Genomic DNA, 72,089 nt, shown 5'->3' with positions numbered 1-72,089 from the left:
TATCATCTGGAATGTGTCAGTGACTTATGTTGCACTAGTTGATTCTGGGGTATGAACGGATGTGTTGGTATGTCTGCCATGTAAGGCAAACCTGCTAGTTTTGATTACCTTCTGACCAGGGTCCTTGCTCGACGCTTGTCTTTAAATACGCCCCTAACCTGGTTAGTGTATGTTGTGGCTATTTTAAATTAATCATTTCTCAATAGCCCAACATAGTTTGTCGGCCGTCAGATGCCGCATATGTGTTATTTATTCCTTTATTCTAGTCAACCTATATGCATGCTATTCTTAATTTGAAACTCTAGGTAGCCATTAAGTTCCCATTTTTGGGGTGTTTAGATGCAGTGCGGCTGCTTTGAGTATAGATTTGTCAATTTCCAGTTTATTGTTTTTCCACCAGTCTTATATTCCACCTATATGGGTGCAATCTAAATTTTTCTTTTTGCTATTGAGCAGTACTTAACGTCATATTGTAAAGAAAGGAACTTATTGGAGGTTAACTTTTGCTGTAAGGTGTTGCGGACTGTGCAGTTTCCTGTTATTGATTTTAATGTTCTAGTCAATGTGTAAACTTGCTAATAATTTTCTCTTTGCATGGAGAGTGCCTGTCTTGATGTTGGCACATTATTTATGGGAGAACTTAAAGTGTGGTCCGCTGTTGAACTTTCTCTACAGTGCAGGAAACTGAATCAGGTGTTTATTATTGTTCTATTGCTGTTATCTGTCAAGTGTAAGACGCGACATTTTCTTGGTCTGATATCAAGTGTTGCAATAAATGCAAATTGCATTGACGCGATGCGCTATTCTAGTTGTTCCCGTTATTTCCTATCTCCGCTTTTTCAACCTAAACTCATAATATTTAATTGTTTAAATATTGCAGGGAGGCGCGTGTGTTCTAGGTAACGTAGGAATGTGTAAGGAAGTTTATTTGTCAGAACTACTAATTGAAGGGCATCTTTGTCTCCCAGATAAATATTGTGTCCGACAAGTAGAAAATTGAATATATTATTTATCTCTAGCTACTGTATCTGCTAATTTGCATTTGCATTTGCTTTCGAGGACTCAGTACTCCAGACACAAAATCTGCATGCAAGAGGTTAGTCATATTTCAGAGCAGAACTCACCTTGCATTCTTGAACAAACAGTCAAGGACGTAGCCTAAGGGTTCGTGGAGGGAGGGGGGAGGGGATCAGGGCGTCAGGACGCCCCCTACCACTTGAATAAAACTACACACGATCAAGGTGCCATGTAATGAAATTGAAAGCTATTTGTGACGATCAAAAAGGTTCCGTTTGATGGCTTTGCGGCAGTGTATACGTAACGTAGCGAGACTCCGATGCGGGTAGACAGACATGTGAGCAAGGCATTAGTCTGGCAGTCGTGTCTTTCCGATGTGCCTGCAGTGAATGTGGAAGCGTGAACTATGGTTACGGCATTACCAAATGCACAGTTGTGGAATGTTGCGACAAGGAGTGCTGCTGTTTCACGTTAACGAGCGTCACCATATGGCAGATATAACGAAGAAGTTACGCCAATTCAAGTGGGAGACATTCGAGCAATCGCCCCAGAGTGCTGATCTCTCTTCATGCTTTTATCACGCCTTCGGTGCCTCACAAAAGGCCTTGAAATGGCGACGATACCTATCGGACGAGGATGTACCGAGTTTTACGAAACGAGTATCTTCAACCTGGTGCGTCCGTGGGATGATTACCTCATTGCGCACTGCGAGTTTGCTTTAGTGGCGTACCGATTCTGGACTATACGGCCATGGAACGAAAACTTCTTGTTGGCCCCTTATATTTTGTTTTTCACTCATACGACGAAAAAGGATGCACCCTATCGACAGACAATAAGCCTACCGAAAGATTTAAACTATTGATTCTTCCATAACGTTAACGGATTTCCCTATCGAAAGATTTAACCTATCGATATTTCGATACATTAACGGCTTTTGCCTGTCCCTAATATAGCCAAATCCAACTAGTATACTATTACATTACTATTAATATTCACGGCAGAATCATTAATTGGACATAGGTTCGGTATTATTGTTCAAACATTTTCCTAGCTGACATAAAATTATAAATGTAGTTCACTGCAAAATTATGAACTGGTCACTGGTTAAATATCTCTCAGCTAAATACTATTCTATTTAGAATGAAAGTTAAATGGAATTCACTACTAACTGGTTACTTCTCACTGTCTTTTGAATAAAGAAATTATTGTTTTCATAGATAGTGGTAAAGGATAACCCTATCACACTATTAATATGCACTTTCAATACCCAAAATAAACAAGTGCTTAACAAGCATCCAACTTTCCACAACTGCAAATTACTACTTTTACTCCAGTGAGTCACAATTTTGACAAATTTACAAGAAACTGACTCACCTTTTAAAATTTACTACAGGCAGCACTATGATCATTAACTAAGCAAAACTTTATAAGCCTCAGATTTAAGAACTTTTAATTTTTAAAAGAAACGGCAAATTGTCTTTATTACCACAGTCTTCTACTTTCAAGTAAATGATTAAATAGGTGACATTGAAACTCCAAAAAATCTTTAAATTGGACTGCTTCCCTCACTGGGAGGCTTTCACGAGACTACATTTACTGCCTCCCACAATTTCACTAAATCCACAGTAAATCTGAATACTCCCTTCTTACCAAAGATCAAACAACATTATTTAACTAACTATTTTGCTTTGAGGCTTTCATTTTTTCCACAAACTAGGACACTCGGTAATCATAGTTCAAATGGAAAGGAACCTGAGAGGTGTTGTGATAGGAAAATATCTAGGTAGGTAGATGAATTCAATTATAGGTTACCTTATATTTGAGCACACTAACACAACCAATAAGCTGATCCTTCACTGTGCATTATTATGGTATTCCGTTACAGTGATTGCGCAATGTGGTGGCAACTGCATGTTGGTAGGTGGATTTGCAGGCAGAATTGCTGGACTCTGTCCCTTCTTGGTGGCGATGATAGATACCAATTCCAGAATAGTTCCAGCTATTTATCCTTCCATCCGAGGCATTAGTAAGCGGCAGGAACAGCCTCTCTCGGAACCAGCACAATATACAACTTTTATGTGGGCAGGGTACAGTTTGGTCGTCCCCGACTGACTCTTTGTTCCACCTTTTCTACGTAGGCCAAGCACAACTTGCGCGCGCTACACAGTTCCGTTCCCGAGGGGAACTACACTACCGTTTACATACATGGTAACTAAGAACCCTAATTGAAGGTCAGCAGTTTACATAACAACAAACAATCATTTTAAACAAAACATATCATTTGCACAGATAGGTAGTTCTAAGCAAAATTCGTCATCCTCAAAGGTAACCAAAGAGATTATGTAAGAAAGACAAAACATATCATTACAGAGATTAGACTTCATTGCGGTATCGAATTAATCATACACTAATTACAGAAGGGATGTTGAACACAATAGAAAGCTAAATAAATCCACAAAAGGTATGTGGTGTCTTAGCTATGGTGTTACTGTACATTGTTGGTCTTGCTTGAGTTCAGATTTTGTTTTGTCAGTCAGCTCTGTTCTTACTTACTGGTTAATGTAATATAAGTGCTGTCGTTGGTTATTTTTGTGCTTTGGGATGTTCTCATAGTTTCTAATTACGTAGAAGTTTGAACAAGAAAGAAGAAAATCGATTTTAATTCGTCATCTAGCGTTATGATAAGTTAAAAGTACAGGATGTTACAAACATCTGGGACTTGTATAGAGGAGTGAGTATACAATATTTTGAATAGAAACCCATACGCGGAAACGTAGCTTTTCCGTTTTATGACGGTTCCTATTCAGATGTGTAACGTATCCATTTCCTCTCCACTAGAAACTGACGTGACGCTGGGTGGAGAGGAGAGTGTGTACCGGAACATACTCCTTAGGTACACAGTCTGTAACCACTTTGGTGCTTCTTTTTTGTTTTGCAATAATATAAACACGTAATGTCTAAGTGTTAATACAAACAAATGTGCTTGAGTAACAGAGGGATATTTCGTTATGTCTCCATTCGACTTGTTGCCTAATAATTGTAATACATCGTACCTAATTCAATTCCTCAAGCAGAAATGGATGTGTTAAACATCTGAACTGAAACAGTGGTAGAACGACAATGGTATGTCACCGGACATGGGTTCCTGTTCAAAATATTATGTATTCACTCTCGTGATCAAGTCTCAGAAGCCTGTGACAGGCATTTCGGAATACATTTTATGTATGAACTACTACAATAGTCAAGTTACCCATCTTTAGCAGTTTAATGTTGGCAACGGAGTTGTTATTTGTAGAGTGACAGAACTTAGGGGTTGAAATACTTTAGTATATCACAAGGCAGCAGAGCGGTAAAAATCATTGCAGATAACAATAAAGTGAAATCAGAGTCTAAAAATACACGTGTATTTCACTGTGTCGTCCACAAATCCAGACGGTCAACAAAAATATCGCCCAAGCGCTGATGGTTGCCTTTCTTTAAAAAACTTGCTAAAAATTCTATCATCATTAGCCCAAATTCGGTCATCGTGCAGTACTCAATTATGAAAATCGGTTACGATACGGGGCAATGCCGAGGGGTTTGTGGAGAGCAAGAAGATCAGACGACAACACATTCTGTAGTTCGTTCGTTTCTAAAAGATATTTTCAGCGAGCTGCTTGAATTCGTCCATGCCGACTGCGCCCTGCTTGCCCCTTTTCCTCCTCTTCCCAAATTCTATTCATGCGATTGTAATATTATAATAACTAAAGCCACAACTGCACAATTAAATCTTAAAATATATGTATTCATGCTCTATCAAATAAAGAGAAGAGCACAGTCAGAGAAAAAACGTGCAATGATCAGAATTCCATCTTTTGCTGTGAAGCAGTGTATGTTATTTGAAAACAATGGACAACAACAAGTTTTCTTCACATACTCATCGACGGGGGTATCTCTGCCCCTTTAGGAGCTGAACTAGCACTCATTGGGTCCAGGAGGCGAGGTTGATCCACTCGATCCGCCAGAAACCATGGATATAGTTTTCTCCGGTTTCCCATTTTTAATTTAAGCACATAACGTGGATGGTTCTTTACTATAGACCTTAGACAACTGCTTCCTGATTACTTTCTCCCAGACAGATCTTAACTCCCTTAAATATACAGCCTTTCTGCTTAAATGAAAAGAGATGCATCAGAGACGAGCTAAACGTCTCTTTTTGAGACTCCTGGCACTAAAAGCCATATTTACATTGTAAGATGGCCAGTGATAGTCATTTTATACTACATTTATTTGCGTAATGATGGCTCACTTGTGGAACGCCGATGTATCATGCCTTCAAGTTCTACTACAAGAACATTTTCTATTGTGAAATGTCTCACTCATAATATTCTAGGAACAGTGAGTCTAAGGGTCACAACACTAACGTATTTGTAAATAAGCATCATATGATCGACACGTATGCTGTATGTCGTAAAGGAGCTTATTTGCATCGATGATTATATAACCATTTTATCATGGAACTCATTCTTGAGGTTGCATACATTAGAAATCGAGTTGAAATTAATGCGCGTATCAAAGTTGAGTTCTCAAATTGTACCTCAGAGTATCTAAGCATTCTGTTTTGTTTAATAAATCAATTTGTTTGCTGTAGTTTCAAGTTGACTGTTGAAATAATAAATTTAAAAAAGTCCTGATCATTTAAGGAAACTGAAGAAGTTTAATGAAATGATAGACAAAATTTGAGACTGAATTGAGGAACGTAGGATGCTGTGATGTGCTGAAGAAAACTTGACTTGGTTTCAGGCAAGTCGTAAATTTAAATACAAGTTTGTAGGAGAAAGACAGCTATTGAAAAAAATTATTTTTCTACTCTGTGACAGTGAACCTTATATTACAAGATTGAGCTGTATTTTTTTAGCAGTGAGGCAATACATTGTATTCGAATTTCAATTCGTTTGGCAAAAGAGTGAATTTATCATGTTACCAAATAGATGGATTTTATACTTAGTTCTTAGGTTTTTCCCGTGAGTGTATTACTTTTATACAACAAGGAACATCAGCCGTCATTCACAATCATGATTTTTTATTTTGGTGCACGATGCATTTCGAGCTCTAGTGTCCCATTTTCAGGTGTTTTAACAGTATGCATCAGTTTATTATCTATTCTCAGATTTAGATTAATTCTGGTCCAGGTTAGACTACAAAGGTAAGTTACAACATGGTGCATTGTGATCATAAGTTTACAAAACTAAATCAAGTCGAAAAACATATTACTCTTTGTGGTAGTGGTTTTGAAGCAAAGCATGAGTAAACATATTTGTGTGCATATACGCACATTTGTATACATGCACATAGACATGTTTGCTCATACTGTGCATCAAATACAGGTTTCAATACTGGAAAGAGTAAGTTACCTTTCAACAAGACTTAGTTTTATAAACTTATATTCGAAATATGGTATTTTGTAATATGCTATTATTTTACCAGGATCCGAATTACCATAAATCTGAGAAAAAATAGATGCAGACTGTTAGAGCACTTGAAGTGAGTCCCCTGGACTTGAAAGGCATCGTTCATTGAAATAAAGTGGCGACTCTGATTGAAGGCAGTTGTTTGTTTTACGAAAGAAACACTCGTACTTAATTGGGCAATTATTTCTTATTATATACTGTTTGTTTTTAAGTAAAGATTTCTTGCTTAAATTTATAGACCGAGTACTATAGGTATAAAGTTTTCCCAAAAGCAAATTACGTACATTTAGTTACCAACAAATAAATGAGTTTTCAGAATAGATTGAAAAACATTAGTCTTTTTAAGGCCCTCATTAGGAAATCGGGCTCCCGCCTTCTCTTATACAGAGTTCTCGCTGCATCCTTGAAACCGTGTGTAGTCAGGGTTGTGAGGTGTCGTGGTAGCAAGCAGATTTATTTTCATTAAACAGTACTGGTAATTCCAGACTGTTATCTTCTTCCGAATAGAGTAGTAATATACTTTTGTGGACATTCCAAGTCAATCATTACACTTCATATCACGCAACGTTCATAATGTACTTCGATACTGAGATCTTGTTATATAGTTTTCTTTGTGCACACAATTAATTTCCTTTGTCATTTAATTATATTAATTTTCTTTATTTCAATTTCTGCATTTCATTACGTTTAAGCCGTATTTCACCACACTGTTCGGGTAAGCAACACAGGGCCTACAAGCCTCGTATGGAGTGTAAAGATCCAAGATATATGTAACAGATGGAGATAAATAGAGCACTTATTTTGGGACATATGTAAATCAGACCATCAGCAAAGCATGGCCGTTTACGAGGAAGAAGGAACCACGCGATGAGCTGGAAGCTCGGCATTCTAGTTGCGGTGATGTTCTGATTCAGTAGTGTGTACAATGTCAAATGGTGCAGTGATCAAAACCTTGAGAAAAATACGGGTAATATACAACACGTACAAGAACCAAGACGGAGTAATAAGAGTGGAAGGCTAAGAACGAAATATTCGGATTAAAAAGGGTATAAGGCCGGGAGGTAGTCATTCGTCCCCACAGTTCAATCTACACATCGAAAAAGGAATGACGGAAATAAACGAAAAATTCAAAGATTGCAATTAAAATTCAAGGTGAAAGGATATCAATGCTTAGAGTCGCTGATGACATTGCTACCCTCAGTGAAATTGAAGTAAAAATGCAGGATCTGCTGCATGGAATGAATAGTCTAATGAATACAGATTACGGATTGCGAGTAAACACAAGAAAGAGGAAAGAAATCGGGAACAGCAGAGGTGAGAACATCGAGAAACTTAACATCAGAATTAGTGATCACGAAGTAGATGAAGTTAACAACAGGATGGCAGGACATATGTTAAGACATCACGGAATAACTTTCATAGTACTAGAGGGCGCTGTAAAGGGTAAAACCTATAGAGGTTCCAATTGCTACTCTGAGATGAAGAGGTTGACACAGGAGAGGAATTTGTGGCAGGCCGCATCAAACCAGTCAGAAGACTGATGACTCAAAAAAATGGCATGGTGGCTTCTGAAGAGGACGCTGTACAGCTGTCACCAGGTTAAATTATGCTAAGCTGCTGGAGCCTCATGGATCTTGTATTCTCTTCCTATTCGAGTATAGATTTTTTAAATTTTCTTTGAAGTAATTTTCGCGAGCATTTTGTAGTGAGCTGATCTTCTCACCCATGCACTTCTTCAACATGCGTGAATACTCGAGTCTCTTTATGCAGGAATTTCGTGGTCTATATTAAATGGTGTGGATTGTGATTTAATAAATGTGAATCAGAACCGCTGCACACTTTTTCATTTAATGTGTAGATGAGAGGGCTTTACGTTCTAATTTTCAAGTTGTTATGTTGTGCAAGTGTCCAATCGTAATCAAAACTCCATTGTTTATTTCATTTCTTGGAGATTGCTTATAGTTAATCCCTGGAAAAGAAATGCACATGCATTATACATGTCATATCCCTAGTCGGAAACTTTTCTTTACATTGACTACCATCTTGAAATTCATTTAACACGTTTGTTATAAGCAGAGACGACTCCTATTTTACTTGTGCTTAGTATGAAAATCAGCCTCTGTGACAGGAACATCAGATCTGAACAACTGAAATTGCACAGTTGAGATAGATGAAGGCGAATATTTTGTTTTCAATAGTTATTTTTCCTCTGGCAAAGTAAGTTCTACGTCATGGGTCGCTGTCCACCGGTGCAGTGATTTCTCTGAGCTGGAAATAATATTTGTTTTTGTGACGAGGTCACATTCATGTAATAATTATTTTATTTATTTGCGTCACTTCGAGGTAACTTTCAGTTATTCATGTATGAACAGTTTTCATTCACTTTATCTTGCATCTACTAGTATGAAAGTTACGTACTTTAATATGAAAGACCTTCACACCATGTCTGGTTCCTCAATAATGGGTAACTTGGTGTCCAATCAGAATATCCTTCAAATAGGATTAGCGTCATCCGATTATTATTATTACTTTGGGGCTGAATTTCACGGCAAAATCAGAAGCTTCGGACTTGCGCTTGGAGATAAGCGAGCATACTTTCAAAATAGATACCAGTTACAGTCTGTTAAAACTGCTGTACATTTTATGTAGAAATTGTGTATATCATTTCTCTCGGTATATACTATGTGATCAAAAGTATCCGGGAACCGTAAAAACATAGTTTTTTTCTTATTTTGTGCATTGTGCTGCCACCTACTGCCAGGTACTCCATATCAGCAACCTCACTAGTCATTAGACATCGTGAGAGAGCAGGAAGGGGCGCTCCGGGGAACTCACTGACTTCGAACGTGGTGAGGTGATTGGGTATCGCTTGTGTCATACGTCTGTACGCGAGATTTCCGCCCTCCTAAACCTCCCTGGGTCTACTGTTTTCGATGTGATAGTGGACACATGAAGCGACACAAAAGCGTACAAGCTGACCTTGTCTGTTCACTGACAGAGACGGCCGACAGTTGAACAGTATGGTAATGTGTAATAGGCAGATATCTATACAAAACATCACACAGGAATTCCAAACAGCATCGGGATCCAATACAAGTACTATGAAAGTCAGGCGGGAGGTGAGAAAAGTCGGATTTCATTACTGGGCGGCTACCCATAAGCCACACATCACGCCGGTAAATGCCAAACGACGCCTCGCTTGGGGTAAGTAGAGTAAACATTGGACGATTGAACAGTGGAAAAACGTTGTATGGAGCGACGAACTAAGGTACACAATGTGGCGATCAGTCAGCAGGGTGTTGGTATGGTGAATGCCCGGTGAACGTCTTCTACCAGTGTGTATAGTACCAACAGTGAAATTCGGAGACGGCGGTGTTATGGTGTGGTCGTGTTTTTCATGGAGGGGGCTTGCGACCCTAGTTTTGCGAGGCATTAACATAGCACAGGCCTAAATGGATGTTTTAAGCACCTTCTTGAGAGCAATTCGGGTATGACGATTGCATCTTTCAACACGAGCGAGCACCTGTTCATAATGCGCGGCCTGTGGCGGCGTGGTTACATGAAAATAACGTCCCTGTAATGGACTGGACGGCACAGAGTCCTGTCCTGAATCCCGTAAAACACCTTTGTGGTGTTTTGGAACGCCGACTTCGCGCCAGGCCTCACCGATACCTCTCCTCAGTGCAGCAATCCGTGAAGAATGGGTGCCATTCCCCAAGAAACCTTCCAGCACCTGTTTGAACGTATACCTGCGAGAGTGGAAGCTGTCATCAAGGATAAGGGTGGGCCAACACTATACTGAATTCCAGCATTACCTATAGATGGCGCCACGTACTTGTAAGTCATTTTGAGCCAGGTGTCCGGATACTTTTGATCACATAGTGTACTTTATCCATGGTACGTTTTGAACAGTTACTGACAAAGAAAGCGAAATACCTAGAAAAAGAGGAGGAAATAAAATTAAACTTGATGGTTTGAGAGGGTATGTGATCTTTCATTGTTTCATTGATTACAAATTCTAGTCAAATTTACAAAGATGTGTGAGTCCAGTTATCAATAAGACACGGCACCACCTTTTGCCAGCATTTGTGCGCTGATTCAGTTGGGGAGGATGTTTCTAAAGCTATTGTCTCCTCTCTTGAAGCTAGCTGGCCCACAACGGCTGAAACTGGTTCATGACATTCATGATACTGCCAGTGGGACAGAGTTGCCATCCAGTATGGTCACAGGATGCAGGCTGTCTATGAGGTATCATCGAGTCATCAGAGATCCCCCGGCTTGAAATCATACCCAATGGCTACCCACACCACAAATCGGTAAATAACATATCTGTGCGCCTCCAAAACATTAGTAAAATTAGATCTCTCCTCCTCTACCCATGGTCACTGAGCTCGTAAATACAATGTTCAAGAAGGGATCAGAGTCTTTCCAGTCTTTTTCCATTTTTTCCCCTTCAGTCATTAGGCATCTGACTGCTTTGATGTGGCTAGCCACGAATTCCTCCCGTTTGAAACTCTTTTCACCGTCGAGTAGCACTTGCAACCATCGTCCTCTACTATCTGCTGGATTTATTTTGGTCTCTGTCTTCCTCTACTATGTTTACCCTCTGCAGCTCACTCTAGTACCATGGACGTTATTCTATGATGCCTTAACAGATGTCCTACCATCCTGTCCCTTCTTTCGTCAGTGGTTCTCATTTATTCTCTTCCTCGCCGATCATGCGGAGAACCTCCTCATTTCTTACTTTAACATATCTGATTCTCAATATTATTCCACAGCACCGCATCCGAAATGCTTCGCCGGCCGCGGTGGCCGAGCGGTTGTAGGCGCTACAATCTGGATCCGCGCAACCACTACGGTCGCAGGTTCGAATCCTGCCTCGGGTATGGATGTGTGTGATGTCTTTAGGTTAGTTAGGTTTAAGTAATTCTAAGTTCTAGGGGACTGATGACCCCAGAAGTTGAGTCCCATAGTGCTCAGAGCCATTTTGAACCCAAATGCTTCGATTCTCTTCTGTTCCGATTTTGCCACAGTCCGTATTTCAGAACCTTACAGTGCACATTCTAAGAATTTTCTGTCTGAAATTACGGCCTGTGTTGTACATTAGTAGACTTCCGTTGGACAGGACTGCTCTATTTGTCCACTGCTAATCTACTCCACCCGTCATGGGTTATTTTGCTGCCTAGGTAGCAGAATTCATCTACTTTATGATCACCACTCCTGATGGTAAGTTTCTCGCTGTTTTCATTCCTGCTACTTCTCACTATTTTCGTGTTTCTTCTGTTTCGTCTCAATTCATATTCTATACTCACTGGACTGTTCATTCCATTCACCACATCCTGTCATTCTTCTTCACTTTCAATGAGAAAATGTTGTCAGTGATATTCTTGTACTTTGAATTTAATTCCACTATTGACTCTTCATTTTATTTCGGTCATTGCTTCTTCGAAGTATGGGTTGAACAGTAGGGGTGAAGGACTACTTCCCTGTCTTACACCCTTATCAATGAGATCACTTTGTTCTTAGTCTTCCACTCTTATTGTTCCCTCTTGACTCTTGTACATATTGTGTATTACCCTTCTTACCCTATAGCTTACCCTACTTTTCTCAGAATATCCAGTATCTTGCAACATTTGACACTGTCCTTAAGCTTTTTCCAGGTCTACAACTCCTATGAAGTGTCTTGATTTTCCTTTACTCTTGTTCCCATTATAAACCGAAACGTCAGGCTTGCCCCACTGGTGCCTTGACATTTCCTAAAGCCAAACTCATCGGGAGCTAACACATCCTCAGTTTTCTTTTCCAACTGCTATGGTGATCGTGTGATAACTCTCGCAATTTTCAACTATTTCTATCTTCGGAATTGCGTAGGTGATGTTTCTCCAAAGTTGACAGTGTCATATATTCTACACACCAGCGTGTATAGTCGTTTTGTTACCACTTTCCCTATGATTTGAGAAATTCTATCCCTTCCACTTCCAAAGCTCTTTCAATTTCGGATTATAATACTGGAGCCCCTATGTCTTCTATAGCTACTCCTCTTTCTTCTTCTGTCACGTCTTCAGACAAGTCTTCCCCATCACCGATGCCTTCAGTGAATTCTTTCCACCCGTCTCTCCTTTTCGTTGCATTTAACAGTTGAAATCCAACTGCACTCTCTATCTTATTACCCTTGCTTTTAATTTCACCTACTGTTGTTTTGCCTTTCCTATATGCTAAGTCAGTCCTTCCGACCACCATTTTTCTCCATTTCTTCAGAGCTTTCATACAGCCATTTCGTTTTAGCTTCCCTGCAGTTACGATGTATTTCATAACTAAATGATTTGTATTCCTGTATTCCTGAATTACCCTGAAATTTTTGTACTTCCTTCTTTGGTCGATCAATTGAAGTATTTCTCCTGTTGTAAATAATTTCTTTGCATTTGCCTTTCTTGTACTTACGCTATGCTCTCTTTAGAGATGTCAATCACCTAAACTACTAAGTTGCGATCTGAGTACGCCTTACAATCCAATATTGTCTGCCTGAAAATGATGTAATATAACTGAAATCAGCCTATATCTCCCAGCCTTTTTCAAAGTATACCCAGTCCTCTTGTGATTCTTGAACAGAGTATTCGCTGTTGTATTGTATTGTATGGAACTGGGGACCTAGAAACGTCCCCGCCATAGCCCTCAGTGGTAAACAACCTCACAACAGGCTACAACAGTCTACCCACCCCATCGCCGCCCAACACTGAACCCAGGGTTATTGTGCGGTTCGGCCCCCAGCGAACCCCCCTGGGAACGTCTCACAGCAGACGAGTGTAACCCCAATGTTTGCGTGTTAGAGTAATTACGGTGTACGAGTACGTGGAGAATGTGCAGCAATCGCCGACAGAGTGTAAATGAGGTGGAATAAGGGGAAGCAGCCCGCATTCGCCGAGACAGATGGAAAACCGCCTTAAAAACCATCCACAGACTGGCCTGCACACCGAACCTCGACAATAATACCATAGATACCTGAAGTATCGCATTCGCTGTCGGTTTTCTGCCGATACTGATAACAACAGCCGTATCAGTGAACTGTTCACAGAAGCTCACTCACAGTCCTACATCACTATTCATAACGAATCCTACTCCCGTTATTCCGATTTCCACTGCTGTTGGTATTATCCTGTACTCGTCTGACCAGACATCCTTCTTTCCATTTCACTTCACTGATGCCTGCTACTTCTGGTTTGGGCCTTAGCATTTTCCTTTTCAGATTTTCTATCTTCCCTACCACGTTCAAACTTCTTCCACGCATTGTCTCATACAACTTTATCCTTTCATTGGTTATTTGATCTTTTCTCTCGATCATATCATATCCCGCATGGCAGTCTCCTCCCGGGGATGGGGGACTATTCCGGAATTTGTTGTCAATGGTGAAATCATCATGACACTTTCCAGTTACAGACCATCTGTCCTGTGGATACACGTGATGTGCCTTTAATGCGGTGGTAGCCGTTGCCTTGTGCATCCTCATGCCATTGATCATTGCTGATTCTTTCACCTTTAGTGGCAGTTTCCCACACCCAGGGCAAGAAAATTCCTGAATCTCTGTCCATACACGCACCCTATTTGACAAGGTAACTGGCAGAATGAGGGTGACTTCTTATGCCAGAAGGCTTCGGCTGCTGCTGAACTGTATTCAAAGTTTAGGCTGGAGAGCGTTTGGACCAACGGGACCAACGGCGTTTTGATTGTTAATCAAGGACTCTATCCCTGATGTACGGGTTAATGGGTTATGACGTGCTTAGCCCACAATACAGAAATCCTCCCTTATGTGGTCAGACATGGTCGACCAGAAGCTTCACGAGTATCGATGCCCTCACATTACCATGCAGTCCATCTTTCAGTCACTTGCAATTGCCTTTGAAATCTGGATATTGCTCGATTTGGCCGCCATCCGAATACAGACTCATTGTGAGGCTCCTTTCAGATTCTGACAGGTGCTGATAATGCTGTCTCATACAAATATGTACTCTCTTCGTGTCCTTCTTCATCGACCGCTCAACATATAACACCGTTCACGGCGCATAATATCCAACTAGAGGAACAGCGTAAATACGAACAAATCCATTGCACTCTGATGGCTGTTCTAGCTGTCACAGTGACTGTAATTCTAAATATTTACAAATCCACCAATGTTGTGTACATGCACGAAGTTGCACTGACAACCGCGCATGTCTTCTCGTTGCTTCACCTTTTTTGTCAGGTAGTGTATATTTTATTGCGTCGTGTAAAGATATTGTGTGGAAACACATTCGATAATATGTAGAACCTATCTTACTAAATATCTCTTGCAACGATGTTATAAAAGTGTTCAGGAACACGAAGTGAATATATACCGAAGAACTGAGATTTTCCTCTGGTGTATCACCCGCATTTAGAGAGGACTCAGCAGCTATGATATCGAGCCATGACAAAGAAAGCATTCTTAACTATACGAATAATAATATTTCCTATCACGGCTTCAGACACGAGGCAAAATTACTAACCCAACGACAGCATCATGGATCATTTGCATGTTAATGTTTCCGAAAAGTTAATAAGATGATTTATAGCTACATATGAATTAGTTTTGCTCAGTTTCCTGGGCCCTCCGATGAGCTACTTAGATACAGGCCAATCTGACGGTGGGGGTAAACTAATTGTAATTTGCACCAAACATATAGTTTAAGAAAGTCACAAGATGACACAAATCGTTAAAGAAATAAGTGGTAGCGTTGAAATTGGAGACGAAGATACGATATCGTGGAGGGAGATGACATTTTCTTTCTTTCTTTCTTCACCCTCCTCGTGCAACCACAGACTGACCTTAATGACAGGGTGTCTTCTCACACGTCTCTGGCCAAAGAGCCAAGTGAATCGTCAGTGCCCTTTCCCCCCACCCCCTCCGCCGCTAAGTTTCTTATGGACGTCCTTGACGGTGCCCATTCAGACATATTTACGTAGAGATAATGTTAAATCTTTGTAAATACAGTAATTAGTTCGATAGTCGCTGCTATCTAACATACACTGGCCTCCATTACTTTCGAGTCAGTCGTGTGTAGAATTGCCGTCAGGAAGCAGAGGACCTTGAGGTAAGTTAGTTTTTATCTATAAATTGACTAGCGATAAAAGATATCACTGCTACTTTAGTCTTTCATTATCTTCGATATGACTGTGGCTGAAACACTGTAAACAATTTAATACCTCAGTTTCACGATTTCTTAAAATAACCAATTATAATTTTTGTAAGTTATAGTGAAACACATTCTTAAGGTGTCTAGGTGTCTTTAACGTGAATAAATGATGTACGGATGAGATGTAACCTGTCATCTATGAAACATAGATGAAAGGAATGCCTTGGACCAGTGTAAGTTTGTGGATTTAGAGCACAAATATCGAGATTACTAATATCATTCATAACCTCTCTGAAAATCACACTCTCACTGTTGTACCCGTGTTTACCTAGACAATCACCCACAATAATACTGAATGTAAAATTGTCAGATTTATATATATTAAACATTCATTTCCCAGATATAGAATTTGTTGTAACTCTAAACAATCTGTTTCGCACATTCGTTCAATACCGTTTTTGGTTAACATTACTTCTTCATTTTTCCTTGATTATTGGTACGAATACATGTTGCGTTAAATGACATTGTCTTAATTCACATGGTGGTACAATTTTATTCAGGAAGGCTTGAGGGATGTGGACTCACACATGTAACGAATAAAATCCTCCAACCGTTTCGAACAGTTTTGTTCGAATATCACTCGTCACGTTTAACACTTAGTTTTCCGTTTCTTTGGAAGTCACGTACCGAAACCGGAAATCTTTATATTGTGGTTCTAAGAGTATTTCAGTTGAATTTTAAGCTAACAGACGACTGATGTCTCCGGAAATCGTTTTCACTTTGTTTTCTGCTTGCTGTAGCCATTACTTTCCATTCCTCAAATCTAATTCTATTTCTTTACTCCATTTTCCAAACTCCAACTTGTTAATTTCAGTTCCTTAAAATGATTCGTTATGTAGCTATTACCACAGAAAAACTGAATAACTCTTAAAAACAATGTCTCAACTGCAGCCAGTACCATCGATTATACAATTCATGTTTTCACATTATTAGGGAATTTAACAGTTTCTCTTTTACTGCTATGCTGGGTGTTTCAAGGAGAATATGCGTATTTCGGATGCATATACTTATTAAAATTTTAAGACATAAGAATACGATAGTTTACATTAATATTTACGAAGCTCTCAAGTTCAGATTACAGATGTTCAATATCTCCTCCATCAGCGACAGGAACAATATCATATCGATACTCAAATTTCTCCCATACTCGGGCAAGCACGTCCTTCGTCACTGATGTTATGGCAGTACGGATCCGGTTCTTCAACTGTTCCGGGTTCTGTGGGAGTTGTGGTACATAAACGTTTTCTTTAACGAAACCCTACAGGGAGAAGTCAGAGGATGTCAAATCCGGTGACCGTGGAACCCAACTGAGACATGCTAAGTCACCAGCTCCTTGACGACCAAAAAAATGGTTCAAATGGCTCTGAGCACTATGGGACTTAACTTCTGAGGTCATCGGTCCCCTAGAACTTAGAACTAGTTAAACCTAACTAACCTAAGGACATCACAAACATCCATGCGCGAGGCAGGATTCGAACCTGCGACCGTAGCGGTCTTGCGGTTCCAGACTGCAGCGCCTTTAACCGCACGGCCACTTCGGCTGGCTCTTGACGACCAATCCAACGGTTCTGTAGAGTTAAATTAAGATTTCCATGCACTTGGCGACCCCAATAAGGGGGTGCCACGTCTTGCTGAAAAATGAAGTTGACTTCGTGCAGCCTCGAAAACAACCAGAAACAACCAGTTTTGTAACACAGCGAGATACTGCTGACCGTTAACTGTGTTTCCATAAAAGAAGAATGGCCCGTAAACACATGATCTGGATATCGCAAAAGAAAAAAGAAATTGACTTTGGGTGAATCTCGTACATGTGGGTTTCGTAGGCCCCAAATTCTAACATTGCGTTTGTTTACCTGGCCACTAACATGGAAAGTCACTTCATCACGGAACACGATGCGTTGTGCAAAAGTGTTATCATCGTCATTAGCATCAAGAATCTTATTACAAAGTGCCACACGTTTGCGTTTGTCATCAGGAAGCAGAGATTGTAAAAGGTGTGACTTGTACGGCTTCATAACCAACCGACGTGTAGGCCCCAAATTCTAACATTGCGTTCGTTTACCTGGCCACTAACATGGAAAGTCACTTCATCACGGAACACGATGCGTTGTGCAAAAGTGTTATCATCGTCATTAGTATCAAGAATCTTATTACAAAGTGCCACACGTTTGCGTTTGTCATCAGGAAGCAGAGATTGTAAAAGGTGTGACTTGTACGGCTTCATAACCAACCGACGTCTCAAAACACGCCAAATTGTTGTTGTAGGCAGCTGTGACTCCCGACTGGCACGACGAATTGATTTTGAACTACTACGTTGGAAAGCCGTTTGAATTCTCGTAACATTTTCTTCAGGAACTCGAGGACGCCAGGATTCTTTCCTTTACATACACATCCTGTATCTAAAAACTGTCGATACAATCTGAGAATGTTCCACTCATTCGGAGCATCAATTTGGTACCTCAAACTGAAACGTCTTTTCACTGTAATCATAGAATTGCACTTCGCAAACTCGAGAACACACAATGATTTCTGCTGCAGAGTAGCCATTTTCATCATAAGAAATTACAATTAAATAAATACCATTAGCTGCTGATGGGTGTTGATATTCATCAACGGGGACAGTTGAAAATGTGTGCCCCGACCAGAACTCGAACCTGGGATCTCCTGCTTACATTCTCAATTTATGATCCACAAATTACATTCGTAGTGCCTATGCCATTATACCCATTACTCGCGGCAGACAATCCACCGAGTCCCGTAAGAGTTGAGGCAATTCGTGTGCATCCGCATTGAAGAAGGTCATCAGCCGGTTAGCCTTAACTATATGAAGATGGCATCTGTTCTTTCTGACATGTCCAAACGAACAGATGTCATTGGTGACCGTGCAGCTTTCTAGAATGAAATTGTAATTAAATCAATACCATTAGCTGCTGACGGGCATTGATATCCATCAACGGGGACAGTTGAAAATGTATACCCAGACCGGGACATGTCCGACAGAACACCAATGGCATCTGTTCTTTCGGACATGCCTTCTTCATATTTTCATTATATGACGGTTACCAAGCAAAACAGAAGACATCTGACATCTAGCGCCGACCGGTGTGGCCAAGCAGTTCTAGGCGCTTCGGTCAGGAACCGCGCGACCGCTACGGTCGCAGGTTCGAATCCTTCCTCGGGCATGGATGTGTGTGATGTCCTTAGGTTAGTTAGGTTTAAGTAGTTCTAAGTTCTAGGGGACTGATGACTTCAGATGTTAAGTCCCATAGTGCTGAGAGCCATTTGAACCATTTGAAATCTAGCCGCTATCAATATAAACTAGTGAGCCGTGATGCGCTTTTATTGCACACCATCCATTTGTCACGGCACCATCGGTTACCCGACTGTACTACGATATTTGCCCCTGTTGTGATCTGGGGGCTGTTTTGCGGTCACGGCAGTTAGGGTCGGACTCGCTACGAGGCGGAACGACGTGCTCGCGAGGACGAAGGAGGAAAACACGCGGGCTCGCCCAGCAGCGGCGTGGCCGGTCTACCGTGCAACACGGTCGCAAGTTTGTGGTGGACCTGTCTGATGTCAACTCCGGGCGCTGTTGGTCGCATTGCTTCGGTGCCTGTCTTCTCGGACAGACCCATCTCTGGAGACCATCTCGAACAACGCTCTCCATCGAAGGAGTATGTGAGTTTGGTGCCTTCCTTTCACTGAACGATTTGCTTTGCAGCGAGTGTACTTGTTGGTCGGTTGCCCTAATGTACGTGTTGCTGAAGTAAGAGCAGCTGGCAAGGTGTGTGACTGCATGGTGAACAACAGTGACTACTTCCTTTAAAAATCAGAGTTCCCAAATGATGTAGTAACTGCAAGGTATTTCAGATATTAGGTCGTAGTGTAGTTGTAATTTTCTGCATACGAAGCTTACACAATTGGCAGCTATATTGTAGACCTACGCAACGATATTAAAGTGCACATAACCTAGTATCGTTGTGAAGTTGTGCATTTGAATAATGTGATATTATCTTGAAATTTTTTCCATTTCATCTTTGTACACATTGTCGGCCTTAATCATACGTGGAAATATTGTTTGGCAAACTATAAGAGTGTAAAAGTCTGATACTATATTTTCAGCATTGGATTTGTGTACAGTTCTTAGTTTAAATGTTTTACAGCATTTGATATTGCTGTAACACTTCAGTCACTTCTATTGAAGGCATTTATTGTTTCTTCAATTATGTTGTTGTTTATTGATCTTTTAACTTACATTAATTGATCTTTGCTTGGTGTTTGCCGTGTTTTCTGCGGTCTGTTTGTGTTCCGATTTTCTGCGAGTTGGGTTGTGTGGAAGCGGTGCCTTCTACCGCTTCGGTGCACAGAAGCTGTGACGTGTCGTCTAATGGGAAGTAGCTCCCGCTTGGGCCCCGACGTTTAGGTGTTGTTTTGGACGGCTGGTCTGCTGTTTCCGGCGTTTTAAGTTAAGTCACCTTTTTCCCAGGGCAGCCTGGCGTCACTGCCCGTTTGGTGGCCATTTTTTTTTAAAAAGGGGTTTTTAATTTGCTGCCGGCCGGGCTGGCCGAGTGGTTCTAGGCGCTACAGTCTGGAACCGCGAGACCGCTACGGTCGCAGGTTCGAATCCTGCCTCGGGCATGGGTGTGTGTGATGTCCTTAGTTAGGTTTAAGTAGTTCTAAGTTCTAGGGGACTGATGGCAGACGCTAAATCCCATAGTGCTAAATGGTTCAAATGGCTCTGAGCACTATGGGACTTAACATCGGACGTCAGTCCCCTAGCACTTAGAACTACTTAAACCTAACAATGCTAAGGACACCACACACATCCATGCCCGAGGCAGGATTCGAACCTGCGACCGCAGCAGTCGCGCGGCTCCGGACTGAAGCGCCTAGAACCGCTCGGCTGCCGCGTCCGGCCCCATAGTGCTCAGAGCTATTGGAACCATTTTTTTTTAATTTGCTTGTGAATCAATTGTATTAATTAACTTATTGTGCTCCTTGTGTTATTTGGGTTCGTAACGAACTGCTGGGCGTTGTAAATCACTTTTATTGAAAAAAAAAATACTGTGCCACCTTTTAAAATCACTTTATGTTTCTTAAGTACTGAAATGGCCGTGGCTCCTCTTTTAAGTCACTTGTTGTGATCGTGTATTTAATATTGTCTTAAACACGTCCATGTGTTGATGGTCTCTTATCTGCTTTATAAAAGCTTGTTTTTGAATAAATTTTTATGTATTGATTGGCTAGTTGTTGTGTTAAGAAGTGAAATAGATAGGGTCCTCGACCTTCCATGCTAAGTGTACTCCTCATCCCGACTTCCTAAGTCACAACGAGACTATGTATTCTTTTCTCCAACAGCCGAGGCGCAGCAATTGATAGTTTGTACAAAATAATACTTCGTAGTACGTCTTCTTCTTTCTTTTAGTGTTCAACCCTGAGGTTGGTTTGCAGTAGAGCGCCATTCCTCTCTTCTGCCTGCCTTCTTCTTCATTTACACGTATGTGTTACATCCAACGTCACTCATTATCTGTTGCATGTATGATATCCTTGGTCGCCCCCTCCGATTCCTTCCCTCAATAGCTCCTTCTGCTATTGTTTTAATGATGTTGTTGTGTCGTAATATGTGCCCTACAAGTTTGTCTATTCTTGTTTGGATGTGCCTCCACAGATATCTGGTTTCCTGTACTCTTCAAAGCACCTCTTCATTTGTTACTTGGTCTCTCCAGCTGATCCTCATCATCCTTCTATAGTACCACATCTCCAGGGCCTCTAGCCATCTTCTCTCTGCTCTTCCAATTGTCCAAGCTTCACATCCATATAGGACCACACTCCAAACGAAACCTTTCATGATACGTTTCTTTATTTTCAGACTGATGTTGTTGCTGGTGAGTAACTTTCTTCTCCGACTGGCCTTTTGTATTCTGGTCGCAATTTCTTTCCGTCTTCCACCATTTCTTGTGATTTTGCTTCCCAGATAAATAAATTCCTCTATAACTTCCAGCTCCTCTCTCCAATTCTCATTCTCAGAGGTTCATATTCTGCTTCTGTACTGCATACCATTACTTTAGTCTTTTTCTTTTTTATTCTCATTCCATATTGATAGCATAGAATTTTTTCCATTGTTCTGAGGGCTTCCTCTAGATCTTCTTTTGTCTCCGTGATTATAGCAGTATCATCTGCATAACGTAATATATCTATTTTCTGCCCATTAATTTTGATCCCCACCTCAGTAGTTTCTCGAACAAGGTCTATAGCTTCCTGGATGTAATCACTGAATATAAGAGGAGAGGGAGCACATCCTTGTCTTACCCGTTTTCTAATATTTGCTTCTTGTTAATGGTGACAGTTCCTAATCACTGCCACCCCATTCTTATAGAAACTGAGTATCACACGGATGTCTTTGTACTTTATTCCACTTTTCCTCAGCACTCTGAACATCTATTTCCAGATAACGTTATCAAATGCCTTTTCCATGTCTACAAACGCAATATAAGTTGGTTTATTTTTCAGTATTTTCTTTTCGATAACGAGTCTCAGTGCCAGAATCGCCTCTCTTGTTCCCAATCCCCTTCTGAAACCAAAATGATCTTCACTCAGCATATCCTCCACCTTCTCTTCAGTTCTCTTCAGAACTATTTTTGTCAGAATTTTTTATGCACATGATATTAGGCTTAGAGTTCGGTACTGTTCACATTTTGTAGCTGCTGCCTTCTTTGGTATAGGAACAATGATACATTTCTGGAAGTCTGTCGGTATCTCTCCTGTGTTATAGATGGACATAATAAGTTTAAGCAGCACCATTTTCATACTGTCACCAGCATTCTTTATTAGTTCTGCAGGGATGTCATCAATACCCGTTGCTTTGTTGTCCCGCAGTTCTTTTAGAGCTCTGTCAAATTCTTCTTGCGGAATGTCATCCCCCTTGTCGTCTTCGTCTACTTGCTCTTCTTGTCCTATTACTTCCACCGAAAGAGGTGTTCGAGCATACAACTCCTCTATGTATTCTTTCCATCTCTTCACCATGTCTTCACCAAACTGCATTTTCCCCTCTTTATTTTCTATTGTGCCTGAGTTGTTTTACGTTTATTAAAAAACTGATTTTCTGTTCTGTAGGCTAAATCAGTTCTTCCGTTTTGCATATTTTCTTCCACTTCTCTGCACATTTCTTCAAGAAAATTTTCTTTTGCTTTCCTAGCTTATCTATTAACTAAATTCCTTAGTCTATATTCTTTTTTAAACACCCTGTACTTATTGTGAGTAAGTATACTACAAATATATTCCAAGATAATTAACCAACTCCAATGGTAGTCTGCAATTGATTACACCAGAACATCTACATTATGATGACTACCTTTACGATTGTCACCATATCCTCTGATAACCTCATTACTTCTATTTCATCAGCAGCAGTGCTACAGGATAACAGCAGAGTGTAGTCTGAGTGACGTTTACGATGTAATGCCACAAAGAAGCATCCTCCTTTCCAAGATTTGGCGATGGCTCCTCAAGGTAGATATCGAGTAACGATTTCTCCAACATTGTTATGTTCCAGGTTTACAACTGACAGAAGAACTTACAATTTAAATATTTCTCCTAATAGCCGAGCGGTCTGGGGCGCTGCAGTCAGGGACTGTGCGGCTGGTCCCGGCGGAGGTTCGAGTCCTCCATCGGGCATGGGTGTGTGTGTTTGTCCTTGGGATAATTTAGGTTAAGTAGTGTGTAAGCTTATGAACTGATGACCTTAGCAGTAAAGTCCCATAAGATTTCACACACATTTGAACATTTTTTTTATTTCTCCTAATCGCTTCCAGTTCGGTTCTTCGACAATACGGCCTAGACAAAGAGGAATGCTATATATCCAAGTGTATTTGCTTATGTGTACGTAAGGTAAAGTAGATGACTTGTTCGACATGTTCAGTGTACAGCTATCGCTGCTGATCATAATGAGAGGAATTGCATTTTCCCATCCCTCTATAATTAGACTCTCTGAAAGGTTAGCATCCGATACGTCCGGCAGTGTTCGTTCCACACCCGACAGTACCGAGATAAACTCTTTGATTCGGAAGTCACCAACTTGTGACTGAGTTGTCAATGAAACGCTTCGTGTGATAGCAGATGGTTGGACTCACGCACAGCGCCTTACATCTTTGTTGTCGTCGAAGAACTACTATTACCGCCCGGAAATACAGTGAAGGGGAACTGAAACCACGTACTTAATCTTTCAGGCAGTCGTTTGTTCACAGCTCCTCTTCGAGGACGTAATATCAGACCTAATGATCCAGTTCTTGTGAACCACTTTCTCACTGATTGTGATATTCCGGCCAGCAAAGACGCACTCGTATGTTGCACAACACTCTCTCAGTAAATGGATCATCTCCGAACGTTCTTGAGCCGTCTACCAGAGAGTATGCTTCGTGACTGGGTAGCATTAACCCTTGTTATCTGTTTGTTACTGTAGAAGGTATTAGTATTATTCTGAACGTACGAAATCCATCTCTAAGCTTTCCAGATTCGTAATTTTTGACGTATTGAAATTCTAGCTACTTTTAATTTTGCCTTACGTTATTCTGTAACACTAGTTATCCTCCTGTTTGAGAAATATTATTTGATTTCCTTATAGACTTTAGCTTTAGGATACAAATTTTAAAGTGAATTCGAGTGTGTGTGTGTGTGTGTGTGTGTGTGTGTGTGTGTGTGTGTGTGAAAATAACGTAAGTGCTTCCCTAAGGAGTAAGTTAAATCCCTAAACATGAATCTTTATGCACCAGAACACAAACAAAATTATATCTAACTACGAACGTTTTATGGAATAGTGACAGACACATATGCTTACAAAATCTAAGCGCAGCTGAAAATGGAGTTTGGAAAGCTATTGCTCAAATTTACTTAATAAGTAAGCGTTTATCGAGATGTTATCCTAGAATTGAATGTGTATGACGGAGGCGCTATGCACAGGCAGCTATATGTGATGTGTGAGCCTCTGGTATGCGAGTGACATTTGTCAAAATAAAGAAAACGTTTCATGGTACGCTGCAATAACTTTAAATTCTGAATGCCGATGTTCCGCTGCATGCAATACCTTCTCTTGCTGAAGTTGGATACTCTCTTTGCGTTCTGCTGATAGCTCCATGCTCAGCAGATGAGGATGTTCCCTCAGATACGTAATCACTGACCCTCAGTTTCCAACAATAATTAAACCAATACCTTCCTGAACCATTAAGATCAGAATGCGAGTTCAAAATATACATTCCACTTCACGATTTAATTACAAAACCCCACGTAACTAACACGCCAATGCTCTTGGCAGTAGAGGCAGAAAGCAACGATCGTTCTCATCAACAGCCGTTGATGTATCTTGCCGAACCTGAAATAATATTTATTTACGGTGGCTCGCAATTTCAAAGCGTAATGAGGTCAATTAGCTGACTGTGCTATCACCAATGTTTACTGGTTTCTTTACGAGTCTGCAGGTGTGCTCAATATGGCAGGGAGCCACCGTGCTGTTGCTTTAAATAAATGTAACAAACCAAGTAGCTTGGATGGAATCAAATAATGAAAAGAGAATACTACGGACATATATGCATATATACCGTATCAGACAGCAGGATTGGCTCACAAAAGTCATATTGATTCAAAGACAGGCTTTTAATATACTAATTGCAGTAAGGCAATAACTCACTTACAGTTCGGGAAGCGGTGAAAGGATTTAATCTACAACACTGCTGATTGACAACAGCTTCGTTAATCAGATTCCATTTAACAAGGAAATGAGCAATCTATGCCATTGCATTTACTCACGCAGAGGCAAATCCACGCGACTCTGGACGCAGTGTAACCACAAGTTTATTTTATGGACTTTTGAATACAGTTCTGAAACAACTTGTACATTCGCCTGACAGTCACCGCAACAGGTATCTGAAAAGATCTCATCTGTTCACGACTGTAGAAATTTTGAACTAATTCAGGCCAACAACAGACAAAGCTTACATCCCACCTAATCTAAGAGGACAATACTCGACGAAAAACAGCATCAGACCTGCAAGAAGAAGCGTAACTGGAAACATAAAGGTGACGGAGCATTCAAACTAAGAAAGCCTCGTGGTCCTAAAGTTCCGAAGGTTTTTCATTGGCTGGTAGCCGAAACCGACTTCCAGGGATGCAAAATGCCTCTGTGTACATGTAAAGAGACTGCTGCCCCAGAAACTAGGTGTACCCTATACACAGTATACATTGTTTCATATTGCAACACAGTAATCCAAATGGTTATTAGCTAAAACATGGATGTCCATTTAACATAAAAACTTTCTCACATGAAAGAAGAACGAACAACAAGAATGAAATATACAGGTATAAACTAAAATCTTTGTATACATCAACGGTGTCACTCTGTGGGGTGGTATTTACTAGTAAAAACTGTATATTGTGGAAAGCAAAATATGAATAAATTGTTGCGCTCATCCATTGGTGTGCATGTGAAATCAAATGAATTTGCAAAACATAAAAACTATAAGTAAGTAGAAAAATCGTGAGACACGCAAATCTCAGCACATTTCAAGTTAGTGAAGGCGAACTCTTAGAATTTCATATGTCGCTGTATGTAATACTGGCTTGTGAACATGTGTAACAGATATGTAACAGAAAAAAAAGTGAATTTAATTATGCGTTTCGGTACATCTGATCATTGGAGTAAAATATGAGGAACAATATGTGGAAAAAAAACACTATCAATAATAAAAACTATTTCATGTGTTTGTTTAGCTGTTCATTAGTGTCAACTAAGTGAAATAAAAACGTAAAACAACAATAAACAACAATACAAAAATGCAGAACTTAGAAAAAGTACAGGGATTAAAATGCAAAAGTTGCATTTAAAGTATATGTCACAAGCTGGAGTTGTAATCAGTCCGCTGAAATCAGAAAAACAATGTAAAGAAAAAACCTTTAATGCCTCTTTCTGAGGCCCAGAATATGCCAGCATTTTCCTTGACAAACTACTATACAAATAAAACTACGAGAAATATTACAAATTAAAAAGTTAAATTACTAACCATTATCATGCTCAAGAAATACGTTGCAGATTATCGGAGAAAAAAAAAGTGTTATATAAGACTCCCCAGAATACTTTCCTCCAAAACTTTCTATTTCCCTTCGTAGTCATTCCCTTCGTAGTCATTTAATGCACTAAAAGGCTGTGAATTGTTTCACTAATCTTCACTGTCTTTCCGCAAAAGCACTCTAGGCCTAAGTCAAGATCCAAGACATCTCGTCGCAATTTAATCCAGTAGTACGTTACTTCCATTGATATAAGTGAACCATAGTCCAAAATACAGTTTTTAGTGTAATGCAAAGTACACTCCTGGAAATGGAAAAAAGAACACATTGACACCGGTGTGTCAGACCCACCATACTTGCTCCGGACACTGCGAGAGGGCTGTACAAGCAATAATCACACGCACGGCACAGCGGACACACCAGGAACCGCGGTGTTGGCCGTCGAATGGCGCTAGCTGGGCAGCATTTGTGCACCGCCGCCGTCAGTGTCAGCCAGTTTGCCGTGGCATACGGAGCTCCATCGCAGTCTTTAACACTGGTAGCATGCCGCGACAGCGTGGACGTGAACCGTATGGGCAGCTGACGGACTTTGAGCGAGGGCGTATAGTGGGCATGCGGGAGGCCGGGTGGACGTACCGCCGAATTGCTCAACACGTGGGGCGTGAGGTCTCCACAGTACATCGATGTTGTCGCCAGTGGTCGGCGGAAGGTGCACGTGCCCGTCGACCTGGGACCGGACCGCAGCGACGCACGGATGCACGCCAAGACCGTAGGATCCTACGCTTTGCCGTAGGGACCGCACCGCCACTTCCCAGCAAATTAGGGACACTGTTGCTCCTGGGGTATCGGCGAGGACCATTCGCAACCGTCTCCATGAAGCTGGGCTACGGTCCCGCACACCGTTAGGCCGTCTTCTGCTCACGCCCCAACATCGTGCAGCCCGCCTCCAGTGGTGTCGTGACAGGCGTGAATGGAGGGACGAATGGAGACGTGTCGTCTTCAGCGATGAGAGTCGCTTCTGCCTTGGTGCCAATGATGGTCGTATGCGTGTTTGACGCCGTGCAGGTGAGCGCCACAATCAGGACTGCATACGACCGAGGAACACAGGGCCAACACCCGGCATCATGGTGTGGGGAGCGATCTCCTACACTGGCCGTACACCACTGGTGATCGTCGAGGGGACACTGAATAGTGCACGGTACATCCAAACCGTCATCGAACCCATCGTTCTACCATTCCTAGACCGGCAAGGGAACTTGCTGTTCCAACAGGACAATGCACGTCCGCATGTATCCCGTGCCACCCAACGTGCTCTAGAAGGTGTAAGTCAACTACCCTGGCCAGCAAGATCTCCGGATCTGTCCCCCATTGAGCATGTTTGGGACTGGATGAAGCGTCGTCTCACGCGGTCTGCACGTCCAGCACGAACGCTGGTCCAACTGAGGCGCCAGGTGGAAATGGCATGGCAAGCTGTTCCACAGGACTACATCCAGCATCTCTACGATCGTCTCCATGGGAGAATAGCAGCCTGCATTGCTGCGAAAGGTGGATATACACTGTACTAGTGCCGACATTGTGCATGCTCTGTTGCCTGTGTCTATGTGCCTGTGGTTCTGTCAGTGTGATCATGTGATGTATCTGACCCCAGGAATGTGTCAATAAAGTTTCCCCTTCCTGGGACAATGAATTCACGGTGTTCTTATTTCAATTTCCATGAGTGTATATAAACAAGTAGGATAAATGTACCTGGTAACAGAACATCTATTTGAGTAGGTAGTCGGTACAGTAACAGCCTTACATCCCTCTGAGTTGATTTAGGTAACATAACTCAAGACGTCATACAAGGCAGTTCTGTCACGACTGTTCCTGATATGATATCATTACTTTAATCGCTGACACTATTCACGGAGTTTTCTTAACGTACCTTGCCACTCACAACCATTAACTGGTCGTTGCATGCTAGTACGAGCTTCGAAAAGAGGGCAAACTTGCGAATTACAAAAATTTATTACCTCATTACCTTTGGCGAATTTCTATCTGGCTATACAATTAATGATTATCTTTATGTTATTTATATTTTCGGGAAAGTGCAGTTAAGTGTCTGCTCCATATAGTTGTAATGATCATAAACAGAAATTAAGAATTTATTCTAACGAACCAAATCCTAGTTTCCCATTCAATCTAGTTACAGTTTTAAGAACAGTATTATCTATAAAGGAAGACGCCAAAGGCTATAACTGCTCCTGTGTTATGAAGACTTCTTGTAAATCAGTGTTAATTACTGTGGTAAGACTCTAATAAAAGTACCCTCTTGAGCTGTTTGATATCACTGAATTATTGTTAGTTAAAAAAGACAGTCACTTGTAGGCTAAATAAAAAAAAATTAAATATGCATGTTATGGAGCACTCTAATGTTCATTCTATAGACCGCTATACACAGAAAATTCTCAACTATTATTAATTTTTCTCGACATCACCTGTTGCCCTGTGCTGTGAAAATGGCTATTATTATCTATCAGCTCTGAAGAAGCAAAATTCCTTATCTTCCTACTGCACACCAGAACGTCTCTCAATTGGACTTCGCAACACCTTAAGTACTGGGTCAGATGACAGTGTTTGCGGCCCAACGTTCTCCACTTCAGTGGCCAAATGCTTGGTCACGTGATACGCTTATTAAGATATTAAACAGTTGATTATGATTTCCAAGTGACTCATATGTGATTGCGACATCTCACACACTAGTTAATCGGTTGCCTTTTGATATCATTTCATTACAAACATAATCAAAAAGAAGGTTCTTTTTGGAGACACTAAATACACATTAAAAGCTTTACCGTTTTCAAATGAAGTACCTACATAGCTTTTACACACTAAAGCTACGTTAATAGCTTTTCCGCATTCAAATAAAGTGCCTACATATCTTGTACATATTTGCAGAACGCGACACGAGTCACTGTATTTTTCAAGTATTCTTTACTATTTTCAAGTAAACCACGAGCCAAGTGCAAGGAAATATAGAACACCAGATGTCTAATTAAGCTTGTAAGCAGGCTATTCTACCGATACGAAAAAACTTGTTTACTTATATTCCTAAACAAAGATTTATTTATTTAGTCGTGTCCAGAACATAACGTACATATACAGTCGATAGACAGCAATTTACAAATAATATAAATACATGTTTAAATTCCACATGACATGGCCTGCTTCTACGTGAAGTATAGCTGTGACAATTTCTATATTGTCTAGTTGTCTAGTGTACCCCGTAGTCCTCATTTGCTAGAAGCTCTGATGCACCAGCCTATGCATATGACATGCTGTGCCCAGAAACCCTCACACCCTTATTACTAGTAATGCAAAATGTGTATGAAAAATTGGTGATCGACTCTCACAAGCTCCAGGTAAGTTTATGGATTTAGGACAAGGGCTCGGAGAGCCTGTTGCCGCACTTTGTTTTACCTAGCGTGAAGTGTTAGCCAGTCTTGAATTCTTTCGTTTTGAGTTGGCTAAGTTGTACCAGGCTTTTTGTGGTGCTGTGCCTGAGCTGTGTGTTCATTGCCCTATTGAACTTTAGATGGGGCCAACTGGTACAGGCACAGTGTACGGTGGTGTTCTCAGTCCAAAGTAGAGTTTTGTGGATTCAATAATGACATATAAAGGCGACTGTTAAGTCTTGACTTCACAGTTGTTGAGGAGGCAACAACGCTACCAGTTTAAAAATGGTAAGCACCGACCAGTTTACATGTGAATGACTTCTTTCCTTCGCTGTCATATAACTGGCTGAAAGTGATGCTCTCCCTTAACATCGTCAGTGTTACCTTTTAATTGTAGTGAGCTATTAGGAATTTGTTTCTGTGCAGTGATATGGTACCTTGTTGTGCTGCTTGTACTGCGTTATTGGTTTTGAAAAAAAAAAAAAAGATTGTTCCTTCTGAAATTGTAAAGTAGTAGTGCCTAGCCATAGGCAGCTTTACTTGTCTGTTATTAATTTGAAGCATATTAAAGAGCCTTTAATTGCCAGCTGTGCCTGGTCGTAATTTTTCCTTCAGAAGATAGTAGCTAACAGTCTAGTGAGCCTTTAATATTTGTTGATGTGCTCCCCCATCTGGCTTAAAGTTTCATTTGTTTTACAGATACTTTTTGTTGCTAGTGCTGATCTCTGTACGTTTGGGTAACATACGCGGTTTATCAAATGTAAGTGATGTTATCTGCTTCCCCACTTGTTGCTTAAAGGTCACACATACAGTTCTGAGCTTGGGTGGCTTTTGTTTAACGAAGTATATCGTGTGTGGTAATTATTTTATTTTATGTTTGTTTTCCCAAAACTGGTAGAAGCCGACCTCGGGGAAGATCAGTTTGGATTCCGTAGAAATATTGGAACACGTGAGGCAATACTGACCCTACGACTTATCTTAGAAGCTAGATTAAGGAAAGGCAAACCTACGTTTCTAACATTTGTAGACCTAGAGAAAGATTTTGACCATGTTTACTGGAATACTCTCTTTCAAATTCTGAAGGTGGCAGGGGAAAAATACAGGAAGCAAATGGCTGTTTACAATTTCTACAGAAACCAGGTGACAGTTATAAGAGTCGATGGACATGAATGGGAAGCAGTGGTTGGGAAGGGAGTGAGACAGGGTTGTAGCCTCTCCCCGATCTTATTCAATCTGTATATTGAGGAAGCAGTGAAGGTAACGAAAGAAAAATTCGGAGTAGGTATTAAAATCTATGGAGAAGAATAAAAACTTTGAAGTTCGCCGATGACATTGTAATTCTGTGAGAGACAGCAAAAGACTTGGAAGAGCAATTGAACGGAATGGACAGTGTCTTGGAAGGAGTGTATAAGACGAACATCAACAAAAGCAAAACGAGAATAATGGAATGTAGTCGAATGAAGTCGGGTGATGCTGAGGGAATTAGATTAGGAAATGAGACACTTAAAGTAGTAAGGGAGTTTTGCTATTTGGGGAGCAAAATAACTGATGATGGTCGAAGTAGAGACGATATAAAATGTAGACTGGCAATGGCAAGGAAATCGTTTCTGAAGAAGAGATATTTGTTAACATCGAGTATTGATTTAAGTGTCAGGAAGTCGTTTCTGAAAGTATTTGTTTGGAGTATAGCCATGTATGGAAGTGAAACATGGACGATAACTAGTTTGGACAAGAAGAGAATAGAAGCTTTCGAAATGTGGTGCTACAGAAGAATGCTGAAGATAAGGTGGGTAGATCACGTAACAAATGAGGAGGTATTGAATAGGATTGGAGAGAAGAGAAGTTTGTGGCACAACTTGACTAGAAGAAGGGATCGGTTGGTAGGACATGTTTTGAGGCATCAAGAGACCAAGAGATGAATACACTATGCAGATTCAGAAGGATGTAGGTTGCAGGAAGTACTGGGAGATGAAGAAGCTTGCACAGGATAGAGTAGCATTGGCAGCTGCATCAAACCAGTCTCAGGACTGAAGACCACAACAACATGTTTGTTTTCGAAATTCCTGTCCATATCGTTGAAAAGTATAGTGCAAAGCAGTTTTCAGGTGTCGTTTAGAGGTTTGGTAACCAGATTTTTATGTTGAGTCCAGTGTGTAATGATTTATTCACAATAAAAGGATGACAGCCAAAAACAGTTGCAGATTAAAATTTTTCATTAACTGCAACTGTTTTTGGCTGTCATCCTTTTATTGTGAAGAATTTTAACAGTTGCTGCTGCAGCCATGTTTAAAATCTTGTAATGATTTAATTTATTCGGTTTCCAGTTTTAGCTAATTTTGTAATTGTTTTATGTCATAAATTTTCTGAATTTAAAGTTTAGGCTGCTTACACTAACGAGTCTGAGCGTTTATTTCTGTGGCCTTTTTCTAATTAATTCTGTTTTCTTTTTTATCTTTAAGTTTGCTCTTGGCCTTAAGTAACCTCGTTGTGTTGAACTGGAGTAAGAAAGCAGTTCTTGTAGAGTAATGTAATCAAAGCATGACATCACGTGATTTTAAAACTTCAAGTAAATCGACTACAGCTAAGCGTGCTGGCTGTGACCATAAGACGGAAACCAACTTCCCTCCAGACTTATTATGCCGCGATTTTCGAAGTCTGCTTGCAGTCACGGTCAGAGATCGCTGCTGACTGGTCGCCGTGACTCGTGCTGCAGTGGCTGGCAGATGTGGGTGGTGTGGTCTACAATGGTGTGACTGGAAGTCGCAGACGTCATTATCTTAACGATTGCCGAATACCGAGTAAGTTTACTCTTGAACTTCTAAGACTCGGGAGAAGACTGGAATCAAGAAAACACGGACGAGTGCGGAATCGTGAATGACGTCCACACCCAGAGTAAATGTAAGTGTGCCTGTGTAGACATTTTTCAATGTCTTCCACACAATTTTTCTAGGCAGTCCCATAAAGGGGGTAAGTGCTACTTGAATGAGGGATCTGCGAGTCGATTCACAAGCTCCCACCTACAAGTTAATAATCTATGTTCCAACGAGCATCGTGTTTACGAAAACGATCGCGGGGGTTTGGTGTGAACTCTGTCCTGCGTTCCCACAGAAAGGTACAATCAGGAAATTTTTCAGATGCACGTGTTCAGATTGTGGAACAGAGGCTTGTCGGCCAGTAGTCAGCTGAAGACTCCACCGAAAATTTGCTAAGAGTTGGAAGTCACACCCTTATCATTATTGGCCTCCCGTTTTGCTATTGGAAGTGCTGGACACTCTGAAACGTCCCCTTTGAACAATTTATGACTGTGCTTAAACTGACACACAATATTTTTAGCGCAACGCCATCTGACTTTCAATAATCCCTACAAAAGAATGGCCCTGACTAACATTAACCTATACCTTTCACAAATCACTTACCTCACCAAAAATCTTCGTTACTCGAACTACTGCAGTACAGCGAGCGCCACTACTGCCAGCTAAATAAAAGATTCAAACTACGGAAGGCACTAACTACTGATAGGCATAGTTAGCAAATGAAAGATTTTAATAGAGAACAAACAATGTATTTACCTTAATAGTCATAATATATATAGCAGTTCATGACATTCAGTCTTACAAATTTCAAAACTCCGTCATCTCTCCCCCCACATCCACCACTGCTGGCGGCTCACCTCCAACTGCGCAAAGCTACGCGCTGTTAACATCTAGCTGCCGCTGCCCAACACTACAATGGCAGACAACAATGGAAACTAGCCACAGACTGCACACAGCACAGCCAGTGATTTTCATACAGAGCGCTACGTGGCGTTACCAATAAGAAAACCTAAACAGCCTACTTACAACTCTTTCTATTGTACTTCTGTCCTGTTGTCTAGATACCGGCAGGATTGAGTCTGAAAGGCTCACTCCGCTATTTGTGTAATCTGCTACCGTGAAAACCGAACCGTGAGCTATGGCTGTGTTCAGAAGAGCGTGCGAGAGCTTCGCCTGTAGACGGTTGCAAGTGAAGGGAGTTTCTGCAGCCCTAAAGCCAGATACATTAAGGAGAATAGCTACTGCAAGTAAGAGACGTTAAATTAAATGCAGAGATATCGGTTATCTGTATTGGTACAAGCTACGCCTTACCCACTCATGTAACCAGTGGGAAATGCAAATGTCATACCGGCAAGTGACGACAGGTTCGGCTACTAAATGAAGAAAAATCTCGTGTATAAATCGAAGGCCTCAAACGGGCTGCTGACTCACAGCTGAAAGAGATTATTTTGACAAATGGAAGCTGACTGTAGCAGAAACACCAAAGCAGTGCCCACATAATGGCACGATTTAAGGAAAGCAAAAGATATTGGGCAAAAATGAAAAATGCAAACGAACAGGCAATTTTCACAGTTTTTATTTGTCGCGCATGTGTAAGTATTCTGTTCAGAACAGCATCATGTGTAGAATGATTGCTGGTTCCAACTGTTGTGTTGTTATAATCCATCCAACAATGTAAATGCGACTTTCATGTACATCTTATATATGTGACTATATTGCGAGGTTAACAATGCAATCCCTGTTCACGAGCCGGGACTGTATTTTTAAGCTTGCAGTATAGTCAGAGATATAAGATGTACATCAGAGTTCGAGGTCTCAGTTCATTCTCCTTATCCGCTGTCGCGCGGGGCATACCATGTGCACAGCTTCGCTTCTGCCAACAGTGACTTTCACTATGAATTATGTTTTTGTATGTCCAGCAGGAAACTTACATTAAAGAGTAGCTGAGATGTAACGAGTATATAAAAAATCATTCGCTGAAAGTGAAACAATTGTATTAATTAAATGTATAAAAACTATTCGTGTTATCGGTTTAAGTAAACATCTTACACCCTCAGATCTGATAAAATCCACTTCAAAGTTTGCTACAAATGTACGAGGAAAACAGTAAGGCACATCGAATGTCATAATGTTCAATAAAACATTTCAATTAAGGTACATACTACTGTCGCATGGTAAAAACATGGTAAAATTCTGCATTTTTACCATGTGCCATTATGATGTATACTCATCACGAAGTGAACTAAAGTATTTCAATGACTATACGTTATATCGACATACGATAAAAAAGGCTGAATTTTATCATGATTTTACTACGTGACAATATTATATATATTAATTGAAACACTTTAGTTGACTTCATAATGTTTGAAGTCCCTAACTGCTTTTGTTATATATCTGTACGAAGCTTTTTAGTGGATTTTGTCACATCTGAACATGGCAGCTGTTCGCCGAAACCGGTAAGGTGAATATTTGATGCATATTTAAGCGATCTTTGACCTAATAAATTATAATACTCGTACAAACCTTTACGAAAGTCCAATCTTCCAGTTGACATTATTTTAATTTTAAGGAAGTTGATTGTTTTAGAGAATTCTTAGAGTGTGCAGTTCGTCTTCTAATAATATATCCTGAACACCATTACTGCAACTTGACCCTGATTATAGCTTCCAGCCTGTAATTCTCATCAGTTCTACCTGAAGTTATAAAATAAAGTAATTCTTTCACAAACAGCTATCATGAATGTCGCGTACTGCTTACGTAGTTCAATAGATTTAATGTACTAAAAGGCTGAGAACTATTTTACTGATCTTCACTCTTTCCTGAAAAGCACTCTCAAGTCAAGATCCAAGGAATCTGCATCGCAATTCAGTCCTGTACTACATTTCTTCCATTGAAGTAAGTGACAAACCATATCCCACCATACGTTTTGTAGTGGATTGCAGAGTATATAAACCTGGTAACAGAACATCTGTTTCAGTCTTTCGTCGGTACAGTAACAGCCTTACATCCCTGTGAATTGATTTAGGTTACGTAATTGAAGATGGTTTATGAGGCAATCCAGGTACAGCTGTTCATAATATTATATCATTACTTTAATGTCTAACACTTTTCACGGACTCTTCAGAATGTACCTTGCAAGTCACAAGTAATAACTTGTTCTTACTTGCTAGTACGAACTTCGGAGAGAGGGCAAACTTGCGGATTACAAACATTCGTTACTTTATTCCCTTTGGCGAATTTCTTTCAGGCTATATAATTTATGATAACCTTTATGTTATTTATATTTTCAGAAAAATGCAGTTAATGGTCAGTCCCATATAGCTGTTGGAATGATCATAGACAGAAATTAGGAATTTATTATAAGGATTTATTATAACGATCCAAAACCAAAACTTAGTTTCCTTATCAATCTAGATATACTTTTAAGAACAGTATATTCTATAAACGAAGACACCAAAGGCTATAACTACTCCTGTGTAGTGGAAACTTCTTGTAAGCCAGTGTTAATCACTGTGGTAGTACTCTAATATAAGTACCCTCTTGAGATGTTTGAAATCTTTGAATTATTGTTGGGTAAAAAAGACAGCCACTTGTAGGCTAAATTTAAAAAAAATTGAAATACTTGTGTTATTGATCACTCGCATGTTCATTCAAATGGCTCTGAGCACTATGGGACTTAACTTCTATGGTCATCAGTCCACTAGAACTTAGAACTACTTAAACCTAACTAACCTAAGGACATCACACACATCCATGCCCGAGGCAGGATTCAAACCTACGACCGTAGCAGTCGCGCGGCTCCGGACTGAGCGCCTAGAACCGCTAGACCACCGCGGCCGGCGCATGTTCATTCTTTAGACCTGTAAACACAGAAGATTCTCAACTATTATTATTTTTCCTCGGCATTACCTGTTCCCCTGTGTTGTGGAAATGCTTACTATTATTTATCAGCGCTGAATAAGCCATATTCTTTATCTTCCTACTGCACACCAAGACGTCTCTTAATGTGAACTTCAGCCTTAAGTACCGTGTCAGATGACAACGGTTGCAGCACAACGTTTTCCACTTCAATAGCCAAATGCTTGGTCATGTGATACGCTCATTAAGATACTAAACAGTTGATTATGATTTCCAAGTGTCTGATATGTGATTGTGACATCTCACACAGTGGTTATTCAATTGGTTTTTGATATCATTTCATTATAAACATAATGAAGAAGGAGGTTCTTTCTGGAGACACTAAAGACACGCTAACAGCTTTTCCATTTTCAAATGAAATGCCTACATAGCTTTTACACACTAAATATACGGTAACAGCTTTTCCGTATTCAAATAATGTGCCTACATACCTTTTACATGTTTGGCAAAACGTGACACGAGTCACTGTATTCTTCAAGTATTCTTTGCTATTTTCATGTAAACCACGAGTTAAGAGCAAGAAAATATAGAACACTGGATCTCTAGTTAAGCTTGTAAGCAGGCTACTCTACCGATATGAAAGAACTTGTGATTCTTGAGTTTCTCCCGGCGTAATTGATAATCAAAATATCCACGGGTGTACTGCCGGTCTACAGTGTCCAACGGGCACAATATTTCGGCGATCATACATGTCGCCATCATCAGGTGCACTGACGGACTGAGCTCCTGTGAACGTGCCGGCACGGAGATCCGTACGCTATGGCTGCTCAGAGGGAACTGGGTTCGGTGCGGCGACGGCCTAATTAAATACCCTCCGCCCGCGGCGTACTCCCTCCGCCGTCCGCGCCCCGCGCCACGGTCGCGCTGTGGAACAGATTGCGACGGCGTCTGAGGTGACGTCGGTGTGATGGCTCTGTCCGCCGTAGTCGTCAAAACTACAAGTTTACTCCATTTACTCTTTATTACCCCAATCGCTGGTTCCCAAGACTTGCTAAGATCATAGCCACAGTCACGGTTTATGAGGTCGTCATTGGTGCGTATTTCGATGGCCTCTCTAACAACGCAGTCCCAGTATCTTGACGTCTGTACCAGAATCCTCGTGCGTTCATACTCCATAGGGTGATTTTCCGACAAACAATGTTCAGTGACCGCCGACTTGCTCGGATACATCAGTAGTATTCGAAAAAATGGGTACTCAGAGCGGCAGATTCAACGTGCTTTCCGCCCAACCACTACAGCACAACCTGTGGAGATGGATGAAATCACGAGGGAGGAGGTAGGCACCGCGTTTATTCCATATACAGGCGCACTCTCGGGGAAAATCGCCCGCATTTTGAAGAAACACCAGGTCGGAACTGTGTTTTGTCCTCCGAATAAAACTCGTGCACTGGTGGGGAGCGCCAAAGATGACCTCGGTTTGAGGAAGGCCGGCGTGTACCAGATTCCGTGTCAACGTGGCAAGTCGTATATTGGTCAGACGATGCGTACCGTCGAGGATCGATGCCGTGAACACCAGAGGCACACTCGACTGATGTATCCGAGCAAGTTGGCGGTCGCTGAACATTGTTTGTCGGAAAATCACGATATGGAGTATGAACGCACGAGGATTCTGGTACAGACGTCGAGATACTGGGACAGCGTTGTTAGAGAGGCCATCGAAATACGCACCAATGACGACCTTATAAACCGAGACTGTGGCTATAATCTTAGCAAGGCTTGGGAACGAGCGATTGGGTTAATGAAGAGTAAATGGCGATGATTTACAGCAGTCGAATTTTGCCACTGAGACATCAACGTGAGTTGACTATAACACACCGTAAAGCACTGTAACACGGCTCTGGCCCCGAGACACGGACAATTATACAGCTGAGAGATGATTTTGCCGTAGCGGATGACATCAAACATGAAGGGATGCAGGTGGTTCGCAGCTCTCAGAGTGTCTTAGATTACTACCACAGATCCCATGCAACCCCAGGGGAATGTCTCCCATAGCGAAATACTGCTCCACCGGCCTGCGTCCGTGGCGCGCTCCACGTTTCGGGCCGGCGTTCACCTCGATGACGGCGTTTGTGGAGACGACCCTCGACCCACTGGAGCAAAAATGTGATTCACCAGAAGACCCGATACGTCTCGATTGATGGATAGTCTAATGCCAATGGTCCCGTGCCTACAGCAATCGTAATTAATGATGTCGTTGCGTCATGTGAACACGTAGGGATGGTCTGCTGCGGAACCCCATGCTCAACAATGTACAATGAACGGTGTGCTGCGAAACACTTGTGAGTGCACCAGCACTCTGCTCTTTCAGCACACATGCCACAGATCACCATCTTTCCTACTTTACAGAGCAGACAAGCACCCGAACCCCACGGCCTGTGAAGAGTCGTGAACGTCCCACCATTTAGCTCCTAATGGTAGTTTCACTGTCCTTCTCCTTCTTTTCGTAGACCCTGACGTCAACGTTCGACCAGTTTCGCCCTTTTCAAGATACTCGTTCCCAAGCTCTGCGTAATAATGATCTGACCTTTGTCAACGTCGCTTGTCTCAATGGATTTTCACATGTGCAGCCCATATCTTCGCCAGGGTGATCCCCCATCCGTGTGTGCTCTACTTACACACTTTTGCTAGTGCGTCATTTGCCCAGACCGCCACCAGGGGAATTCAAAATCGCGGATGGGAGTGGTTTTAATGTTTTGGCTCATCAGTGTAGTTTCTCATCTGTTACCTCTATCTATGTTTCATACTCCAAACGCTTCATCTCCCAACACAAAAATAAATGCATGGGCGTTTGTTTGGGAGAACGTTATGGCTACTGTATTGCCCCACACCTCCTAACGCAACAAGTGCAGAAAATATTGTCTAATTGTTCTCTGACATCGGTATCTGTCGTGCTGAAACCATAGTCATTCACTAACAGTAGCACATTTTCTAATGTTTCCTGTTGTGTTTCTGTGAGACAGAAACGGTAAGTTTTTCTAACTAAAAAGTCCTAAGTAAACGAGCAAAATCGTGTATTACCTTTATTACAAATCTCGAGTTAAACTTCATCTGTCCCCCTTTGAAAACGAAAGAAACTAAAATCAGCGCAATGACTTCTCTAATGCCCTACCTAAACCAAAATGAGACCATAGTTCTCTTTCAGTGTAACTTGCTAACTAGCCGTTGAACATAACCAGACTACTAATCGTAAATAAAATTACTATTCCGAACACTATACATAAAATAAGAGCAAGCAATTTATGGAATATTCCTTCGGTTCTTGGCGGGACAAAGACACATAAAAAACTGAAACACACAGCATCGATGTTCTGAAATGTGTATTTTATATTTTTCTGTGATTCTGATTTCGGTTTCCTTTAACGTAATTATTATTCTGTGTTTTTCGGTTTTTAATATTAAGAACAAAGAAAATTTCTTGTTGATCCTTAGCGCAGTTTGGATCATCTGATCCATCCACATTTAAAGTGTGCTCGGATTCCTGTGGCTCTGAAACTCCCATGCAAGGACTCCACGAAAGTAAAATCTGTCTCAAAAACAAAGCACATCAAGTCTTGTCATACGCTGGGAAAAACAACTCTTGAAAGTACATCAATGTTGGTTTAATAAAAGTAATTTTTTATCTTAGTGCGTAAAGTCGAAAATGAGGCGACAGCCAGCATAATAAATGTACAATAACCCTAGTATCGAAAACTGCTGACTAAGGAGTTTTGCTTGTATGGTATGTGACGACTCGATACTCATCACTAAAAACTAAAGAAGTGGGTGTGCTGATATGAACTTTTCACTCTGCTCTCTCCATCTCTCTTGTCCTCAAACTCCTCAAAACACTTGAAGGATTACATGTCGTTTCCGTACCTATGCTTCACCTTGCAGAGCTATGTAAACCCTCGCCTTATAGCATTGATAACAGTTTCTACTCGATTTTACAATTGCACTGTGCAGTCCAGCTCAGCACGGCAAATCTGTGCTACGCTCTCAGACAACAGAATATTCGATTCCTGTTTCTTATTTACTACAGCTGTAAAATTCATCATTTTATAGAGATAATATCTTACGTTTGCCGTACTCAAACATTAAACTGCTAATTTTAAAATATAGGACGGAATGGTGGTTTAAAGGCGTTGCAACAAACTTTTGCATCGAAAGTTCACAGGTGAAGCTGCAGCATCATTTTCAAAAGATTTACAATCAGACGCGTGTAGAACAAAACGGACTTAAGTGCTACAGGTGATACAAGGCTTGCTACGTTTGGACCTAGCTGTAATAAGGAAAGGTGCATAAGAGTGAATATGGTACGATAAAAGAGTTACAGGACATAACAACCTTATTGCATAAGGAAATAGTCATGCATTGATAGAGAATGACAAGAAATCTGGGACAGAGCAGAAACAGCTAGCAGAAACAATGTGCCAGTTCCTTCCTAATGTAAAAGAAACAACAATAATGACATATTTCCTTCCGATCACGAGAGCTATACACTACCTGTCGGACATGTTTTATCCCAGCTACTTACTAAAAATGCGACAGTGTACCATAGACATTCGTGAATGTGGAGCAATAGGCACCCCAGAATGCATCATGTGGGAATATGCCATTAGACAAGACGTCACAGACTAGGACAGGAACGTATTTGGTAATGCAACAGCCTATATCAAAATAAAAAATCAGCTTTTAAATTGCAAGCCTGCAGGGCTGAGAAACAACCAAGAAGAGGCAATACATCATGTTAATGAGACTTGCCACTGCGAAACATCCACCTAGAACAACCTTCGGGAAACAATACGAAGATGAACCTAGGAGGTAACAAGGGACGATTTCCAGAGACCCTTACAGCCACTTCCCAATCCCTACATCCCCCTCCCCTGCAGGCATACAATATCATTCGAAATTGTACTGAATGTTTTCTCAGAAAATTATTTTGAACAATTAGTTCATGAGCCCACTCGAAGCGTAAATGGTTGCGAAAGCATACTTGACCTTTTAGCAACAAATAATCCTGGACAAATAGTGAGTGTTGGGACGAATACAGGGATTAGCGACCACAAGGCAGTTGGTGCTAGGCTGAATACCGTAACACGTACCACCATAAAAAAGAAACGCTAAGTATATCTATTTAAAAAAGCTGATAAAAATGCTTTTAACGCCTTTTTAAGAGACAGTCCTCACTCCTTCCGATGTGATCAAGTAAGAGTAGAAAAGTTGTGAAATGTTTTCAAAGAGATAGTATCAACAGCAATTGATATATACCACATAAATTAATAAGTGATGGTACTGATCCTCCATGGTACACAAAACGGGTCAGATTGTTGTTGCAGAAGCAATGGAAAAAGCATGCCAAATTTAAAAGAACGCAAAATCCCCAAGATTGGCAAAGTTTTACAGAAGTTCGAAATATGGCGCGTACTTCAATTCGAGATGCTTTTAATAATTTCCACAACGAAATTCTGTCTCGAAATCTGGCAGAAAACCCAAAGAGATTCTGGTCAAACATAAAGCACACCAGTGGCAAGACACAATCAATACCTTCACTGCGCGATAACAACGGTGAAGTCACTGATGACAGTGCCACTAAAGCAGAGTTATTAAACACGGTTTTCTGAAACTCCTTCACTAAAGAAGACGAAGTAAATATTCCTGAATTCCAATCAAGAAAATCTGCCAAGATGAGAAACATAGAAGTAGATATCCTCGGTGTGAAAAAGCAGCTTAAATCACTTAACAACGGCAAGGCCTCCGGTCAAGATTGTATACCAGTCAGGTTCCTTTGAGAGTATGCTGATAAAATAGCTCCTACTTAGCAATTATATACAACAAGTCGCTCACAGAAAGATACGTACCTAAAGACTGGAAAATTGCTCAAGTCACACCAATACCCAAAAATGGAAGTAGGTGTTATCCGCTGAATTACAGGCCTATATCACTAACATCGATTTGCAGTAGGGTTTTAGAACATATACTGTATTCGAACATTATGAAGTACCTCGAAGAAAACGATTTATTGACATATAGTCATCACGGATTCAGAAAATATCGTTCTTGTGAAACACAACTAGCTCTTTATACTCATGAAGTAATAAGTGCTATTGACAGGGGAAGTCGAATTGATTCCACATTTTTAGATTTCCAGAAGGCTCTTGACACCGTTCCTCGCAAGCATCTTCTAATCAAACTGCGTGCCTACGGAGTATCGCCTCAGTTGTGCGACTGGATTCGTGATTTCCTGTCAGAAAGCTCACACTTCGTAGTAATAGACGGAAAGTCATCGAGTAAAACAGAACTAATGTCCGGTGTTCCCCAAGGAAGTGTTATAGGCCCTCAATTGTTCCTGATCTATATTAACGACATAGGAGACAATCTGAGTAGCCGTCTTAGATTGTTTACAGACGATGCTGTCAGTTACCGTCTTGTAAAGTTATCAGATGATCAAAACTACTTGCAAAATGATTTTGATAAGATATCTGTATGGTGCGAAAAGTGGCAATTGACCCAGAATGAAGAAAAGTGCGAAGTTATTCACATGAGTACTAAAAGAAATAAGCTAAATTTCGATTACGCGATAAGTCACACAAATCTGAGGGCTGTAAATTCAACTAAATACTTACAATTACAAATAATTTAAGATAATATTGTGCGTAGAGCAAACCAAAGACTGCGATTCTTTGGCAGAACACTTAGAAGGTGCAACAGGTCTACCAAAGATACTGCTTACACTTCGCTTGTCCGCCCTATTCTGGAGTACTGCTGTGCAGTGTGGGATCCGCATCAGGTGGGACTGACGGATGACATCGAAAAAGTACAAAGAAGGGCAGCTCGTTTTGTATTATCACGAAATTGGGGAGAAAGTGTCACGGACATGATACGTGAATTGGAGTGGCAATCATTAAAACAAAGGCGTTTTTAGTTGCCACGGGATCTTCTCATGAAATTCCAATCACCAGTTTTCTCCTCCGATTGCGAAAACATTCTGTTGACACCCACCTACATAGGGAGAAATGATCATCATGATAAAATAAGAGAAATCAGGGCTCGCAGGGAAAAATTCAAGTGCTCGTTTTTCCCGCGTGCCGTTCGGGAGTGGAACGGTAGAGAGACAGCATGAAGGTGGTTCATTGAACCCTCTGCCAGGCACTTTATTGTGAATAGCAGAGGAATCACGTAGATGCAGATGTAGGCTCTGCACCTATGTGTGGGACGCTTTTGTATCACACACTGTGAGCGTATTATATTTTGCTTCAGTGCTTTCTTGTCATTCTGGGAACACAGACATAGCACGACCACGTTCTCAGCATTCTGTGCCTCGTTCCTCGGGTTTACAACCGCTCTGAAGCAGTATGTTCAGAGTTCGGGTATTTGTTATAACGGGAAATTAATTTAAAGTATTCAAACGATATTACGACGTCACGTCAGCGTAAAGTACACAATTGCTGAGTGTTCAGGTATTTGTTACAAAAAATTGTTCTTGTCTAAAACAATTGGACGATGTCGCAACCAGCATAAGGTCCATAAGAAACATAGTGCTCAAACTTACCAGTAGAATTTATCAACCATTCGAGGCTGCTGCTCAGTAGTAAGATACTTTGACAGTAGGAAAACTTGATATCAGAGCACAGTCTGGAAAAAAAATTAAAAAATAGAAAGTTATGAAACAGGGCGACGCGAACATCTTTGAATTTCGTAGGAAGTCAAATCCGGAAATCAAAACATTCTACAGAGAATACCATGCAAGCACAGCTCCTCAACCTTTGATATTCTAGTTTATCGTAATATGATTGCATGTGCACCATCATTTCTGTTCATCATGAAGTGCAGCCAGAAGCCTCAATGAACTCGAAGAAGAAGGCTATTGCTATTTATGATGTCAGTCCATCTCTAATTATATATATTAAGTGTGTATATATCGTTTCTTTTATAATTAACTCGGTTTTATTGTTTGGACCATCACGCTACCACCTTTCAGAGCAAGGCAGTGTCGCCGACGTCACTGCTGTCAACCCGTCGTCAATGGTTGAAAGTACGAGGGCAGTTCAATAAGTAATGCAACACATTTTTTTTTCTCGGCCAATTTTGGTTGAAAAAACCGGAAATTTCTTGTGGAATATTTTCAAACATTCCCACTTCGTCTCGTATAGTTTCATTGACTTCCGACAGGTGGCAGCGCTGTACGGAGCTGTTAAAATGGCGTCTGTAACGGATGTGCGTTGCAAACAACGGGCAGTGATCGAGTTTCTTTTGGCGGAAAACCAGGGCATCTCAGATATTCATAGGCGCTTGCAGAATGTCTACGGTAATCTGGCAGTGGACAAAAGCACGGTGAGTCGTTGGGCAAAGCGTGTGTCATCATCGCTGCAAGGTCAAGCAAGACTGTCTGATCTCCCGCGTGCGGGCCGGAAGTGCACAGCTGTGACTCTTGCAATGGCGGAGCGTGCGAACACACTCGTTCGAGATGATCGACGGATCACCATCAAACAACTCAGTGCTCAACTTGACATCTCTGTTGGTAGTGCTGTCACAATTGTTCACCAGTTGGGATATTCAAAGGTTTGTTCCCGCTGGGTCCCTCGTTGTCTAACCGAACACCATAAAGAGCAAAGGAGAACCATCTGTGCGGAATTGCTTGCTCGTCATGTAGCTGAGGGTGACAATTTTTTGTCAAAGATTGTTACAGGCGATGAAACATGGGTTCATCACTTCGAACCTGAAACAAAACGGCAATCAATGGAGTGGCGCCACACCCACTCCCCTACCAAGAAAAAGTTTAAAGCCATACCCTCAGCCGGTAAAGTCATGGTTACAGTCTTCTGGGACGCTGAAGGGGTTATTCTGTTCGATGTCCTTCCCCATGGTCAAACGATCAACTCTGAAGTGTATTGTGCTACTCTTCAGAAATTGAAGAAACGACTTCAGCGTGTTCGTAGGCACAAAAATCTGAACGAACTTCTCCTTGTTCATGACAACGCAAGACCTCACACAAGTCTTCGCACCCGAGAGGAGCTCACAAAACTTCAGTGGACTGTTCTTCCTCATGCACCCTACAGCCCCGATCTCGCACCGTCGGATTTCCATATGTTTGGCCCAATGAAGGACGCAATCCGTGGGAGGCACTACGCGGATGATGAAGAAGTTATTGTTGCAGTACGACGTTGGCTCCGACATCGACCAGTGGAATGGTACCGTGCAGGCATACAGGCCCTCATTTCAAGGTGGCGTAAGGCCGTAGCATTGAATGGAGATTACGTTGAAAAATAGTGTTGTGTAGCTAAAAGATTGGGGAATAACCTGGTGTATTTCAATGCTGAATAAAACAACCCCTGTTTCAGAAAAAAAATGTGTTGCATTACTTATTGAACTGCCCTCGTACTTACTGTCAACGAACTATGACTTAACTGTCACAATTTAATTATCACTGGGTGATGTGCATGTCTGTTGCTTGTATCCCTGTGTGGTACTAATGAATTTCGCTTCTTCTTCCACTGCAAAAGGTACTACACTCAAAATAGTGTTGCCATACCCTTCATTGACGCGAGTACCGACGTTTGCATCACCTCGGCATAGCAGTAGCAGGGAGGTGCTGTCTACTTAATCACTGTCACATCAGCTTGGGCCATTAGAGTACTGCCCCGGCCTAAAGGTAGCTGGGCAGTGCTGTCGACATCATCAACGTGACCTCAGCCAGAACTATCGGCCCACGGCCCCCACCCTAGTGGTATCCGGATGGTGCCATCAATGTCATCACTATCACAGTGTCCAGGGTCTAACAGCAGCAGCCCCACAGTCCGCCTTATCCACCAACAGCAGGTAAAACACGCAGCATTACATTATTCTGTAGTGGCTGGTGCTTTCAGGATTGGGATGTTAAAAGCCCACATTAATACCGTCAGTGTTGTATTATGAGATCTGACTAGCATCTGTCACGCATGCGAAGCGGTGATGCCATGGAATCTCCCTGAAATCATTAATACTCAGTAATATCCCACCCTCAGATGCAAAGCGGTTCTCTTCTATGAGCTGTAGCACACCTGTAAAGAAGGCAGTAATGATGCTGCAGAGACAAGTATCGTCAAACTATGCCGGAAAGATGGCGTGATACCACAGGACATGTCAGGCGCAGAGTGGAACGGAACCTTAAGTGAAAGCGTTCTACTAAAGTGTTTTTCTGCTATGAAGAGGTCTGGTAAGGTGTTCAGCCGCATATCCCATCTTGATGTATACTGTCACGTTTTTTATCCAGTTGATGAGTGTCCAATTTCATGCCACTCCTAGATGATATTTTCCCTAAATAGCCATGTTGTCCAGAATCTAGAAGAGGAGGATGAATACTGCTCATGACGGTCACTTGTGGCTCGTGATAGAAATTACCCAAAAGATGCATGTCGTATGTATAAATACAATACATCTAATTTCTGTGGAATTCGTAACTATGAAGCGTTCTCATTCCCTGTCACAATCCCAAACCTGCCAAAATTCGACAGGCAGAACCCTAATTTCTCTGTTCATGTTTACAGGCAGCATGTAGATGAGAAAAGTAGCAAGACAGGAGATGTGAAGCATAAAGACACGAGGGCGAGAAGTAACTCTACCTTCGGATCAGAAACATACTCACCCATTTTCCCCACAAATGAGAGGGCAAGATATTTTTCTGTATTGCCTCAACTCTTTTACTAAGCCTGCGTATTTATAAAGACACCTGACTGATTGCTCAAGCCTGGAACTGGTACATGTGGAAATGCCCACTGAGGATAAAAAGTTTTTAAATTTAAGGATGCCCACCACCAGAAACGATGTCCCTTTGTTGTATAAACAGACTTTTGGTGATACATTGTGAAGGCGGTCCTAACACCTCTCGCACCACTGTACTTACCGTATGTGGCAGCATATCAGATCTTATGCTTGTATGACTGCAGTCGCAAAAAATTTGACTCATATGTTGGGGATAAGTGTGCAAGATGGTTTCTCTCTACGTCGTAAAATTTGCATGGGATGCTGATGTCCTTTACAGCAAAAACATCTCAATGACCAAGTCGCAGGACAACAGTGCCTTATAAAAGCAGACAGTTAAATGTCACATTTGTGACCGGCCTTTGGATAGAAAAGCGGGAACTCAATACTGTCAACTAACAGGGAGGTTCCGCAGTGCAGCTCACAACACATGCAACCTGAAGTACAAACTATCACTACATGTCCCCATCTTCTCCAATAACTTGAATGGGTGCGATGCTTACTTCCTTGTTGAGGACTTTAGTGCTTTCAGGCTGGAGAATGATAGGGTCAGTATCATATCTGACAATACAGATAAATATATTGGAATCTCCAATTCAATGACGCCAAAAATATCGCTCTCCATTTAACGATGATGCAAAGTTCCAATGAATAAAATCTTTCTGGGCTCTGGATCTCATTGTCAATATATAAAATTGTCCGACGTCTCTGAGCTGGGCTCACTACAAAGACCTGAGGAAGCCCACTTGTAATAGTGGCCGACATGTCGGACAATTTTGTATATTGACAATGCGACCATAAGCCCAGAAGAATTTCAGTGCCAATGACAGTGGCCGCGGAAGCCTAAGCTTACATGCAAATGTTGAATTTGTAACAAAGGAGGGGGTCTTCCCGTACCAACAACTGCATTCATTGGAGAGACTCCATTAAATCAAGCTGCCCGATACAACAACTTTCCCCAGAAAACTCACAGGCACTGCCATAACGCATGCGGAGAATAGAAATGTGATGCATGTTTATAGAAATATGGTGAGTGTTTGGCAGGAGCTCAATATCTCTGCTTTAGAGAATTGTGTTAAATTGTACATGGAGACTGGCTTACGCTTGTTCGCAGCTATTTTTAAAACAACCCATCTGGGCACATGCAGTGGGCATGTGCATTCTACTACACCATAACCGGGCTTTCTTGGGAAGCAATGTTATAAAAGATATCTATCAGCTTTGAACTGTTGACTGATGTTCTGGTGTTGTCTGGTATCGAACGCGGTATTCACGAGGGACTTTGCCAGTGCGATTACAGGCCATCTGACAATCTGAGTAACATACTTTCCTTGGATGTAAACAATCTATACGCCGTTTGGAGGGTTCCGATTGCTGTCAAAAGATGAAATAGTCATAGACATGGATAAAATCCTCACTGTGGCTGCTGATGCTATGGACGCTATGTTCTGGAACCAGCCTTGGAATATCCAACCAAATTACATGACATCACAGGGACCTGCCATTGTTTCTGAGCACCTAGCCCCGTGAAATGTTTGAATCCTCAAGCTGATGACAACGCCGGGAACTAAGCAGAGATGAATTCTACGCTATAGATACCTCCAGCGATGTATAAGGTTGGGGGCGCGACTTCTTGGAATCACCAGTGGCTTACCCTTCAAACAGCAACTCTGGTTGAATGAGTATAGTGATTTGAACACCTAGCACAGAAGTCCCCAGAACTGCGAATTTGAAAAGGACTTCATAAATTAATGAATAATTCAGTTTTCGGGAAAAGCGTGGGGAATCGAAACCACCGTTATCTTCATTTAGTCTAACGTTGGGATGGGTGTTACGGTTCAAAAGATTACGTCACCAGGCCAGATTTTAACCACGCCACAACCTTCAATGTCACTGTTGAGATGGATAAGGTTTCAGCGGAGTTCACGAAGCCTATCTATATCGGTATGTCTGTTCTTCGCCTCTCCAAACTTAACATTTGAAAAACCAATCTTTGCTGATGTCAAGATACAATGAAGCACCAAAGAAACTGGTACAACCATGCGTATACAAATACAGAGTTTTGTAAACAGGTAGAAGACGGCGCTGCGGCCGGCAAGGCCTATGTAAGGAAACAATGATACGTTATCAAGATTTAAGTGAGTCGGCACACGAGCGATGGGATACGGTATCTCCGAGATAGGGTTAAATTGGGTATTTTCGCGTGCGACCATTTTACGAGTGTACCGTGAATATCAAGAATCTGGTAAAACATCAAATCTTCGACATCGCTGTGGCAGGAAAAAGATCCTGCAAGAGGGCGCGAATTACGAGTAAAGATAATCGTTCAACGTGACAGACTGTTGACGACTATTGGTGATTGGAAACATGTCGCATGGTCGCACCAGTCTTGTTTCAAATTGTATCGAGTGAATGAAAGTGTACGGGAATGGAGACAACATCATGAATCTATGGCCCCTGCATGCCAGCAGGGGACGTTTCAAGATGGTGGAGGCTCTATAATGGTGTGGGGCGTATGCAGTTGGAGTGATATGGGACCCCTGTTACGTATAGATGCGACTCTGACAGGTGACACATACGTAAGTATCGTGTATGATCACCTGCATCCATTGATGTCCATTGTGCATTTTCAACATTCGTCTGTAGCATCACATATCAAACGCTACGATTCTATTCTGTTCTGGTTTCCCCACAGTCGATGTTTCACTACCAAACAATGCTTTACTCCAGACGTACTTTCTCAGGAAGTTCTTCCTCAAATGCAGGCCTATATTTGATATTAGTAGACTTATCTTGGCGAGGAATGCCATTCTCGCCAATGCTAGTCTGCTTTTTATGTTCTCCTTGCTCTGTCCGTCATTGGTTATTTTACTGCCTAGGTAGCAGAATTCCTTAACTTCATCTACTTCGTGACCATCAATCCTGATCATAAGTTTCTCGCTGTTCTAATTTTTACTACTCCTCATTACCTTCGTCTTTCTTCGATTTACTCTCAATCCATACTGTGTAGTCATTAGACTGTTCATTCCGTTCAGCAGATCATGTAATTCTTCTTCACTTTCACTTAGGATAGCAAGTCTCGTCAGAGAAGCGTGTCATTGATATCCTTTCACCTTGAATTTCAATTCCATTCCTGAACTTATCTTTCATTTCCATCATTGCTTCCTCGACGTACAGATTGAACAGTAGTGGCGAAAGGCTACGTCCTTGTCTTACACCCTTTTTATACGAGCACTTCGTTCTTGGTCGTCCGCTCTTTGTATTCCCTCTTGGCTGTTGTTCATATTGTATATGACCCGTCTCTCCCCATAGCTTACCCCTACTTTTTCCAGAAATTCGAACATTTTGCACAATTTTTCACTGTCGAACGCATTTTCCAGGTCTACGAATCCTATGAACGTGTCTTGATTTTTCTTTAGTCTTGCTTCCATTATTAACCGCAACGTCAGAATTGCCCCTCTCGCGCCTTTACTTTTCCTAAACCAAACTGCTCGTCATTAGCGCATCCTCAATTTTCTTTTCCATTCTTCTGAATATCTTGTAAGCAGCTTGGGTGCATGAGCTGTGTGGCTGATTGAGCGGTAATTCTCGCACTTTTCAGCTTTTGCCGTCTTCGGAATTGTATGGATTATGATTTTCCGTAAGTGAAATGGTATGTCGCCAGGCTCATACATGCTACACACTAACGTCAATTGTCGTTTTGTTGCCACTTCCCCCAATGATTTCAGAAATTCTTATGGAATGTTATCTATTTGACCTTAAGTCCTCCAAAGCTATTTTAAATTCGGATTCTAACACTGGATCCCCGATCTCTTCTAAATCGACTCCTGTTTCTTCTTCTATCACATCAGACAAATCTTCCCCCTCACAGAGGCTTTCAATGTATTCTTTCCACCTATCCGCTTTCACTTCTGCATTTAAAGTGGAATTCCCGTTACACTCTTAATGTTACCACCCTTGCTTTTAATGTCACCGAAAGTTGTTTTCACTTTCCTGTATGCTGAGTGTTAACTTCCTACAATCATTTCTTTTTCGATGTCGTCACATCTTTCCTGGAGCCCTGTCACTGAACTGTTCACAGAAACACACTCACTGCCCTACATTCCTATTCATAAGGAATCCTACTCCTGTTATACCATTTTCTGCTGCTGTTGATATTACCCTATATTCATCTGACCAGAAATCCTTGACTTCCTTCCACTTCACTTCACTGACCCATTGAGCCTTTGCATTTCCCTTTTCAGATTTTCTAGCTTCCCTACCACGCTCAAGCTTGTGACATTCCTCACCACGACTCGTAGACGTTATCTTTCCGTTGATTATTCAATCTTTTTCTCATGGTAATCTTCCCCTTGGCTGTCCCCTCCCGGGGATCCGAATGGGGGCTACTCCGGAATCTTTTGCCAATGGGAAGATCATCATGACACTTCTTCAATTACAGGCCACATCTCCTGTGGATACACGTTGCGAGTTTTTAATGCAGTGGTTTCCATTGACTTCTGCATCCTCATACCTTGGATCACTGCTGATTCTTCAGCCTTTAGGGGCAGCTTCCCACCTCTAGTACAAGAGAATGCCCTGAACCTCTGCCCGCTCCTCCAGCCTCTTTGACAAGGCCGTTGGCACAGTGAGGGTGACTTCTTATGCTGGAAGTCTTCGGCCGTCAATGCTCATTACTAACCAAAATTTAAGCAGCGGCGGGATCAGAACCCGCGCAGGCTAATGTTATTGGTCTAACAAGAGGACCGTACATACCTGACCTCACCGATTTTTTTCTTGTCGGCAGGGCTGGTAGAGCATGGCTAGGACCTCAACTAACGTAAAGAGGAAGGCGCAACTCTCAGCCGTATTCGGGAAAATAAAGTTTGAATGTCTTAGGCATGTGCGTATATACCATTGTCTGGTCGCAGACAGACAAGGAGTCCGTAGCCAAGTCATTAAGTGCTTAGTTTCAAAAGCGCAAGGCCTCTGGATTGAACCTCGCTGCTGGTGCATTTTTTTCAAAAAAATGGCTCTGAGCACTATGGGACTTAACATCTATGGTCATCAGTCCCCTAGAACTTAGAACTACTTAAACCTAACAAACCTAAGGACATCACACAACACCCAGCCATCACGAGGCAGAGAAAATCCCTGACCCCGCCGGGAATCGAACCCGGGTGCATTTTTTCTTTTCTCTATTCCCACTTAACTACAACAGATTTATCATGTTTGTGCACAATATCACCATTTAATGATTAATTTATCATTCCCACAATATTATCCCAAAAACCAGGAAAACAAAATTTTTTATGAGTACCTTGGAAATAAAAAAGGATGCACGACCATTTTGAATGAAATCTGTAGAGTCTTTCTATTGACATTGCTGTAACTACACTTGACGCACTTATGAAGCAATACAAGAATCGGGATGATACTGACCGTGAAAACATGTAAAAACATTGTGGTATACAGCACACGTAATGAACGCCGCGTTTTTGCTTGAGCATGGTTATTTCATTATTTTTACAGCAAAACAAAGTGGTTTACGTTTGTAAACGATTCTCGGTCATCATACGGTTTCGCGGCATACCACATGTATCTGTTCCTATAACCGAATATTGGTGCAGGCGACTAAAGGTGATTGAATTTTTATGCTGTCTCTTCTTGAAGCTATCTCTCTATTGTGTTCGATGATGTACGAGCAATTTTGTAGTTCCTTTATAAGGCTTTTCACCTTCCTATAAAAATATACATCGCAGAGTTTGACCAACGGAGAACATTTTGGAGAAATTATTTTAATACAGCACGCTGGCAGATCCTCTCTATATTGAAAAAGTTCTTCGTTCAAAACCAGGAATGTCTGCCCTCTCCATGAATCAAATGGTTCAAATGGCTCTGAGCACTATGGGACTTAACATCGCAGGTCATCAGTCCCCTAGAACTAGAACTACTTAAACCTAACTAACCTAAGGACATCACACACAACCATGTCCGAGGCAGGATTCGAACCTGCGACCGCAGCGGTCGCGCGGTTCCAGACTGAAGCGCCTAGAACCGCTCGGCCACCAGCGGCCGGCTCTCCATGAATCGAGGAGCAGAAGAAACTGCTGTTCTCTCACGTATGGCTGTTCACGTAAAACTAGCGCTATTTTAATCGTCCTTTTGAAACTTCACTGTAAAGTGAATCAGCTCCACAATCAGGTTCACGTTCTCTTGCTGCCGAAGTGCCTGGCACACCAGTACGTTTACTTGTGTAACCAGACATTTTGGAACGTTGACATGTAACTACGTCGGAGGCCAACACATGAATGAAGTATTCTTCGTGTTTGTAGCCACCGTTCCCTTTCTTCCTCCATCAACCGGAAGTTGTTTGTGCAAATACAGCTGTTTCTGGTGGGTGAAAACTAACTCCAGGATTTTTGCGAAAACGGGTTTATACGGTGAGTTCGTCCGTACCTCTACCTATACGGATAAAATTGGCTCATAGTGGGTTGGAATATACCTGCAGGAATACGGTCATAATGGTAAACTACTTCCAGAATGTCAGGGAAAAATTCGATTTTCCAAGGGGAAGATTATATTAACAACAAATGGTTCCTTAGATACTGATAACTTGCGCAGTCGTAAAAAACCTCTTATTAGAATATCATTTGAAGGGAAAGTATTTGTAACATGTGCTCCTCTTCAAATGACTGCCGGAATAAAGGCTTGTAGACTTAATTACTTTAATAGTTTTAGATCGTTCTTTAGTTAACTGTCAATTAATTATTTATGGTTGTTCCCAATTATTATTCTATTGAAAGAGATCGATAACACATTAGTAAAGATCACAATAAATGTTTAGAAAATCGACCACCATCATCGATGCAGCTTCTTTTTTCTTTATATGAGAACATGATGTCTTTCTCCTATAAGCTACAGGATATCTTCTGTTAGCTTTGCGAGGCGAAAGGTGTGCTTGTCATAACAGTTGATACATCATTATTATTTACCTTTCTTTTGGACGTAAGAGTGGACATACCACCCAACAATCATAAACTAGTGCGTTACAGAGTAGTAAGGTGATGGTGCTATCCAGTAATGAGGGAGAACGTTTTTAAGTCATTGCCTAATATGCATAGCAACATGTCGAGTGTTGAAGTTACAGTGCACTTTCAGTAAATAACATGATCTATGTTACGCCAAATATCGCCATACAACAAAAGACACAAACATTGATTGTTATTGAAAAATAACTAAACTGATGAACTGAGGCTTCTCTCGGAATCACATACCTGTATTTATGTGAACCTTTTATGTATTGGTTGAAAACAGTCTTGGTTGCTATTTTAGTTTTTTTTATTTTTCAACTACACGTTTCACCTTATTTTGGCATCTTCAGGTTGATCTTAATTTGGTATTTCTTAGAACGATACTTTAGGCAGTGTAGCCAAAGGGCATCGTCGAATACATCAGGCCAACATCACCTTCGTTAAACTCAGTAAAAACTTGATAGATGGACGTGAGTGACTCCAAGACTTGCATAACGCGTTTCCGTTCAGAGGAGCGAGTAATAATTGTGGCATTATGCATCCTACTTGAGCCACATCTTATTCTATTACTATTTTCACTGCGTTTAACGAAGGCGATGGTGGTCTGATGTATTCGACGACGTCAAATGGTTCAAATGGCTCTGAGCACTATGGGGCTTAACATCTATGGTCATCAGTCCCCTAGAACTTAGAACTACTTAAACCTAACTAACCTAAGGACATCACACAACACCCAGTCATCACGAGGCAGAGAAAATCCCTGACCCCGCCGGGAATCGAACCCGGGAACCCGGGCGCGGGAAGCAAGAACGCTACAGCACGACCACGAGCTGCGGACTCGACGACGTCCTTTGGCTACACTGTCTAAAGGATCCTTCTAAGAAATACCAAATTAAGATGAACCTGAAGATGCCTAAATAAGGTGAAACGCGTAGTCGAAAAATAAAAAAAAATTAAATAGCAACCAATACTGTTTTCAACCAATAATGTTAAACACTGGTTTGCTGTGTGCCTCAGATGGATTGGATAAACCTTTTATGGTAAACATCACCATTTCTGTCACCTCCCAGGGAATTTAATTTTTTCCTCAGGGCACACTAAAGAGAATGAAGTTCAGGGTGTTGAAGGACGTGAAAAGGCGGATTAAAGTAGAGATGATAACACTATTAAACAAATGGTACACTGTGAAAAATAAAGTTTTGTTGAACTCAACATAAGATACGAATTATGCTTCTTACGTTCAACCGTTTTAAATCGAATGAAGTAAATGATCACAACATATCAAGAAAACAATTTATTCACCGACAAATTATGGAGTGAGCGAAGTGCACATTCGCATTATATGTTAGAGCTGAGGTATTTTATAACTGACGGGCTTTTTAAGCATCTTGCACGAGATATTCTGTATAATATTTTCATTCTGAAACACCTGACATCTGAGGAAGTTTGCTTATTCGAACATTAAGTAATGCATTTCCAGGAGGATACCGCTTGGTGTTAATTTTAGCACGAGTCCGTGGAACGCGTTGCAGAGTAGATAGTTTCAGAATTTCATTACGGGGAGAGACAAAGGTAGGGCGCTTTTCAAACTCTAACGTAACCTGAATGCTGCTCTGCGCTGAGGGCGTATTCCGTGTTAATAATTTGAAGGAAGCTTGAGGAATTTCATTAGGGGCTCTCGGAGGTGAAGCGGAGGCTCTCTGCAAACCCCGCAGCGTCCCAACTGTTACCAGAACTTGTGTCGACACCACACTAGCTGGCCCTGTTACTGATGTGCGTGATATAAGCAGAGCACACGACTGGCCGAAATGGGCTCCGTTGTGGCCATGCGAGGAATGTCGCAGGTATGTGTTGTGTAATGAGCGATTATCGGGAGATGTACTGCGAAAAGGACACCTGGGCACGAAAGCAACACAACAGTTTCCCGTCTTGACAGTGAAAGACCATATTACTTTAGGTCAGACACGTGTTTCTTTACGTACTTCAGTTCGACGTTAAGGCACGTCTTCCTGGTTTTGTACAGTGAGTTGATTCCATTCCCGGAAAGCGGTATTTTATGCTATGTAAACACCCGTCTATAAATACCGTAAAACCTCAAACATGTAGAGTGGAAATCAATAACGGGCTAAGCACCAAAAGAGTGATTCCGAGTTATTCAGTTTTTCTTTCACAGAAATCTTTTAATGAAAAACCTCAAGAATAATTTTTGTTTATTGACTGCAGTAAAGGTCACACAGCTATGGCAAAATAAGTTCCGTTCGTTTCATCAATGAAAAGAAATATTATATTCTAAAAACGCGGAAGTGCTAAATGCCATACAGGTATCGACGAAAACGAGGTAACAGCCACTAAAAGATATCTCAAGCATTTATCATTTTTGTTAATAATAAACAGTTTGCAGATGCACTATACTGTTATTAAGTTATTTTTAATCCTTCTTTTAATTTTATAGAGCAATAAAATTTTAATCGATTAATTGTTCGAAAATTCTCCTATTATCTACTTTCAAATACGGCAGGCACTGTTGCAGATCCATTCTCTTTTCAGCTGGCAAGTTGTTTTTACATTTTGTGACGGTAAAAGAAGTTCTTTATTATGTCAGTGGTAATCCTTTTCTTTAAAATCTTGTACGCGCTCCCGTCTTCGTGTCTGTTAAATATTGTTCTCATCCTGATGACACGTGCAACTTCTTTTCATTTGCACCCTGCTACATTTTCAAATATTTAGTTTCGTTGTGTTAATACTGTATGTGTACCAGATGCCCTCAGGCAGGAGCTTGCTAACCAATAATGGATAATTAGATGTTGCATTTTTCGTAAGTTTTACACGGTCCTTAGGTACTTGACACTTTGACATTCGTCCACCTTCTTACGATTTTCAGTCTGGGTTTTGTAAAATTTGCTTATTACATATTTAAGACTCAGGTCACACAGATAGTATCATTACTACTTTCTACTTATAACCAAATAATCATTAGATGATCTGTTTAAAAAGAAAAAAGGAAAATACCAGAAAAGTAAATTAAAACTCAAACTTACTTTTACGTAACTGTGCATACTTGGATACGTTACACTGTAATTCATCAAGTGACACAGAGCCCCTCACAACGGAAAAACTGTCTGCGCTCTGATTATTTATTTATTTGTTATTCTAGCTTAATCTGTAATTTAGATACAAGAAATGGTTCAAATGGCTCTGAGCACTGTGGGACTTAACATCTGAGGCCATCAGTCCCCTAGAACTTAGAACTACTTAAACCGAACTATCCTAAGGACATCACACACATCCATGACCGAGGCAGGATTCGAACCTGTGACCGTAGCAGTCACGCAGTTCCGGACTGAAGCGCCTAGAACTCCTCGGCTACCACGGACGGCCAGTCTAGATACAAGAAAAGACAAAATGCTACACAAGAATTGTTTTGAATACAGCAAATAATATTTTAACACAATTTCAGGATGCATTAATGTAGCTAAATATTTTGGTATTTAAGCGAAAAATCTACATAAAACTAGTAACTGAAGAATGGCCTACACTTGAGCCGTGTGGTACGAATATATTTGTTCATCCGGAATCCAGAAATCACATGCTACTCGTCTGTTGCACTATGCTACATTATAGCATCACATATTTTGTAGTTTATTATTTTGCATTACACTACTCTACAAAACTACATTGTACCACACTACAATACTATGCTTGGTATCAGAAGCCATTTAGAGGTTTTCATTTGTCCGGGAAATTAGCCCTGGCGCTGAAGCACAAATCAGTATCTCCAAAGGTTGTGCTGCACTGCAAACCAAGATGCAGAATTTGGGAGATGGCTGTCAGGGTCTATGAAAATCGTTGCTGGTCCTCCCCAATGGTCATCTCCTCACTGCTTCCGGAAGGCTCTTGCAGGTGAATGTTCTGCCGTGGTGTGTCTCGTTATCGTAATGTATGGCATCTCCTTGGTTGTCTCTCGGCCATGTATGCTGGCAAACCATAAGCTCGTTGGATGTCAGCGAGTTCAGCTTGTGCGACAGCTCTTCTTTCCTTACTGTGTTATAGACTACTGATTTACCAAAGACGAGCATTGGTGAACCTGTTACTGGAAGTTACAGAGTCCTGTTGATTTTGGCCCCACTGCGTTCGACTTTGTTGGTTGCACATGCTGGGCGTAACATGCCTAATAAGTTGTAGTGTTTCCTTTTGATCACTCCGTTGGTCGTTGTTACTGTGATTCATACGCTGATGGCAGATTACGTATGGTGCCTGAACATGACGGTCTTTCGAGCCGCAACTGTAGCTTGTTTTAAATAAACGACGTTGAATTAAAATTTAGCTGTTGATTTCAATTATCATTAATCAAGTAATTCATGTCCGGCTTCTCTCCCACTGTCGTCGATGGATTACCAGAGATTTCAGAATAAGTAGCTGCGATATGGACCGTGTCGCCAGAGGTAGTCTATAGCAGCCTTGCTCCGAAGGAAGTGTGACATTCTGGATCTTTATGTTAGGAAAGACCTGGTAAGTTCTCCTCCATGTTTGTGTCCTGTTTCAGACTTCTTGCCATTCTCTGTCAGTGCATGTCTTTATTTCCTTACTCGATGTGGCTCTTATGCCACCTCCTTTATCATATTTGCCCTTTTTCTCCCAGTACTGTCCTCCTCACTTTATTATAGGTAGGTCCAGACGTAGCGAGCCTTGTATCGCCAGCAGCGCCTCAGTCAGCGTTGTTCTATAACCGCTCGTCAGGCGCCGGAGTACATATCTCCATGCTCGCCATAAAGTATGCGCTCTCCTTATGTTTTTGGCTCTATATCGGCAGAACGCTCCCCTTGTAGTCCGTAATAGCATTTAAGACTGCGCTGTGTAACGTTCTTAATGCACGAAGAGGCGGCTGGAACTTTCTTTTGCCATTTATTACTATTTTGTTAAATTTTAATGCCTTTCTGGCAGACGATTCCCACATGTGCATGGAACACTTGCTTTTCGTCGACGTTAATTCCAGGGTACCCTCATAATCCTCTTCCTTTCACATGCTGGTCATGTATTCTGATTGTCGGGTTTCTAGTTCTTGAAAATGTTTCTTTTAGTAACATATACGTATATACTCTTTTGTAATAAATGATGACTAACTGAAACCCTCAGCTGCCGACAGGTGTTGTTGATATACCTCGATGTGGACAGGCTGAAAATATGTGCCCCGACCGGGACTCGAACCCGGGATCTCCTGCTTACATGGCAGACGCTTTTGTGTGTTGCTAAGGTTGATTTGTTGTGTACGCACCAGTTACTTATTCTTTCACGAATATCCGTACTATTTTTCTCCACCCACTTCATCATTCAGGCCATACTGTTTGTTATACTTTTGAAACTGGTTCTAGGCTAACATTATAGAACACTGGAATCCAAACACAATCCGTTCGCAAGTTTCTTTTGATTTTTTTTTCACTATTTTCGTTCCGTAACATAGCAAATGCACCTGCCGGCCTGTGCAAAACTCTCGTCTGCTGTCATAGACGCAATAGAATATTTTCTTTTATAGGGACACCTGTGCTGTCCAACCGCTCCAGTCTTTTGAAAAGGGCAGCCCACCATAAATTATCACACGCCCCAGCTGTATCAATCACTGTGCGTATACCGTACGGGTTCATCTGACGTGTTCGCAATATGCATTGCGTGATTTATATCACCCTCGGTGGATTTTTCATCTCTGAAACCACACTGCAGAGGACTCATTGGTATTACCTGCCTGTGACCAGCCGTGGAACAGAAGCTGTTCCCGTACGTTGGGTAGAGGGCTTACCAAACAAATCGGCCTACAAGATTTTGGTTCTATTGCATCTTTGTCTTCCGCCATTTTTAATATAATGATAGTCCAGAATTTTTAAATTTTGGTGGGCGTCCGACCGTACGAATGATATTCGTTTAATAACACAGTCAAACACGATACAATTTGGTCCACTAGCTGATGCAACACTTCTGCCATAATTCTATCAGGATCTGGCGCTTTCTTCTTCTTTAACTTCGTTACTCATTTTGTCATGGGCAAAAGTAATCACAACACTGTTATTCACATGCTGTTCTAGTAACTCTAATGGTACACTGTCTCTTCCATCGTCGTATCGTCCGGTAACAGACTTATGGGTGCTATACTCAATCTGTCGTCATCGCGCCATAGGATCGTTTCAAGACTGATAGCACAATGAGTGATTACATCTTATTTGTTGAATGTTTTTATGGAGAAACCTTAATATCTGTTACCATTTGGTCGTTTACGGCTGACATTTACTCCTTTTTTTTTGTATAGCACTGTATACAGTTCTTTGTTCATTAGAAATTCAGCCTTATACGTCGTTCTGTTCCCCTAAGGATCTCTCGTAGTATCCTCTCGCCTCTCTTTCTCTGCATCCTAAGAACAGTGGTCTGGTAGCTTTAATCGCTTTTGAACTTTTCACAGATGTTAGTATCTAACAGCTATTACGCCTTCTGCATCAGTCATAGTCATTTCATCGACTTCGGAGTGAATATCGCATCCCCTTCCTTTCAGTGGCTGTACCCCGAATTCTGTCTTAAGAGATCCCAATTCGCATTGTGTAGATTGAACAGTTCGCTCGGACTGAATGTTAACGTCTAAGTCATTACCTACATCTTTAACTGGGAAATACACACATCAAAAAAAGGTTTAAATCACTTCGGTTCCGAGAGTTCCGGAACCTGTACAGGAAATTGGGACAGAGATCAACGTAAACACCATTTCCAAACTTGTTACTGCTCATGAAAGCAACACATTGCATGTTGTACCACCATACAGCGGGACCTTCACAGATCGTTGTCCAGATTTCTGTACACACCGGTACCTCTGATATCCAGTAGAGCTACCTCTTTCATTGATGCATTCCTGTATTCGTCGTGGCATACTATCCACAAGTTCAAGGCAGTGTTGGTCTAGATTGTCCTACTCCTCAACGGTGATTCGGCGTAGATCCCTCAGAGTGGTTGGTGGCACTCGTCGTCCATAAACAGCCCTTTTCAACCTATCCCATGCATGTTGGATAGGGTTCATGTCTGGAGAACATGCTGGCCACCCTAGTCGAGCGATGTCGTTATCCTGAAGAAAGTCATTCACAAGATGTACACGATAGGAGCGCGAATTGTCGCCCATGAAGACGAATGCCTTGCCAATATTCTGCTGATATGGTTCACTATCGGTCGGAGTATGGGATTCACATATCGTACAGCCGTTACGGTGCCTTCCGTGACCACCAGCGGCGTACGTCGGCCCCACATAAAGCCCCCCAAAATAACAGGGAACCTCCCACTTGCTGCAGTCGCTGGACAGTGTGTCTAAGGCATTCATCCTGACCGGGTTGCCTCCAAACACGTCTCCGACGATTGTCTGGTTGAAGGTATATGCGACACTCATCGGTGAAGAGAACGCAATGCCAATCCTGAGCGGTCCATTGGGCGTGTTGTTGGGCCCATCTGTACCGCGCTGTATGGTGTTGTGCTTGCAAAGATTGACCTAACCACGGACGTCAGGAGTGACGTTGCGCATCATGCAGCCTATTGCTCACAGTTTGAGTCGTAACATGATGACCTGTGTCTTCACAAAAAGCGTTATTCAAGATGGTGGCGTTGCTGTCAACGTTCCTCCGAGCCATAATTCGTAGGTAGCGGTCATCCACTGCAGTAGTAGCCCTTGGGCGGCCTCAGCGAGGCATGACATTGACACTTCCTGTCTCTCTGTATCTCCTCCATGTCCGGACAACATCGCTTTGATTCACTCCGAGACGACTGGTCATTTCCCTTGTTGAGAGCCATTCATGGCACAAAGTAACAATGCGGACGCGATGGAACCGCGGTATTGACCGTCTAGGTATGGTTGAACTACAGACGAGCAGTGTACTTCCTTCCTGGTGGAATGACTGGAACTCATTGGCTGTCGGAACGCCTCTGTCTAATACGTGCTGCTTATGCAAGGTTGTTTACGTCTTTGGGTGGATTTAGTGACGTCTCTGGACAGTCAAAGGGACTGTGTCTGTGATACCGTATCCACAGTCAACGTCTACCTTCAGGAGGTCTTGGGACCTGGGTGATGCAAAAATTTTTTTTGTGTTTAAACAAGATTATGGTTAATCTTTGTAAACCCATCAAAGACCTTCCGGTTTTCAGTGTCGTCACTAACCTTCGAGTTTTCAAGGATATTGTCTGTATTTGTTGCCGCAACAACGCGATTTTGAAAAACAGTCGCACTGAAGCCTATTCAAGACATGAAGGTAAATTTCTTGTATAGGTGCCTGAAGGCACAGCCTCGTTTCATCATTTACACTAGTATCCCAGTGTGGCGTTACCTCCTTTTTAAGCAATGATATGATAACTGAATGTGTTTTTCAAAGGACCGACTTTAATTTAAAGATCTGTAAAAGATGCTGTTAATAGTCGCGACATAGAAGCAACACACATTGAGGACGGCTATCGTATGCTAAACCTGCACGCTGCAGTACAGTGTATTGAAGTTTCTACATTTTTTACTACTTACCTTACCTTGTGGAGCCATGGACTCGTATTTATTGTCATTTTCCGTTACACCAGGCTAGTGAGAAGACCGACGGGCATTCATTGTTCAGAAACAGAAACCGATCAGACTCACGTAATATTTGCTACACAGTATTTAGTGCAGCACAAAAAGTGGTCGGCGGGAGTACTGAGCCTTAAAATGAAAGCATTTTACGGAAGAACACCAACAGTGTCCGGGCGTTTGCGAACGGTTTGCCGCCAACCTCACCTGTTTCTCTCCTGAAACTTATGCAAATCAAAACGTAAACGGAGTAAATGATTAGGAGACAAGGTGGTGGCTATAATCAGTGAGTTATTTTACACGTAAATAGAATTAAATAACTTTTATCGATCAAAAATATTCTAACTCAACTTGAGCTTCTAAGAACGGCAAGCGATGTACCATGTAACGTTATTTAAAAATAATGTATCTTTGTGTTATCCAAATTTATTGTGTGATGTACTGTTGAGGAAATGGTGTGCTTAATCCAAAGAAAAATTAAACAACCCAATCTCGAAGCCAGTACATCATGCCTGTAATGAAATCAATCCCGCTGAAATTTGCTCAGGCTCGTGATCATAGAGTTATATGGTCCTGTGCAATGGACTGATAAAATTCCCCATGCAAATAAACAATGAAGTACATTTTCCTTAGCTCTTTAGTCGCAACGGATGTAATCTTGGTATTCTGTTCTCCCCACAGAAGACATACAAAATATTCAATCTTGGTTCAGCGAAGTGCAATGCCGGCCGTAAAATAGGGTCATATATATAATGTTGGTAGACTAGCTGATAAATGAATAACCTTGCAAATGTTGAGTGATAATGGATACTGGCTCATCGCTGTCCAAAGCTAACGCATAGATGCTGTTACAAACATTAACACTTTTCTGATGCTGGCACATTTATATTTTTTTTACTCAGATTGAAAAATCATTTCTTTTAAAAAATACTCATTGGAAATTAAACAAACACGACATGGAACAGGATATGGAAGTGATAACGGTGCATGCTAAGACCAAATTCTTTAGTTAAAAAAAATTGTATTCAATATAAAGTTTCTCCCTCACAAAATCTGATATGAAACATCTTACGTTAACTTCAAAATCAATAAACTTCTCAACTGTTCTACAGTTCTCACTTGCTGACGTAGTTAACAATACTTTGATAGTTACATGACAAAAGGCCTTACATCGTTTGACAAAATAGATTCCAAAATTAACTTGTCTGCATCAGGATTACAAAACACTCAAAATATTGCAAATCGGGTATACCTAATCAACCTATACATTAATTCTGAAGCCAAATACTTGGTTCCTACATTTAAGGGACGATACTGTTAGAAATAGCAAATTCCACTTTGCGCTCTTGCATACTTAAAACTAAGTATGCAAAATTTCAATACCTTACTATTATATTCCTGTTGTTTACCTTTGAGTTGCAGTATCATTCATCACCTCATATTATAAAAACTGTGTTATGCTGCGTCCATAGACCAACAACTAGATTCTCACAGCTAGCCACTAGCTTTATGTATCACATCCTACCTACAACAGAGTGCAACGGCAACTGCTACTGCGCTCAGGTCGCCCATACTTACAATCTATTGTGCCACTCAGGCAACATCTTCGGTTCAGTGGTGTCAAAAAATACAATCTCTTCTACATAAGATAATTCTTTCAGGTCATTTTTCATGAATTACATTAAAAAATCGGGCTCCTCTTGCAAGTGGACCCTACACAAACAGAATGAAGACAAATCAAGTACACACTTTCATACTTCTCAGTGGCTTCACATTCACCACGAACATTTTTTGGAAGTATCGGTGTTTTAAATATGGCCTCAGTTAAATGAGTTACTATTATCTTTCATTGCATATTTTCATTTTCTTATGCATAAAAATATCTTCTTTTACTTTCTTAGAAACTTACTAAACAACATTATCTCATTAATCAACAAAGAACGAATTAGAAAAAAGAGGGAAATAATATGAACATCTCAATGGTGATCTCACATTTGGGTGCACTACGAAACTGTACCTCACCTGTACACCCAATACTATTAATGCTTTTAACCTTTCTGTTTATGTTGTATCTCCTATCTGACATTCCAGTCCGTGAATATATACAATTCAGCCATCAATATTTACTTGTCACATGCGCATTATCAAGTGTCTTCTGCCTCCTCTTAAACACGAGGTCAAGTAGTGTCTGCAGTTCCTCTTTGTCTGTAGTCAAATAGTTGACAATGAGCAGTATACGATGAACTTCCTCTGATCATTTAAGGTACAGCCGTTTGGATGAATATACCTAAACAGTTGTCTTATTGCTATGTTTTTTTTTTTTGTGTTATCAGTCTGCTACCAGCTTTGACGCTGCCCGTCACGAATTCCTCTTCATTTCAGAGTAGCACTTGCACCCGCACTTTCTCAATTATCTGCTGGATGTATTTCAATCTCTTTCTTCCTCCACAGTTTTTATCCTCTACAGCTGCCTCTTGTCCCATTGAAGTTATTCCTTGGTCTCTTAACAGGTGTACTATCATCCTGTCCCTTTTCCTATCAATGTTTTCCATATACTTCTCTCCCCTCCGATCCTGCGCGGAACCTCTTCATTGCTCTCTCATCATTCCACTTAATATTGAACATTGGTCTGTAGCACCACATCTCAAATAATTCCATTCTCTTCTATTCCGGTTTTCCCACAGTCCATGTTTCACTACCATCCAACGCTGTGCTCCAAACATACATGCTGAGAATTTTCTTCCCTACATTAACGTCTAGGTTTGTTTCTATGAGACTTCTCTTGGCCAGTGCTGATGTCTTTTTTCCCACGGCATATTTTTATCTCCTCCTTGCACGCCCGTCACGGGTTGTTTCTCTGCCTAGATAGCAGAATTCTCGATTCATCTACTTTGTGGCCAACAACCGAAATGTTAGGCTTCTTGCTCTTCTCATTTCTGCGACTTCTCATTACTTTCGTCGTCAGTCCATTGACTCTCAAACCACACTCTGTACTCAATTTATTCGGCAGATCCTGTAATTCACTGAGGACAGCAGTGTCATAAGCGAATCTTATTATTAATATTATTTCAGCTTGAATATTAAATCCACTCTTGAATCTTTCTTTTATTCCCATTCGTGCCTTTTCGATGTGCAGACTGTTCAGTAAGGGAGAAAAACATCATTCTTGTCTTACACCCTCTTTAATTCGAGCACTTTGTTCTTTCTCTTCCACTCTCAATACTGCCTCGTAGCTTTTGCACGTTTTGTATATTACGCACCTCTCCCTACAGTTTACACGTATTCTCCTCAAAATTTCGAACACCTTGCACCATTTTACATTATCGACAGCTGTTTCGAAGTACACAAATCCTATGAAAGTGTTTGAGTTTTCTTTGACCTTGTTTCATTATCAGCTGCAACGTCAGAATTACCTCTCTGCTACCTTTACTTCTCCTAATTCCAAAATGATCATCATCTAACACAACCTCAATTTAGTTTTCCATATTTCTGTATATTTTTCTTGGCAGCAACTCATATGCATGGGCTGTTAAGTTTATTGCGCGACAATTGTCGCACTTGTCAGTTCTTGCAATCTTCGGAATTGTGTGGATGATATTTTTCCGAAAGTCAGATGGTACGTCACCAGACTCATACATTCTACGTACCAACGTGAATAGCCGTTTTGTTGCCACTTCCCCAATGGTTTTGAGAATTCTGATGGAATGTTATGTATTCCTTCTGCCGTGTTTGATCTTAAGTCTTCCAAAGCTCTTTTAAATACTGACTCCAATGCAGAATCCCTTCTACATAGACTACTGCTTCTTCTATCACATCAGACAATTATTCACCCCAAAGAGGCGTTCAATGTGCTCTTCCACCTGTCCGCTCTCTCCTATGCATTTAACGATGGAAACGTCGTTGCCCTATTAATGTTACCATCCTTGCTTTTAATTTCAGCGGCGGTTGTTATGACATTTGTATATGCTGAGTCAGTCTTTCTGACAATCATTTCTTTTTCGGTTTCTTCACAGTTTTCAAGCAGCGATTTCGCCTTACTTTCCCTGCACTTCCTTTTTATTTCATTCCTAAGCGACTTGTATTTCTGTATTCCTGAATTTACCTGAACATAATTCTTTAACTATTATTATTATTATTATTATTTTGAGATTTTCCTCGTTACAGAGGCTTATCTCTAAAATAATAATTTACTTGGAAATTACAATACAAACAATAAACGTTCTAAAACTATATTTTCAAAATATTCCTCCAGATGTTTCGATCTTGTGTGTCCTCTTCCTCTGCGCCCATTCTCCTCATTGTGTGCTGTAAATTTTGGAGCAAGGTGGTCATAGGTCGTCCTCTTCTTCTTCTACCCTCCGGTTCCCACTCCAGTATCAATTTTGGTATTCTGGTTTTCTCCAGTCGTCGTCGTACATGCCCATACCACTGTAATTTCTTCCTATCCATTACGTCATATATTCTTTCTTTTATTTCCATTCTCCGAAAGGTGTTCCTTATATTTTCTTTCCTGGAGATTCTTGCCGAGCTGAACATATTTCTACTTGCTTCTTTTATCGATCAGTAGAAGTAATTCTTTTCTTTCTTTTTTTGCTCTTACTTTCTTCGCAGTTACGTTCTTTCTGTATATGTTATTCTTTACAATCTTTGTGATTGCCCTTTTTAGAAATGTCCGTTTCTTTTCAACTCAGCTGTCTACTGAGCTATTCATTATAGCCTCAGAGAACTTTGTTTCTTTTCATTCGTTAGTACTGACGTATCACACTTCTTTGCCCATTGATACTCTGGTATCCTAGCCCAACACTTTGGACAGCCAGCCAGAAGGCATGTACGTAGACAACAGCCGCTAGGCGGCGCTCTTATAGCCTACGAACGCTACTGTCGCCGCCACGGCATTGCGCGCAGGCCACGCCACTACGCCAGCCTATTGGCGCTTACCGGGACCTGTAAGGCCGGCAGCGTAGGGGCTCAGAAGTCAGTCGTGTTCTGGCTGCGCTCTGTTGTAATAGGTCGTACTATTCGTCGTCTGATTCTTGATCTTGACATGTCTAGACTCTCGATTTGGTTCAGTTATTGGACTAGCCCTTCTGTCGTATCTATCCATAGCTGTTGTTTTTTTTTCCGTTGTTGTCCATAGCTGTAGTCCTTCGGTGATTTTGGCGGATCACCACCGACGCCCTTGGCCGGTCGGCCCGTGTCTCCGACTCGTGGCTGATTCTCGTTACTAGAGACTCTGATGAATCTATTAAGTCCAGCCTACTCTTCACTATCACTAAATTGAGATATATGTTGCATGGGGGCTTAATTATTTAGAATGCAAATATTTTTTAAATTTTAGTCGCTGTCTGTCCGGTTACTCAGTCTCGTAACCGGTTGGCCCTGTCTGGTATAGAACGCAATCTGACTGCATAGAATAACAACAAAGAACGAAAGAAAATTTCCGTTAACACAATTAATTAATTAAGTCCCCAGCAACTATGAAAGCTGCGAAACAACAAGGCACAAGTGTCGCTGTTCTGTGTGTGGAAGTGTGATTCAACGTACACATCTGGCACGGTTCTTCCTCAATAAGACCAGATATTTTAAACACCATTTATACTGAAGTAATTAAAAAAACCAGAAATACTATAATTGCACATAGAAACCAGAAATACAGTCTAATACAAGAACACGAGCCAGATGCTTTGTTGACTGAACCTGTGTCCAAGAGGCATTATTGTTTAAGACATTGAAATAATTAAAAAAAAGGAATTTTTTTACCTTCATATATATTGACGAAAAGCACACTCTGATCAATACAGCATCCCCAATCCAACAACATCTGGTGTCTAGCCCATCAAAACAATACTACAAGTTCTGAACAAGCACTCACTACCGCAACTTCTCAACAACGACTCACCACTGCTACATCTCAACAAGCACTGCCTACTGCTACTTCACAATAAGCACTCTCCACCACGACTTCTTGACAAGAACTGCCAGTGGAGGCGGCTGAATAATACTCTTTGGCGCAATCTCTGGCGCTGTGACTCAGTGTAGCCACCTTTCAATGTCTACATTTCCCCTTGCGTGCGCCTTACAATCCATTATTTGATTTCTTAAGCTCCGCCTGACCACTGTAATCTAAAGGAAATCTTCCCGTACCTCTCGACCTGTCCCAAGTATACCTCCTCCTCTTGTGGTTCTTGAACAAAATATTCGATATGGCTGAAATTTGTCACAGAATTCAGTTAGTCTTTCTCCTCTCTCATTCCTTGTCCCAAGCCCATAGTCGCATGTGACCTTTTCTTCTACTCCTTCCACTACAACTGCATTCCAGTCCCCCAATGACAATTAGATTTTCATCTCCCTTTACGTACTGTATTACTCTTTCAACAGTCTCATATACTTTCTTTTCATCTTCAGCTTTCGACTTTGGCATGTATGCCTGAACTATCGTTTCCAGTGCTGGTTTGCTGTCGATTCTTTTAAGAACAACCCTGTCACTGAAATGTCTACAGTAACACACTGTCAGCTCTAGTTCCTATTAATAACGAATCCTAGTCCCCTTATACCATTTTCTGTTGCTGTTGATATTTCCCTATACTCATCTAACAAGAAATCCTTGTCTTCTTTCCATTTCACTTCACTGACAACCCTATCACTGAAGTGCCTACAGTAACACACTCTCTGCTCTAGTTCCTATTAATAACGAATCCTAGTCCCCTTATACCATTTTTTGCTGCTGTTGATATTTCCCTATACTCATCTAACAAGAAATCCTTGTCTTCTTTCCATTCACTTCACTGATCCCCTACTATATCTAGACTGAGATTTTACATTTCCCATTTCAGATTCTCTAGCTTCCCTATACCACGTTCAAGCTTCTGACATTGTACGACCAGACTCAAATAATGTCAGCCTTTTATTGGTTTTTCAATGTTCTTCTTGTTGATCCTGCCCAGTCGTCTGTTATAGGGTGCCTAGGAAGGTCTCTTCTCGGGTAGGTAGATAACATACAATCAAATCACATTTTTGGAGTTTATTACAGTAATTGAACTGACAATATTTAACTTCCGTTTGTACAAGGTTGTGTCGGAAGCAATTAGCGACATGTAAATAATCAGTGTCATTCGAAATATACAATTTCCATGCAAGTAACTGATACGGATAACGACTCACGGCTCTTGTAGTGCGGTTCTTCTGGTGCGGTTCTTCTTCTACGTATTCTAGTGCGGCCGAGGCTGCCAGGACCCTCGCTTTTATTCTTCTCGTGTAGAGGCTGCTACTGTCGTGATAACGTCCTAGTCAGCGTGCTATTGGCTGACGTCGTCTCACAAACCGCTCTGCTGTATCGTTCTTGATCTTCGTGCCGGCACTTGTCGTTACGCCGGAACACCTCTCACAGTCACCTTCTTCTACTTGGCAGTCCCGCCAGGGATCAAAAATGTTCAAATGTAACTTCCTGGCAGATTAAAACCGTGTGCCCGACCGAATTTCGAACTCGGGACCTTTGCCTTTCGCGGGCAAGTGCTCTACAAACTGAGCTACCGAATCACGACTCACGCCCGGTACCCACAGCTTTACTTCTGCCATTATCTCGTCTCCTACCTTCCAAACTTTACAGAAGTTCTCCTGCGAACCTTGCAGAACTAGCACTCCTGAAAGAAAGGATATAGCGGAGACATGGCTTAGCCACAGCCTGGGGGATCTTTCCAGAATGAGATTTTCACTCTGCAGCGGAGTGTGCGCTGATATGAAACTTCCTGGCAGATTAAAACTGTGTGCCCGACCGAGACTCGAACTCGGGACCTTTGCCTTTCGCGGGCAAGTGCTCTACCAACTGAGCTACCGAAGCACGACTCACGCCCGGTACCCACAGCTTTACTTCTGCCAGTATCTCGTCTCCTACCTTCCAAATTTTACAGAAGTTCTCCTGCGAACCTTGCAGAACTAGCACTCCGCGAAAGGCAAAGGTCCCGAGTTCGAGTCTCGGTCGGGCACACAGTTTTAATCTGCCAGGAAGTTACAAATCAGCGCACACTCCGCTGCAGAGTGAAAATCTCATTCATGTTCAAATGTGTGTGAAATCTTATGGGACTTAACTGTTAAGGTCATCTGTCCCTAAGTTTACACACTACGTATTTCAAGTATCCTAAGGAAAGGCACGCACACCCATGCCCGAAGGAGGACTCGAACCTCCGCCGGGACTAGCCGCACAGTCCATGACTGCAGCGCCCTAGACCGCTCCGCTAATCCCGCGTGGCCCCGAGAGATCCTAATGGGGGATTACTCCGGAGAAATCATCATGACACTTTTTAGTTGCAGGCCACATGTATTATCGATACACATTATGTGTCTTTAATGCAGTGCTTCCCAGTTCCTTCCCCCTCTTCATGCCATTGCTCTTTAATTGTTCTTCCACATTTACAGGCAGTTTCCCACCTCAAGAGCAAGAGCGTGCCCCGAACCTCTGTCCTCTCCTCTGCCTCCTTTGACAAAGCCACTGGCTGAATGAGTTTAACATTTTATACCGGAAGGATTCGGGTGCCATTGGGGATGGTTTTCATTCAAAATGCAAGCGGTGGTGGTATTCGAACGTTAACGCATGCGTACCCTCCAATGTCTGATTACATTTTCGAACGTTTCCTATATAGGCTGATCGTCAGACGACAAACTTTTTCCATTTCTCATATCCACCACTGTTATATTTTCTTCGTAATACCTGTTGCAAATTTTTATGTTGTCCTATGACGTGTATTTTCATAGTTTATTAGCTGTCGTGAGCTGTCTTAATCCGCTACCATAACGTGTTGCTTACTGTCACACCTTGTAGACATTTCTAAGTTTGAGAAAAAGATTCCTCTTTAAGCCTCACTGTGATATATATAGGAATTCTGTCCAATCATTTCTTTTCTTTCG

The sequence above is a fragment of the Schistocerca nitens genome, chromosome 6, assembly GCF_023898315.1.
Source record: "Schistocerca nitens isolate TAMUIC-IGC-003100 chromosome 6, iqSchNite1.1, whole genome shotgun sequence".
Taxonomy (NCBI): Eukaryota; Metazoa; Arthropoda; class Insecta; order Orthoptera; family Acrididae; genus Schistocerca; species Schistocerca nitens.
The sequence above is the reverse complement of the archived record's forward strand: the minus strand, read 5'-3'. Positions refer to the sequence as shown.